Below are 72,089 nucleotides of genomic sequence, written 5' to 3'. Positions count from 1 at the left end.
TTGCCGAAGCTACTTTTAAGATCATGGCTTCGAGCCTATTCCGCCCAGTCGTGCACTTGTCACGGCGGTCTTCACCCCACTTTTGAAGGCACACCTTTGCTCGCAAGCCACTTTAGGGAGCTCCTAGTACCAAGGCTCCGTGACACTTTCTTGACGTCCTGGAGTGAGCTAGCTCCTGACCATTTGCTTGACGTGGCAGTCACGTACAGGACGGCGGTGGCGATGGCGCGGGCGAGGGCGACGGAGGCAACATTTGAGGCGGTGGGGACAACGGCGGCGGTGGCGGTGACGGCGGCAGCGACGGCGAGGGTGGTGGCGGGGGTCCCGCCTGAGGCCGCGGTGGCAATGGCGCAGGCGGTGGCATTGGTCGGCCCTTAGTGGGATGGCAGCGACGACGGCGGTGACGGCGATGAAGACGTGGGCAACATCGATGGCTGCGGCGACAAAGACAACGGCGATGGCGGCATCGAGGACGATGATCACAACGGCAGCGGCGGAGACCAGGAACCCCCTTCATTGCCTTCCCATCCTCCTGGATTATCTTTGAGTGCCCGCAGCCAAACCCCGCGATCCTCAACCCCACTTCATACCGGACATCGAGTCCAACATTACGATTTGCGTGAGGACGTTCTGGAGTGCAAAAATAAAACGATCAAAAGCGGCTACAGTCCTGAACTATCAGTGCTGAAGAAGCTTACGGGCTTTCTACTGGTTGCTTAAAAATGAGAAAAGCCGTTGAAAATCGCATTTGTGGCAACCAGCACATCCTAACTTTATGCCCATAGAGGCTTCTATGGAGCCCAAAGGTGTGAAAGTATCAATCAAACCACCTGTAGGCGATATGTCAAGTTCTAATCTGTCCCAATGAAATAATGTCTTATAAAACACTTCTCTCTACGTTATACACATCATGTAGCATCACGAGTTTTTTCTTAAGTCGTTCCACAACAAGGAAATACAGCTTCTTTCTTTTTATAACATCAGTGTTGACGAAAAAACGTTTCTAGCAACTTACAAGCAGAAAAAACGAAATTGAAGCGACGATATCAAAGAAAGTTCTACGTAATGGTGTAAATGTAACGGGTAATGTTAAATATAACACCTCAACTGTCTTCAATCGCGCCTAGCTGTATTGTGAATTGGCCATCTATTGTGTTGTCAAACGAGGAGAGGAGTATGCTGTTTCTGGTACTCAGTTTCGGTCCTGCCACAGGCGTACTCAGCAAATTCGAAATAATAAAAGACAGATAACTTTTCCGCATAGTTTAAGACTACGAGAATATGTTTATGACAGAGATGATTCTAACCATACATGTAAAGAAGTTCCTTAGTGTAAGCGAAGGAAGCCTCCCACCCAACGTAACAAATGTCTCGATTTGTACATAATTCCAGTACAGCGAGATATCCTGGAGGCATCCTGCAATCAAGCAAGTTTCAAACGTAACCTCAACCCAAAGGAAACCTCAGCAATCAAGAAACTACAGTCCCATGACAGCATAGTCATTAGTCAGGTGAAAATGGTGGCGCAGTAGTGGCGGTGCTAAAAAAACCGACTAGCCTAAAGAAGCGATGAGGCAACTTAACGATCAGTCATTCTATAAACGTTTCGATGAAGACCCGACTCAACGTTTTAACTGTAGCATGGTGGCGAGCTGCAAGATGCATAAGGAACATTTTAAGTCTTTCATAACATCTGACAAAAAGTGTGATAGCTCATTAATTATGTCTCTCATTCCTCTAAGCCCAGTTGCAGGCCGTTTCTATCACCTGCCGTAGATACATAAACATGGTAATCCTGGCCATCCAATCGTCTCCGGAAAAGGAACTGTATATGAATATATCTCCCCTTTTGTCGATACTGACATTAACCAAATTCCTGCAACGTTTGCTTCATATGTAAAAGACCCTAATCATTTTTTATCTGATATCACTTCTGTTTTGGTCCCCGAAGGTGCCCTCTTGGGTACTTTAGACGTGGCGTCCATTTAAATTAACATACCGCATACCGACAGCATCCGATCTGTACTAGTAGCATACGAGAAGTCAGATATCAATAAGACCTCGGACCGCAAAACTTTAACTACTCTTTGGCGCCTAATATTAAAAATAAATATTATTGAATTCAATGAAATGTATTACGTTTAAGTTAGTTGTATATCAACGGGTGAGGCCAAGGTCCTAACTACGGTAATATCTTCATGGGCTTGCTTGAGAACTATTTTCTAGCCAGCTGTGCTCTTAAACTTCAATATATAAAGGCTTCATTGACGACATAAATTTAATTCCGACACACGGTGAGGCCGCTCTTTTGTCTATCATTATTCATTTTATTCAGGCTCACCACTGTATTTCTTTTTCGCATTCTTTTTTCAAGTCAACCATCAATTTTTTTAAATTACCCCGACACTAGATAACGGTGAATTAGGAACTAGAATTTACTGCAAGCGAACGGACGGGCAACAGTACCTTTATTTTGGGAGCAGCCACCCTAGGCATTGCAAAACTACTATCGCGTAGAGTCAAGCCATCCGTTTCAAAAGTGTTTGTTCTAAACAATGTGACTTCGACTAAAACTGCATACAATATCACGACGCTCTTACTAAAGAAACGTCATCATCATATTCGTGATCAGCATCAGACAATCTACTCCCACTGCAGGGCAAACGCCTCTCCCATTATTCTCCAATTACCACGGTCCTGTGCCAACTGTGACCAATTGTGAACTGTGAAGCAGGGGTGGCGTACAGATACAGCATCCGCCTCGTGTGCAGAAGGACCGTGGTTCGAATCTCGCTTCCGGACAATTCCCACCGGATTAAAAAAATCCACGTATTGATGGAATTGCAGAAGGGGGCTTGGTGTGTGGCCTGACCCCGGCAACCATTGCCATTAACGCGCTCCCTCACCAGAGCAGAATTGGCCTCTCTTGTGTAGTAACGGCCAGGACCTCCCACGAATACGCCATTTAAGCAAAAGTACCCTGCCGAAATTATTGACGACGCATTTGAGCGCGCCAATGCGTATGATCGTAATGACCTCCTCGTTATTAGAGCGCGGCTATCACCCCCCGAAAAAGCATCCTCGCGGTTACATACAACGCATCAATGCCTAACATTAGTTACATTCTATGTAAACTTCACAATATTCTTACGCATAGTGACCAGCTGAAAGAAATTTTCCCCGAACAGCCACGAGTAGTAGACCCCTGAGCTAGAAACCTTCGTGACATCTTACCTTCATCAAAAACAATACCTTTCGTTCCATCTGGGTTCCACCCTTGCAACAAGCCACGTAGCAAGGTTTGCGCACACATGACTACTACTCGAACTGCTACCAGTTCAACCTATAAGAACTGCCTAAAAATGAATAGCGGTCTTTGCTGCGACAATGAAAAGGTAATTGATATGTTAGAGCGTTCTCTTTGCAAGCTGAAATATATTGGTCACACGGCGCTATCCCTTAAACTACGTTTCAATGACCACAGTTCACATGCACCCTCCGTTCCGCATCTTCCGCTATCCAAACACGTTAACGTTACAGGCCATTCCTTTGACCATATCAAAGCCACTATCCTTCAGTATGGTTTTCCTACCCACCCTGATAGAGAAGTTTACGACTCATTCCTAATTTACAAATTTAACAACTTATAATCTGGTTCAACCAAACGTCGGTGTAAATTATGCTGCCTGAATATGCAATAATTTGATAACACTGTGTTCTTCTGTTCCACTGGAATATTATAGGTAATTGTACGAGTTAACACTGTTTGGAGTCCTCGCCATTGTTTTTGGTGTTTGAATGGCCAACCTCATAAATATACCCTTCCTTTTGTTTAGGGCACAGACATCCTGCACAAAAACTTTGTTGATAATGTTGGGAACCATAGAGTCTATATAATGCATTAGGCAATCACCTGTATCCCGTGTTTGCATCATTCATTTTCTTCTCTTTCCCCATTCAACTGGTGTAGCTGCTTTACTTTTTTGCTGATAATTTGTAGTTGTAACAACTATAAGCTGTACGACAAACGCCTTTACTGTAATCTGACGAAGGCCGGTCCCTCGGCCGAACCGTTATTATACCCGTTCTTTTTTTACCGTGCTCGAAAACGACTTTTGCGTATTTTTGGCCAGACTGCTAGAACTGGCAGTCTTGGTGTCATAGGGAGCTCAAGTGGGTTCAACGCTGGTCGGCCACTGTCGACGTCTTGTAGACACTCGAGTCACAGCCCGGCGGTTAAAAAAACGTCCCCTTCACCCCGAGTAGTCCGAGTCCGAATAGTCCGAGTACCTCCCCCAAGCACAAGAAACAAAAATACCTTAACATAAATACCCCAGAAAGTGGAGGGGAAATAGCCTTGCCGGTAGCATAGAGGTCACCGCACCAGGCGATATTCTTGAAGTGGTGGGTTCGGATCCCACCCGGCTAGCATTTTTTCTCCACTTTCTGTCTTCCAAATAGTCCATCTGTTTCAATGACTTACCACATCCTCCCCTTTGCTTTCCTAGGTTTTTTGACTGCCATTATATATATATATATATATATATATATATATATATATATATATATATATATATATATATATATATATATATGTATATATATATATATATATATATTAGGGTGTGCGAATATTCCAAACTTCGAATATTCGATTCGAATGTTTTGGTTTTCGATTCGATTCGAACGACACTTTTATAGTTCGAAAACTTCGAACCACCCAAAACTAAATAAAAATAAATTCAGAGCGTGTCTCACCAGCAAAGTCGCGAAGCATATACACGGCGAATGGTGCGTGCTTTCGCAGACTCTATCGGTGTTTAGTCGTAGTTACAGTGGACTCTCGATGATGCGATTCTGAGGGTGCGAATTTCACGAAGATACGAATTTCCTAAAAGTCCCGGCGAAATTGCATTGTTTGCAATGGGAAAAATTTCGGCTGTTACGAACGGACCTGGGCGGCCCGGCGGAAGATACAAACGAGCCGGCGAGGCACCCGACTGCCGAACGAGCAAGTGACGGCTCTCGCTCCCTGTTAGTCACTCTTTCTCCAGAAACGGCCGCGCCGTTGTTTTCTGCTCGCGAAAACGCTCTACGCACGCCCAACGCGCACCGACACCACCCGGAAACGATGCGGGCGTGAAAATACAGCGCTCGCAGAGCCGAGGCGAGCGAGTCGCGTGCAAAGACGCACATTGCGGTTCACGCTTGACTGTTGCGGCATGTAGCGAGCTTGGGCACAGCGAGTGAGGAGACGAGCGCGAAGCTTTACGTGCTCCAGAAAGGACTGCTTTGCGACATGAGGGTTAAAAAAAGCAGAAAAAAAATTACGAATTTCTTCATGCGAAAGTAAGAGAAGAAATAAACGAAAACTTTTTTCAGCGCTCAATTCTTTGGTCTGTGTTGGTTCATAGGAATTTCGGATGATACGAATATTTTTCGCGGTCCCGCGAGATTAGTATCATCGAGATTTTACTGTATCAGCGCGCGGCAATGTGCACGGGCTCGGGCATGCCAGCCACTAGTGTCTCAAGTGAGCGACTGCTTTCGGTATCTGGTAGAGTCGTGAAGAGCAGGAGGTTGTCACTGGTCCCCGAACACATTGAGCAGTCAACCTTTGTCAATGATAACATTTAGGTAAGTGCAGACCTTAACCTGTCGAGTGCAATAGTATTGTGTAATTCCTAATTTTACTTTGTATGATTTCTTGTGCAATAAAGTTGCAGTTTTTGTGTCTCTAGATGGTGAAAACTTTCATTTTACAAGAAACAATAAGTATTCGTATTCGAAAAATATTCGATTCGATTCGAACTTTGTTTTTATTATTCGAAGTCGCTTCGAAATTTAAAAAATTATAATCGCGCACCCCTAATATATATATATTTATGTAAATATATATATTTATATATAGTTGCAACAAACAGTTTCTCGGACACCGGTCAAACTGAAGAAAAAATGGGGACACATGTCGAAAAAGGAATAGCTTTTAACGTTTCGGCCAGAGGACCGGCCTTCGTCAGAATAACAGCGGTGGCTGTTGTCAAATAGCGTATAAGGGAGTACACTGAAGCACCACAAGAGGGCGGAAATGATAACGCATATATATATATATAGATATAAGGTTAGTAGAGACAGAGACAAACGACAAAGACTAACAAAATAGCAATACCTTACTGACGTCTCAGGGAGAGGACTCCCTTAGCTGAAGAAAGGGAGTCCTCTCCCTCAAATGTCAGTAAACGTATTTCTATTTTCTACGTCTTTCTCGTTTGTCTCTGTGTCTACTAACCTTATTTTTTCGCGCTATATGGTGGTTTTTATGTTTTCAGACTATATTTATGTATATATATATATATATATACACATATATAAAAATTTATGTATATGTATGTATTGTTGCTGTGGTGTGGTTGTGGTGTTGTTCAAGGAATTAAAGGGCAATAAATGGGATGTCTTAAGGCTTAGCAAGGTCAGGAGGACACGTGAATATTTCACGGTGCTGAAAAATGGACACGTCCTATGTTACCGTGGTGTAGTGGACAGAAGAGAACTGGGAGTGTGATTTCTAGTCAATAAAAGCATAGCAAGGAACGTAGAAGAATACAATACATTACGAAAGGGCAGCAGGTCTTGTAATTAGGCTCAGTAAGAGGTACAAGCTCAAGCTGGTACTGGGCTATGCACCCGCATCCCACCACGACGGCCAGGTAGTGAACCGCTTCAATGAATATGTGGAATCGGCAATGGCTTAAGTAAAAACACAGTATACCGTAGTTATGGGGGACTTCAATGCTAAAGTAGGCAAGAATCAGGCTGGAGACAAGGCAGTTGGGAACTTAGGTCGGGGCTATAGAAATAGCAGGGGGGACCTACTAGTTGAGTTTGCAGCACGGTATAACCTACGCATAATGAATACCTTCTTCTGTAAACGGGAGAGTTGGAAGTGGACCTGGAGGAGCCCGAATGGGGAGCACAAAAATCAAATGACTTCATATTATGCGATAACCCCGACATCGTGAAGGATGTTGAAGTGTTCAGAAGGGTAAGTTGTAGGGACCACCATATGGTAAGATCTCGAATTAGGGTAGATTTGAGGAGAGACCGCAACAAGCTAGTACTAAAGAAGCCGAATAATTACCTAAAAGTAAGAAGTAAAGTTGAAGAATTCCGGGCAGCGCTGCAGAACCGATATTCAGCTCCTACCGAGGAAGCAGAGCTTACGACACAGGAAGCCAGCGACAACCTTACACGCATTATCAGGGAGTGTGCAGTAGAAGTCGGGGGCACGATGGCTAGACAGGATACTGGTAAACTTGCCCACTAGACGAAAAATTTAATTAGAAAAAGGGCAAACCATGACAATCTTTACCCCAGCTGACAGACGAACTAGCTGAGCTTTCGAAGTTAATCAATGAGGGTAAGACAGCTGACATAGGAAGTATAATATAGACAGGATTGAGTACGCTGTAAAGAACGCAGTAGCCTGAAAGCAGCGAAGGGGGGTCTTGGCGTGGGGAAAAGTCAGATGTATGCACCTTAAGATAAGCAAGGCGATGTCACCACAAATAGGGATAAAATGGTCACAGTTGCGGCGGAGTTCTACAAGGATCTGTACAGTAGCCGGGACATCCAGAACAATGCCGAACGCCAAAGTAGTTCAGAGGAGATAGACATCCCCCAGTAACGACCGAAGAGGTAAGGAAGGCTTTGAAACAAATTAAAGGGGGCAAAACACCTGGTGAGGTTCCGATAAGAGCAGACCTCTTGAAGAATGGCGGAGAAATGTTACTTTGAAACTGGCCAACCTGTATACGCGATGCCTATGACCGCGACTGTACCGGAATATTCGAGGAACGCGAACATCATCCTAATTAATGAGGGAGGTGACATGAAGCACTTGAAAAATAAGAGGCGACCAGCTTACTGTCAGTCGTCTACAAAAGTCTTACCAAGGTAATTGCTAACAGAATTTCTGTAACCTTACATTTGAGTAAACCTAAAGAACAACCAGTGTTGAAAACCGAGGAGCGGGCAAGGTAGAGGGAGGACCACTTTATTGTGTTAGCGGCCAGAATAGTTTTCAAAAAACCTAATGATGATGGCACGCGCCACTTCGTTCCCACCATACCCGCAGTTCATGTCAGGTTTGTCGTCGTCTTCTCGTCCCCGTCGCTTTAAATATGTAACAGGCTCCGGGCCGGCCAGATATGAAGCAACAGGCTGCAGCTGGGTGAAGGATCTTGACATTAGACCAGGACGTCTTGAGTCTTTAAATTGAATTTAAACAATGCACTGCCACAGAAAGCGCCCAGTTTGTCGCTGGTGTTTTGGCCAGTGGATATCCGCTGGTCACGGAATGTGTCATACACAAGCAATGCTCAGCAGCGCGAGGAGAAGAGCTTCGAAGTGTCACAGCAGAAGTCCAGAGTCCGGAGGGAAAAGCAAGGGAAGGCTCTGACAAATTCGAAGAAGGGTGCGATGTGATCGAGCCACTCCGGTGGCGGGCCTTGGGCGAGCAGACCCTTCAGAAGGCTCCCTGCCAGGCCACTCAGCGGCGTCATCCAGGCTTTACGCGGGGCCACAGGTTACTGGGAAATTTGAAACGTTCGGTCAAGATCTCTGAGCGGGGATCCTCCCCGGCCACGTGCAGGTTGTGCATCACGTACTGGAACAATTTCCGGATGTCCGAGGACATTCCCAGAGAAACACGCTTCTCTTCAGGTTGCTGGTTGATGAGTCCCTGGAAGGGCAGGTCTTCATCCTTCACTGTCGTCAGCAGGTCGGCTGGCCTGGTCAGAAGCAAGGTTGCCTCACGAGCCCACTTTGGTCTGTACAGGGCCAGCTCGTCTTCGAGATCACTAACACGTGCCTTGAGCTCGTTCCTCTCGAACAGGATGTGCTTCAGCTCGTCTGACGTGAAGCGCGGCCAGTTGGGGTCATCCAGATCGATGACCAACTTCCCCTTCATTTCCGCACAGGAGGCGTCCTCAGCGTGCAGCAGCAGGTCGTATTGGTCCCGGACGGTTGTGCCCAGCCGCTCCTGCAGTGCCTGTAGCTGACGCTGCTGGTCGTGCAGAAGAGCCTGCAGGTCTCCCCACTCGTCACACAGCTGCCGCATCTGCTGCTGCAGCCACCGGTTCCGCCGCCCCTGCTCCTGGCTTGCCTTCTGGCTCGCTTCCAGCTGCTGCTGCAGCGACTCAATGTCAGCAGCACTGGTGGCCATCTCCCTCTTGCATTGGCTCAGCTTGGCCGACTGTTTGTAAAACGCATCTCCGAGTCGATCAAGCACAACGATGTCATCGTCCAGCATCACGCTGTATGGTTGGCCATGCTTGGAACGGTGACTCTCTTTTTCCTTGAGCGAGCTGCTCAGCTTGGAGTTTTCGTCGTGCAGCCGATCGACACCGCCGCCAGTTCCTTCACTCCTGCCGCCAGACGTCCTCGCACTGCTCCATCTCGTTTTCAAGTCAGTTCCTCGGCGCATCCTTCTCTGAAACTTCGTGGTCTTCGTCTGTAAATTGTGGTTCATCTTTCATTCCGAGCTGTTCAATTTCCCAAAATGTCTTTAGCTGATGCGAGATTTCATGAGTAGACACTTGGAAGGTCTTAACCTCTTCCACTCTGCCGCTGTTGGTAACGCTCACGCTATTCCCGTGTAAAGTCCATCCAGAGCAGTGTTCACAGCAGTCAGCGATTCGTTCAGATGCTTGATATCTCCATTGACGAATGTCCAGTAAAAGTCGGTGCCAATTAGTATGTTAATGCCTGGGTCAGGCTCGATGTCGAATACGGCAACGTCAGCAAAGAAAAGTTAATCAACTTTCGTGAGTTGGAAAGCATGCTGCTCCATTACAGGGGAGAGGTTGTTACATATTTCTGGTACTTCCAGTGCTTCGACCTCCAAGGATCGGTTGTCGTACTGACTGTATAGCGTGACTCTGACCTTTCGATATTGTTTTCTTTGAAACGAAGAATTTTCGAACCCCGAAATGGTCAACAGTTCATGTCCGAACGATTCCGCCTTCAGACTTCGTACTGGAGATTGTGTAATAAAACTGCGCTGGCTGCCTCCATCAAAGAGGATTCTTACAAAACGTTTAGTTCTTGTGCCCTTGGCCCAAACAAGCGCTGTCTGCAGAAGAGCTGTTCGTTCTGTCTGGTCAGTCGTCGAGCAGGAAACGATGGTTACCTTATCTGGTAGTGCACGTTTCCAGTTGGGGTCGCACATGGATGATATGTGGCGTCCCCCGCAGTTTACACACTGCAATCTTCGCGCCGTTCTGCAGTCTTTGGCGCGATGAAACGGTTTCGCGCAGCCGAAGCAGTGACCTAGTTTTTGTACTTTGGCCCTTTTGTCCCCAATCGTTAACGAGCTGCGCAGGCCTCCGTCGTATGATCTGGGGTGTAGCAAAGAAGGCAAGTACCTGCGTTCTGATGAACCACCAGCATAGACGCCAAACCTTGAAAGGTGTCGCTGTTCAGTCTTCGCTGTGTTGACTTATAGGGAGGGTGCTTGTCACTTGAAATAGTCATCTCTGTAGATTCACGGCTTCGTACTTTGATATTCAAGATGTTGAGCAGCGACGACAGATCATCTTGCCGGTCTCCTTGCCCTTGCGTGGATGCCTTCTTGAGCAAGTGCTGGTGATACTTTCGTACAAGCTCTTTTGGCAGGCGCGGAATAACGCTGACTTCAGTAGGACACCGTGGGCATCAGTGTCAACTCCGAGGTTCTTTAAATAGCGCAAATGAGCTTGCAAATCCCCATTCAATCTTTGGATTCCTGCTAAGTCATCGCAGGACTCACTTTTTTATATTTAGTAGCTTGCTCATGAGGTCGTTTATTATTAGCGCCGTCTGGCCGAGTCGTTGCTTTAAAAGGTCAATTGTGGTTCCGTAGCTTTCATTTGTTGTTGGTAATCCGCTGATGACATTTTCGGCTTTTTTGTTAAGATAGCTGCGCAAATACTTCAATTTATCTACGTCTGCAAGCGAATCATTGCCGTGAATGGTAGACTCAAATTGGTCCCAAAAGGCAGGCCACTCCGCAATGTCTCCTTGAAATTTGGTCAGCTCTAGTTTGGGAAGTCTGACTTGAGCTCGTCCGTGTGCCACCACACCAATCGCGTGAGGAGCACTTGACGGTTGAGCTTTCGCTGCTTGTTCTGTGGACGTAGCTTGCACTGTGTACGAAAGAAGTCCTTCTGCACGAAGCTTGGTGAGGGCAATAGACTCTTGATAGTGGATTACTGAGGTCAACTCTTCTAAATCACCATCCTCAACAAGCCGCTCAATTTCTTCATCTAACGCGGTGAGTGGCCCTTCTTTAAACTTTAAAAGTCCAAGTTCAGCTCACCGGCAGAGATGGGTGTCGCGTCCATCAAGGTGTTGAGTTCGTTGATCACCCTCGTTGTGGCTGCTCGAAGATGCGCCCGTTTCTGTTTCAACCGATCCATGGCGTTGCTGTGAACGGGTTTGGTGGTGTCGATCTCGAACCGCTGGTCTACGCTGGCCCTGGTTCTCTTCAGTAGGCTCGCTGTTCGATGGGGTCTCGAACGGTAGGATTTTACATCCTGCTCGCGGCACCAATTCCGTTGAAAACCGAGGAGCGGGTGACGTAGAGGGAGGACCACTTTATAGTGCCAGCGGCCAGAATCGTTCGCAAAAAACATACTGACGATGGCACCCGCCACCTCGTTCACCCCATACCCGCAGTTGATGTCAGGTTCGTCGTCCTCTTCTCATCCCCACCGCTTTAAATATTTAACAAGCAGGGTTGCATAAAGGTTATCAACAATAGACCATATTCACACGATCAATCCAGTGATAAAGAAGTGCGGTGAGTATACAAAACCTCTATACATACTCTTCATAGAATATGAGAAAGCATTTGACTCGGTCCAAACACTTGCTGTCAATCAGACATTACGGAACCAGGGAACAGATGAACATTACGTAAGTATACTAGAGGATATCTACAATGGGTCCACAGATACCATCATCCCCCCTAAGGAGACCAGTAAAATACCTATAAGGAAGGGCGTCAGACAAGGAGGCACAATCTCTCCAATGTTATTCAAAGCTTGTATACAAGAAGTATTCAGAACATTGGATTGGGAACAGGTGGGAGTAAGGGTAAATGGAGTATACCTCAGTAACCTCAGATTTGCTTATGACGTTGCCTTGATAAGTAACTCGGGGGACGAATTGCAAAGCATGTTTTCCTCACCGGACGAATAGGGCAGAACTATGGGCCTGAAAATAAAATGCAGAAAACGAAAGTAATTATCAATAACCTGATGACAGTACAGCAGTTTGGGATAAGGGCGAGGTGGTGGAAGTGGTAAGCGAATATATCTGCTTAGGCAAAGTTGTTACCCCGGGTCCCTACCATTAGGCAGAGATAATTGGAACGATCAGAATATGATGGAATGCATATGGCAGACATCCACAGTTAATGAATAGCAGCCTTAAATTGTCGCTGAGAAAAAAAGTGTAACAGCTGCATCCTACCGGTACTCACCTACGGGGCGGAATTTTGGAGGCTCACTAAGGGGGTTCAAATTTACTTGAGAACGACTCAGCGGGCCATGGAGCGTAATATGATTGGTATAACATTAATTGGACCCCGGCGTGAAGGTGCAATCAAATGCATTCAGGTGGTAGAACACATAACGGGGGATTTGTGAGCCAAGTGTGAGCCCCATAGGTTGTACGGAAATTTGCAAACAATTTTTGAAGATTGCCTTTCTCAGCCGATGAGCGCGACGCCGCCGTAAGCCGACCGCGGCTGATGCAACGGGGACCGCGACTGACGCAAGGGCGGTCGCGGCTGGCGCCACAGCAAAGGCGCCCCCTGATTCGCCCAATCGCCGGCGAGGTCGGCCGCTGGCGGCGTCGCTGCTATTGGCTTCCGGCTGCTCTTCCTCCTTCCTGTTCGATCGCGAGGGAAAGGCGGCAAAGGCAGATCCGCAGCGATTGACGCGTGCCTAGGCGCAGGAATGTAGCTAACGTAGAACGGAAGTAGAGCGTCGCGATGTCACATGGCTATTCCCAGTGTTTCCAGATGCTTTGAAGGAAGCAGAGAGGGAGAAGGAGTCAATCGGCAAGTCGGGAGAGGTGCATTTAATTGCTTCTGCTGCTGCTGATACTGAATGTCGATCAACAATTCCAACGGCATTGCATCGCTATATTGGTGCTACGCGACAATACAGGGCTTTTGTAACTTTTAGAGAAGGCTTTTCTGGGTCCCAGGGACAAGAGGATGGCGGAGTGGGTCAGGACACAAACGCGTGTTAAGGACATATAAGTAGAGATTAAGAAGAAGACATGAAAAGAGGCAGGGCATGTAATGCGAAGGCAAGACAACCTTTGGTCATTAAGGGTAACAGACTGGATCCCTAGAGAAGGCAAGCGTTGAAGGGGGCGGAGAAAGTTGGATGGGCAGATGAGATCAAGAAGTTTTCGGTGATAAATTGGTCACAGTTGGCACACGACCGGGGGAACTGCAGAATAATGTTAGAGGCCTTTGTATTCGTTCCTGTGCCCTTGTGGGTTGTTCCATAACATTTACCCAAACCTGGCATAGCGGTATCTCATGCACGTGATTTGTTCCTTTAGAATGGAGTTGAAAATACTGTTAACGGGCCACTTGTCCATGGGCCATACTATGATGGCTTGACCGTGCGAATATTTGGTTGGATCGGGGAGGCAAGGTGAGTGTTAAAATTGAGGTATTTTCTGTATTACATGTTTAATTTTCGTTTCATAGATTTCCAGACTTTCAGGATATAAGACGTGTTTGATTTGACAGAATTCGTTTAAAATTATTGGCGCCTGCTCCAGGCAGGCGCACAGAAAACATGAGTGAGAAGAAAAGAGTTCAAAACCAACAAACAGCAAAACTAGTTAAAAACCAAAAATTTAAATTAAAACACCGATGACATTCAATATGAAGCCTCGTTTTAATTAGTGTAGTGCTAATTTGAGTCTATATGTCAGTGGTCAGTGTGTACCGCTCCATTTTGGTCTACATAGTATTTAACAAAATCAGCATCTTTATTTGCTCTATTGAGCAAAGTGCCGCGTTGTAATTCAACGCTTCTACGGCAGTTGTTTTGTATAGCATCAAGTGCTTCTATGTTTTTCGGTTGCTTTGTTGTGTTGCCCAGATTTGTTCTTAATGAATGGGATAAAGATTCAATAAGATGGTTTGTTGGGCGTATTTTATTTAGCACACGACACGAAAATTTCAATTATTTACCATTACAATAAGTATCTGCTAAAAGTAATTAGGACATTCTACGTAACCGGCATTCATTGGTTTTGTTTGATAGTGGTGTTTAGCAGTCTAAGTTTCAAGTGAAATAAGGGGCGCTAGTTGAGGATGGCTGTAGCTCTATTTTTACCAGCTGGAGATCGCGAAAGTGTCAAAATGATTTGTCCATTTCCGCTTTTGGCTTCCATCCGAAAAGTGCAAACTGAGGCCGTATTGTGCTACCTTCTAGGGTTTAGCAGCACAATCCCTAACCATAGATCCAGCGCGGCAAATTAATTTCGATGCGTGGTAAAACAGGTATATCACGAGAAATTTGACAATCAACAAACCAACTGTGTAATTTTTTATGTGCTGAATTTTTATTTACAAGTGTAATGTAGACTCCAACACCAAAGCGCGTGTCAGGGAATCGGTCTGAGGAGCTTTTTACTTCGTATACATTTACCGCATGGTGCATGATGAAACTCCCGCTGTAGAAAAGTCAGTTCTCCGTGGGCCTGCTTATTAAGTGCATTTATATTCGTTGCGGAACAAATATTATATTTTATTGTAACTCTTAAATATTGGTGCCGATTGCTTTTCCGATTACCTATTGTACCAGATGTGTGAGCAAATTTAGTGATTTTATCCTGAACCGTTTGGGTTACATTTTGCGTTCAGATTTATTTCCTACTGGGAATTTCATCCTTGAATGTAGTGCTTTGCATACACGTTGAATAGCTTCTCGAGCATATGCCTAATTGGTGAGTCAATATCTAAGATCAATATATCAACCAGGAATAGATATGTGCTCCGACCGATTCCTTGGTTATGCCAGAAAGGGTTTCCCAGCTATTCGAAATAACGTTTTATGTAAAGAAACTGCAGTTCATTCCGTGGATATTGTGTTAGGTTCCATGCATGCGAAATAGGAGAGTTGTTCTTTACAGCTGTAAGAAGTAGTTTTGTATCAGTTGCGCGCATATTTTTAAGTTGAAGTGGCAATGTCTTTTTATGAAACTATAAATTTGACTTCAATTTATTGTCTAACATTTATTACAAGTTGTATTGCCGTTTAACTCATTTGGCTGTGTCCTAATGGAAAACCTAAATCTAAAACCATGCTGCCGATTTAAGGCCACATTGTACGTTTCTGTGCGTGCTAGAAATGGTTTTAAAAAGTTATGTTTTGTTACCTTGTGCCACTATTTTGTTTATGATACCTGACGGCAATTGGTTTATTCAACGTTTGAAACAAATTGGTGTATTGCGATTGTTACTCAAAAGAACCACTCCTTAACGATCGTATGTTTAATAATAGAATAATGTACATTTTATAGACATAGAGGATCACCTAGGCCGTATCGTTGTCTGGAAAGGGTGTTACACTGATCATTTGGCTTCTTCATTTGAAATTTGGGTAGCTTGAATCGAACGCCCTGATTATAGTGTAATGATGTCTTGGGATAAATTAACAATGTCCTAGAAATGATCTTCCAGTGGGCGCATGTGAGAAACACGGTAAAATAAGGTGTTCATTTTACTTTTACAAGCCAGTGTTAATAAACATAAAACTATTCAGACGTAGATTTCACAGGCACCATACAGTTTTTTGTGGTTCGGAACCCGTTGCATCGCGCAGGAATGTCGGAATACACTGGACACTACGTGATAGCAGTTTTATTTTTAATTTAGCTTAGGTAATATATATTACCACGTTTTGTGCCTTTGTGGTGCCGGTTTGTTTGTTTTTTCCGTATAATATTTTTCTGACCCCGAAATACCTTAGATCGATGCATTTACAATGGAGGAAGGTGAATATATTCAATATAAGTTTCGTTATCGGCAAAGAAAGCATCTACATGGGCGAGCTTAGCTGTATCTTGTGCAGAGGCATTCTCTTTAATTAAGATAGCTCTGACTTCGTTCGTTTGTTTCAGTGATTGGTATAAAACAAAAGATTAAGCAGTCTTGGCACAGGAGTTAGTGCACTTATCTCGGCGTCGGGATATGGTTGGTCCGATTCCTGCCGCCGGTTATCGACCGGTAAAAATGTTTACTGTAGGCATGCCGTCCAGCTATCACAGAGGTGTGCGCTTGGGAAAAGCTGCGCACAACCCGCCACAGCCTTCTCGGCTGCAATTTCGAAGGACTCCGACTCCAAACGTGGATTCCTAAGCCTGAATATTTGGTAGGAAATACCATCTCAATAACAGATGCCACCATCAATAAGGAATCTGCTAATAAACATCAAGTTTAGCGGTCAGAAACTGAAGTAACAAAGATACTAGTATGCAAAATACAAAATACAGAATGGTACTAACAAATACTATGCACTTGCTGCCTCTCCGCGATAGTTGAGCAATTTAGGCTAGTTTAAACTCTCCCCGTGGAACAATGTCAGTTTGCGCCCTGTCGAGTGTATTAGTGCATTACGTGTAAGTATTTAGAAGAGTTTTGTGACTACACAATGCGCTGAGAATTTTTCTGTGCTACGTGATCTCCAACCAGTCACTTTTGTGCATGCCGTTTCATTCATCCTTAACATGTTTCTTATGTTGTACTAAAGATTCTTGGATCGGTAACATGATTAGAATGCAGCGTTACGTGATATAATTCGAAATATTTCGCCAAAACTGAATATTTTCCAATTTTCATTTTTACACGCCCGATCAGTGAGTGGAACAACCTACCGCTTGCCGCCCGTTTGTTAATTGATTGTAGGGTTTAACGCGCCGACGCAACGCAGGCGATGAGGCGCGCCGTAGTGTAGGGCTCCGGATTAATTTTGACAACCTGGGGATCTCTAACGAGCGCCGAAATATCGTACACACGGGCGTTTTTGCTTTTCGCCTCCATCAAAAAAGCGGCCGCCGCGGCCGGGAATCGTACCCGCGACCTCGTCCTCAGCAGCGGAACGCCTTAGCCACTGAGCCACCGCGGCGGGTGCCGGCCGTTTGTCGACAGATTCTATTGACGCGCATGTCTTCCTGGAGATGTGAAAAGATTTGCAGTTGTCTTATCCACTGTTCCATGTGTTGTTGCATTGCTTTCTTTCAGTGCGATGTTTCTCCCCCCTTTTTTGTTAAAAACTGTAAGTCATGTAATCCCGCCTAATAATTTGTTGTATGTGCGTTATGTTAGGCTGGATTGCCTTTTCTTCTTTTTTTTCTCTTCATTAGCCCACTCCTGCTTGGGCTTCATGCCTCCAGTATTTTGTAAATAAATAAATAAATATTTTACGGTCCCTAACGACTTGTTTTGACTGCTTGGAAGACTTTCAGTAGGATAAACGTTTGGCAATTTAGGCTGTTCAGTTTTTCTGTGTGCCAGAGAAACGTTCTGCGTCGAGTTCTGCCTTGTGATAGGTAGCGACACTGGTAATACGCGTGAACTTTTCTTTGTGCCAGTAAACAATAGTTTTTCACATGTTTATTGCACCAATATTCCGATGTCTCTTGTAATTATTATTTTTGTAGCTTGCAGCATACTGTAGAAAAATAATTCAGTATTTTCGGCAAAGTCAAGGTGGAACAGAAATAGAAGGTGACAGCCGATGTGGTATTTGCCACTCTATAGAAGTTTTCTGATGACTTCATATCTGAAAATATAACCTTCTCGAATACATTGTAAGGTCCAGTTATGAGGTCAGTGGACGGGCGCGCAGGCTGCGCGTAAGAAGCCGCCATTCTGTTTGGTGGCTCAACACTGTGTACTCTACGCGGCAGCCGTCGCCAATTTGTCCCGGCACGCACGGTAGACGGATTGTCTGGCCAACAGGATGCCATGTGGATGATCCCCCATTAAGAACGCAGACGGTGCCGCCGGGTTCTGATATTCGTCGGCGTGGCGCGCTGGGGAGGTGCAACTACCGATGTCGAAAAGCGCGCCGCATAGTCGCCGCGTTTCGCCCTCACCCGTCGGGGTCGCAAGCGCTTGCTCGTCCGCGAGTGGGCCGTTGACCCAAAGATGGTGGCGCCTCGTTGAATATTCTGTAGCGCACTGAGTGACAGCTGTCTACGTGAATTTGGGCACTCTCTTACGCGTGTACGAATACTACAGGGGCGTTCCCGAGAGCAGTAGCGGTCCCAGAGATCGGTTTTGGGGGGGGGCGATTTTTTTTTGGGGGGGGGGGCGAGGCGAATAAAGAATCGCTCCCCTCCTTTGCGCCAATTCTGCGGAGGTGGTGATAACCATGGAGGCGTGTGCGCGTATGCGGTGTAACCCGCTGGGATTTAACTTCGCGCAAGTGGAATGCTTAAAAAAACTAAAAATAAGAAACTGAGGACCTCTTTGGGGGGGGGCGACCGCCCCCGTCGCCCCCCCTTGGGACCGCCACTGCCCGAGAGAGCGTGATCTCGAGGCGTTATAACGCCTAACTTGGCCGTTAGAAATCGGTTCTTGTCTGAGCGCTGAGCTGGGCAGTTCCTGGCGGGACAAGGAGTCTCGACCGTAAAAGCTAGGTTGGGATTTGTGAGCCGCCTAAGCTAGAGGTTAGGATCACGTAGGAAGTTTAGGGCACAGCGCCGTACCGGGCAAACAGGCGGATCCTGCGGCGAGACAGGGTCTCGGCCGTCGTTTTTCGAGCGGTTTGTGTACGCTCCGAGGATAGGAGAGTTAGACGAAGTTAGAGAAGCTCTAGTGACTTGTATGCACTAGAGCTAGCGTCTAGCTGCAGTTTGAAGTTTTTCATTCTTATTACTAATGTACCCTGTTATACTACTGTATATAGCTGTATATAAACCCTTCATTTCAGTTAATCATACCCAACGCCTCCAGTTCGTCAATCCGACCGCCATCCCCAAGAACTTCAACACCATCGCCCTGCCGACCTCCTCCCAACACAACCGGAGCCCGGGCGATTGGGTTCCTGATCGACACCGGACTTCGGGGAAAAGAACAACCACCATCTTTACACACATATTGTTTATTTTTGCCCCGGCTGTCTTCTAAACATCGCCTGCTTATTCTGTGATACAATACAACCCAAGGTTGGGTGCATGCCATTGTATGGGAAGATGCGTAAACCAATCAGAAGTTTGTGTGCTGTGGTTGCTTCTCCAGGCTTCCTGGTATACAACCAATAATCATCCGCCATAAGACTTCCCACACACTTTAGGGTTAATGTTTCTATTCTCTGAACGTTTGCTAAAAACGTTTACAATATGTTATTTGGAGAGGACTGCTCTGTTATTTTTGTATAGCTACTAATAAGGAACTGGTGTTTTGTCCTGCTGTTGCGAATGATTTCCGGAAGGTTGTGTACGGCTCTTTATTCACAATGGAGAACTGGCGTTAACCCGTCGTGGGTTTTATATTGGCAGAGTTGTGACAGCATTTGTACGACGTCAAAACATCACTCTTGATTTTCAAAAAAGACTTGCCACAACCTCCACTGGTGGGGCTAAGCATTGAGAAACAGTTGTCGGAATCCAAGCTGCTGCACCTCACATTGTTTTCCGAACTTTTCGTTCAAAGCTCACCACGACTGGCAAGCCAAAATAGTTTTATCCGCATGCTTTCACATCTTGCCCAAAGTGGACAGCGTTAGCAAGTCCACCCCAATTTTCGTCGTCAACGCATGTGAACTGAGGGAACAATAGCTCGGGAGAGATAATGCCATGAACGTTGGGCAGCGTGTCCTCTACTGTGTTGGCTTACGCCGGCCGCTTCTCTGTAGGCGTAAACTCAATTGCACTCAATCGTTCTTTTTTGGTTGATTTTTCCTGCTTTTCTTGAGCACGCACGCATGCCTGACCGAAGCAGGCTTTTCCTCAAGGGGCGCATGAAAATATGCGATGGATGTATTTATTGGCATTTTGCTGGTAACGCCCCTTGGTGGTGCTAAACTTTAAACGCAATCTACGTTTTGAACTTTAGCTGTGCAACACGATAGCGTTACTTCGATGCAAAGGGAGCGTTTCTTAACGGAATTACCGTAGTTGCGGTCCGTGCTTTGCGAGCACTAAAATCTATGAGGGCTGGACTTTCACAAAAAGGTTATAATTTCATGCTAGAAAAAAACAGAGGCTAGTTGCGCTTTTGGCTGAAGTTGTGAGTTTCAAATGTTTCAGATGCGAAGTCTGGCAATTTCAAGTAGAAGATGATAGAGTACCATTTTTATTGTGTATTCTGTAATTGATGGTGGGGTTTAACGCGCAGAAGCAACAGCTGGGCTAAGACACGAGCTGTTGTGACGGCCATTGGAATAATGTTCACCCGTCGGTCATAATAACATCCATGGAGGTCGCCTCGATCTGAAAACAGGCACTGCAGGACGAATAGAACCGTCCTCCTTGGGTTGAGCAGACCTTCACTTGTGCCACTGATTCACTGCGGTGATTTGTTGCCACTCATACATCCTGGACGTACAATACGTTTCTTTTTTTTCCTGATAGTGAGAGGTGCTGAAGATGTTTACTGAGACAGCACTATTTCGGCTTTAGAAATTAGAGGTGCACAGGTAGCAGGCAGCTGAACATTTTAGCTTAAGATTCCCGGATCCAGAGGCAGCAGCTAGCTTTAGAGCCCTTGAAATCCCGTCACGATGATATTCAGTGGATGAGTAGGTCAAAGCTTGCTGCCTTGTCTTGACACTGGCGGAATAAGTGATGTTTGAGTGTTCCTTCCCTGAGTAAACCGTTGATTGGTTGCGTTGCTTGGTAAGGTCGCGTGGAAGTGGCTGGAAGTTTCCGGGACTGTTAAAGAGCTTTATGTAATGTCTGCTGTTCCTAGCATCCATCTTGGGCCCCTAGAATTGTTTTGGTTTATCCTCCGCAGAGCTTGCAATTCTACAGAACAGAGACCCATTTTACGACCGGAACTATTCGTGTTACGATGTTGGGTTACGACCATTTTTTCAGAAGAAAGTTGTGGGAAAAAAGTCGTGGCCACAAGAAGCAAGTATGGGAGGTCACCAGCCTCTACCTCTGTCTGTCATTTGGTTCGAGATCCCTGGGAACCGGTGTTCCGGTGGCATTACTTTCTCCACTGTGGATGTATGCGTCTTTCCGAAACGTTAAGCTATTCCGGGTGTAAACCATTTATTTACCTTCAGGAGTGTGAAATGAGATTTAATCTGCTCTTTCATACTTCCGCTACTGGAACTGCCAGGATGGCCCGAACTACCGCTTCTTTGCTCCTGTACTTGGAAGAGTCGTGTAGTCACAAAGATTATCATTATAGCTGTGGTGACTGGCGTAGCGTTACTGCTTATTCTAACGTCCATGACGCGCATGCGGGATAAACAACCAAAAGCCGTGCCCCGCATCCTGCTCGAGGGGCTCATCTCGAACAGCAACACACCCACGAACCTGCTGATATAAACGTCGCTTGCCCTTGGAGGCTTGTCTGCTCCTTCGCACGTACCTCATAAGACAGTTTCTGGCGCAGATGGTATTCGGAGGCACTGATATTAATTCTGGAAGTTAAGTGCTTCTGAAACGCGCTCGGTCAAGAAGACAGCATTTTTCCTGTGTGGGGTGCCAGTTGACTTACTTAATCACAGCGCGAAGGACGGGCCAGACAGAAAGATCAACCACTGGACAGGCGCTGACTCTCAACTAAATTTATTGAAAACCCGCAACAAACATTTATACTGAAGGCAAACAACCCCGCACGTGTCAAAGTTACATAGAAAGAAAACAAACAGAACCATATAAAAGTGCAAACGGGAACATGACTTATTTGTCGTTATCCATGAAGTGGACCTCTTTATTAGTAAACACCACTGAAAGCTGGCTCACACACTTTTCGCCCCTCTTGCTAATGTCATAGGCTTCAACTATCTGGCGGTGTAGCTGTTTCGGGTGATTGGTAACAATATCAGTTTCGTGAAACACCTGGTCTTTGCCAGATGTCTGGCAGTGTGAGGGCAGAGGCGGTCGCGGACGTTTGTCAAAGGAGAGCGCATGCTGTCGCAATCTAACATTAGCACACCTACCAGTCTGCCCTATGTATGATGCGCCAAACTTGAAAGGGACTCGGTACAGAACACCGGATTGGCAGTCCACATACCTGTGCTCATGGTTTGTGCCACACCCTGATTTTGGGGCCCTTTCTTCCAACGAAGCCCTTCTTTGTACGGAAGAGCACATTCCCTCCAATTTACGTGGGGCGGAAAAAACCACCTTGACACCATACCGACTGGCAACGTTCTTCAAACCGTGCGACGCACGGTGCACAAATGGAATCATGGCCAATTTACTTCCAAACGATTATTTCTTTTCCTTATCAGCGTCCCCGCGAGACTTGACATGCCTTATCAACATGTTACCACAACTCCAGAGCGCTGCCCTAGGGTAACCTGCCGCCTCTAGCCTCTTAACTGACGTCAAAGCTCTCCTTCACTGTATGATGGCAGGAGTGGGTTAAGGCTGAGGACAACACAGAAAAACACAATCCATTCTTCCCTAATTTACAATGACCTGAGTCATAACTTAGGAGGGATTTCTCACAGCGTGTCATGTGCCCCCAACAGACATGGCCTACCTCAAATCTTAAACGGAAATGAAGGAAGTGCAGATCTTGCTGTTGTGGAAGCTCAACAATCCGAAACCACTTTCTCGGAACACTTTCAAGAGATCAATGGCCATGCTGGGTAAATCAGCAGAGTTCTCAAAGGCAAGGTAATCACCCACATATCAAAAATGTTACTTGTCATTCCACACAAGTTTCGCTCAATGGCACGGTCAACCCTGCTAAGAAAAATATCGTTGAGTACTGGTGCAACACGCGATCTAATACACACACCGGATGTTTGCACAAACAACGACCCTCCCCACTCTACAAACGTAGAGTGCAGGTAGAAAGTTAGAAGTTCTAAAAAGAACTCAACAGAAATGCCACAACGGCTTATGAAGACCTGTTCATCATCGTCTTCGACAATGCACATCTTCCAAATGCACATGTCCCGTCCTTCGCGCTGTGATTGAGTATGAACACGTACCAACTCGCCCAACTTGCAACTGCCCGTTGACTGTCGTTTTACTTGGAGCCGAAGCATTAGCGACGCACATTGGTGGGCGCCTTGGCTAGCTCGAATCTTTCAAGTCCGCCAAGAATTGCTCTCTCTATGACGACAGGCTTCCATCATTTCTGATTGTCACCAGGGTACCCAACATCCCAAGAACGATATATGAGCTTGCTGGAGTGGAAGCCGCCTATGCGTACCCATGGGAGCGCGTGAAGCCGTGCATGGCGGCTGGCGGCGATCTTCGAAGTTGCAAGAAAGAACCGAGCACGCCGGCACTGGCGCGTATTTGAGCAGCAGATGCACTTCTCAGCGGCTTCAAAGCTATAAAAACAATTCCGGCAGGTTGTAAGCATTTATTTTTCGCTTGTCGGTTGCCAAATGGCATACGAAAACACTTAGAAAAACTTTAAAATTCGCACAAATTACAAAATAACACAAGCATTAAATATATACGCGAAAGCATAGCCACATTTCGCACTGCGGGATGATTCATTCATGGTTGAAGATGATCATTCTGGAAGGAACGGCCTGACGCTGTCTTTGTTCTCACGGTTTCTTTCTTTTGTCATGTGGTGGATGCGTATTTCAGCATACAGCTCTGCAACTTTTTTGCACATGCTGTAGATGCCTTGACTGAGGGTTAACTGCTTGAATTGTTCCACAATCAGTCTGGAGCCGTTGCAACCACGTTGAATGATTCACACAATTCAATACCATCCTTCGAAGGGGCATGAGCCCACGTCTGTTCTTCTACTCAACTAGAGGAACTCGCTCATTTGAGCGCGAGGCTGCGACGCACTCTTCGCATGTTAAACACTAAAAGAAAATTTTCAAGTCTCGCACACTTCGGCTACAACAAATCCTTCAATATAAGGCACCACCGCAAAAACTACGGCAGAAAGGTTTTTGGGGTGCGTGTAGTCGTGGTCGTCATAAGGGTCCAAGATCGAGGACCTGCGCATGTCCGTGAGCGTATTGGCTGTGTCTACCTGGGCGATAACAGTAGCGGTATTCAGGAAGAAAACCATGTCTTTGATGAAGTTCCCCGAACTAGAAGACGTCACATCTGTTTGCACCAGCAGACGCTTGTATACCGCCACGAACTGGGCAGCGTTTGGGTTGTTGTTATGCCCGCCTCACCACGAAACAATCCCAAGAAGTTTAAAGTGTGACCCTGGCTCAGTTTGTGCGTGTACAAGTACTTCAGCTTACCCTGGCCAATAAGCTCGTGGAACATTTTTTCCGTGTTGGCCATGCAGGTCACAAAGCCTACAAAATTATTTTTTCGATGCGGACTACATTAAGACCGCACAATGTCTGCCCGCGTCCATGCGTATTAGATTTACAATCACAAAAAATGATACAGGCACCGGCACCGGCAGGATTCGAGCATGTGTATTCTAGACAAGACACAGTTAGTGTCAGTTTACTATGACCATGAGTTAGTACCCGAGAGTCAAACCGGCTTACTCCCTCGCCTGTAACAGTGCGGAGTAGCTTAGGACCTCCCAATGTCGGTCCGCGTCCATTCAGGCACACAACATCATCAAGCGAAAATCAAGCGAAGTTTGATTTGAGCTGAAAGATGCAGTTTTATATAGGTGTTCCCAAGGTGAAACTCACGGCTGAAATCGAAGGATGGTCGGGACGCAAATGTGATGTCACTCGGGGCACAACTTGGATGTCATTTCGAGTCGCCGTACTCTGCACCCTCGCCAACACGCACGGAGTACAGATGTTGCCATTTTTCAAGCTTTCTAAAAATGGCCGTCAAGGCCGATCTCTGAACCCCTTTATATACGCTTAGGTGGTAGCAAAGAATGGCTTCTAGCAGCCTTCATTCTGCGTCCGCATAGGAGCATCGTAGGACCTTGCAAAAGGGTTCCTAGAATTCAGGAGGTCGAACATGTCATCAAAGAACTTGACGAACCTCGATTTTGCAATGGGGTAGCTTCAGCACGTTTTCACAGATGTCCAACGCGTCGGCTTTAGAGGAACTGAACGCCTACACAGCACACCGCACCTTCATTTTTTTTGTTTTTCCCATTGAACGTGGACTTTCGTGAGCCTGTTGCCCAAGCACAGCCCTCCGGAACACTGCAATGCCTCCGATGCCACTATGTAGGCATTTTGGATGTGTTTTTCTTCAGCGTCAACAATGCAGCCTAAATTTGCTAATGAATTGCGGATAAGCTAAATCGCGTTGCAGCCGCCTAGGATAACATACATATTCTGCGTATTATCAGCCGGATTCACAAAGATTGCAAAAATGTGCTCACGATCAAAATAAAGTGTAGCACCTAAACACAGGCCATAGTAAAATCTGACGAGCCTCCGTCAAACGTAACAGAGATAAGCTCAGCCTTCATTGACGCAAGTTTCTCAATGCACTGCTTAGCCAGCTCGGCCCTCTCTGCTCCTGTGAGCGAGTCGTTTAAGAAGTATCCAACTGGCATCTTAAATCTGATGTCCACGCCGACGATCCTGAAGACACACGCTTTTGGAGGTTCGGGAAGACTGTCAGCACTAAACCCGGTTCCGAAGCCAACATACCCTACTACCTTACCACCAACTAGCTCTACGTGTTTCCTGATGGCCACGTCCTGTAAAAAGAGAGCGCAGTAAAAGGGCTCATCAAGTGCTTCGGCAAACTTCTCACAGAAAGAAAGTGCTTCGGCTGTGCAGCGAAGAGCTCCTTGATTCGCCTTGTACCAAGCCCGAAGTGTTCGCTAGGACGGGAGGGCCTCGGTGAACTTAGATAGTACACACTCGTACGCAGATGTACTATAAAAATGTAAATGCTTGCAGCTCAGGTGAGTACATGCCCTTCTCTTCATTGCCTGCCTTACACAGTAGTTGTTGAATGTCATCTAAAAGATCGGGGTAAACACATGCGAACCTTTCTTTCTGACAAGTGTTCTTGATCTCTGATTTCTTTGATGATTTCTTGGCAGATTTCATTTCTCTTTACCAGCGTGGTGTAGTTTGCTGAATTGTTTCGACCTTCCTATTTAACTGCGTTATCTCTTTAAGTGAAGAAAGGACCATGTCTTTGTAGAACTATTTGGTGGGTGATTCTTCAGGAAGATATTCAGCTCCAGGCAGGTCGCCCAATAGAAAGCTCAGAAATATGTAGGTCCAGGAAATCTCGAGACATGTGATCGAGACGCTTCCGTTTGACCTGTAGTTGAAACCATACGTTTTCACAGACAAGTTAAAAGAGCAGCAAGCGCAAGAAGTATGTAAAACTTGATATCACTGCTTTGGATCCAATATTTCCGCACATATTTTCTTGGAAGAAATAATAGATGTATTAACCAGTAAGCTTTTTCGTAGTCCTGCAAGAGAAGTTGTATGCCAGCAAAAAGACGTGTCACCCGCTCTGGTTTAACTTTCAATTCGCCGGAAGTATATTTATATGTTTCCTGATCAGCAGTTAACAACACCTACTCCTCCACTGTAGCGCACAATCTCGGCGCACAAAAATGCCCCGCGTCACCGAAAGAACATTTTTGTGGAGCAAGTAATTATATAGCGATCATAACGGCACAAACGCAATGCACGCTGAACATTTCGTTTGTCGTTCAATGATGGCAGTAATACTTGCAGGTTTCTGCAGATGAGGTGGAAAAGGTGGAAACACACTGGGCCCACTTGCCTCCCGCAGTCGCGTCGCTTTATCCATGCTGTCGAAGCACTCAACAGTGAATTGCACTGGCGGCTCCATCCTTAGCACGCCACCGCTAACGGCAAACGGCCGGCTCCCGAAGAATACGCACCTCTGCATTATTCCGAAACTTGTCAATAAATTGTTGGGACGCAGCCCGACAAAGGCCCTCGTAGGGTGAATACAGTGCAGTGCGCGCGATGAACAACGATAGTTATTTCAGTGCGTCATGTGTCCGTGCACACGTGTGTGAAGAACGGTGATCTGAAACAAGTACGTGTAGTGCGCATACAACCCGAAACATGCGCACAACCAACGGTGTGGCGTAAAAGCGGCACTTACAAGAGCAGGGGGGAGTGCGCACCGGGAGTCACGCGAGAGCAGCTGCTTCCGCGGGCTGCAGACGGGACCGACGGGCGGCGAGCCTCAGCCATGACGCCCGGACAGCGAGGAGCACCCGTCGTCGGCACAAGTGACAGACGACGCCATCATGAGTGTACAGCACCAGGCCGGAAATTTCTGGACAAGCATTGCTCCAACTGCCGCAATGTTGTCTTTACGTGCTTTACGCGCACGCTGGCTGCTCTGTCGTAAAGTGCCTCCCAAGTTGCTTTCTTTGTTATTCCCGTTGTTCTTCCGGAAAAAACCGGTGACTGGTTCTCATCTGTATTGGCGTTACTTTTTCGGGCGTGTTCGGGCTCGCGAACGCTTTACGCTCGAAGGGGGTACATTCACTGGCGCCCAACGTGGTTTCTTTCTTTATTCCTTTTTTTCTTATTGTCTTCAAGCATTGACTCGCCTGGCGAGCTACACGGCCACCTTCACGCGGGAATGCTTAGAGAACGCTTCAGAACTGTGTATGCTTTGTGCGGGTCGCTAACCTTTTTCACGCAGCAGTCACCAGCGAATTCAGCACCCCAGAAGCCGGCCATGCCTACTTCGCGAGCATAATTCAGCCAGCGGAGAGTACTTCGAACCGTGTACCACAATTCACCGCTCAAGGGCGAAGATGGCGTGGAATCGAGCGGCCGAAAGCTGCGCAACAAATCCTGTGAGTGACTCGCCACAGAATTTGTGCTTATCTGAAAAGTGTAATTGCTGATTGACTGTGCGTGCCCACTTGGAAGCATCTTTTTTCGTTTGGCGCCGGTCAGAAAGGTTGTATTAAAGGCCGTGTTGACAGTATTTTGCAGCTAAACTTTGTCGATGGATGAGAATACTGTGCCCGCGGTAAGCAAAAACTTTCTCCGTACTTATCTAGGGTAGTACTGCGCCGACTGATGCGCTATCTGACAACACGAAGCCAATTCTTGACTTGATAGCCCAACTGATATAATCAAAGGCCGATTTTGAAAAGCAACGGTTTGCGCTTCAGGGTAGCAAGCTTAACACCGGTGCAATATTGGGTGATTGGAAGCCGCAAGCTCATCAATGCAGCTGTCACTGCAGGACGTCGTTGCTGTTAAATTTGGCTGTGCCAACGTATGCAGGTTCCACCAACATGAAGTCCGTTTATAACTTTATGAATTGTCGGACTACCAACAAGCCATGGCAATTTGACGTAGCGTACTGATTAGTAGCATTTTGTCAGTTGCTTTGCGGGTGGCAGCCGGCGCTTGGAGACGTCACCAGAAGCCATTCGAGGACATGACCGACTTCAAGGAACGCTTTAAGCTGGAGTTTCTAGCACCTGGGTATGAGTACGGAATCAAAGACGAGCTCCGTGCGCGGACACAGGGAGAGGAGGAACGGCTTCGGGGATATGTGCGTTCTATGCAGGACCTGTACGGGCGGGCTGAACCGGTGGCATCCGCGGGGGAGAAAGTTTTCCGGGTCATCCGACAGAGCCACCCCTTGTTCCAGCCGTACTTGCCGTCCCGGCAGTTCTCAGACATTGATGATCTTGCCAAAGAGGTAACAGCCATTCAAGCATCGAAGCTGGCAGTGCAATCCTACCAGCTGCCTCCACATTGTGTGCGTGCACCTATCCCACACCCCCAAGGCTGGACCAGCGGAGGCACCGAGCGAAGCGACCAACGCAGTGAAAATGGAATGCGGCGCTGTTCGTAGGCGCGGGGCCAGACAACCCTTAATCCCAGGAGAAATACCAAAGGCGAGCAGCGATCATTCATGGCAAAGGTAGTTGCAGTCTCAACTCAAACCAGCGAGCAGCGCCACCGTGGGAAATGGTTGCAGCGCCAACTCACCCCAGCGGTGGGGTGCACCGTGGGAGATGGTTGCAGCGGACTCCCCCCAGCGGTGCGGCGCCTCCGTGGGAGATGGTTGCAGCGCTCACTGACCCCAGCGGCGCGGCGCACCCATGGGAGATAGTTGCAGCACTGACTCACCGCAGCGGTGCGGTGCCCCCGTGGAAGATGGTTTTCAAGTGCCGACTGCCCAGCAGTGTGGCGCCGTCGTGGGAGTGCCCGTTAGTCCGGAATGACCAGAGGCAAGTACGGCAAACATGAGACATTTCGTAACCATCGCAAATCCATCTATGAAGGCATAAGCAAGGAAGTCGTGTCCACATTACCCGAGTCGAGCAACAAGGAAAGGCGGCAATCAGCTTTCCACCAGACCGTTTGCTCAAGCTCTGCGAGCTCGGAGGTGCCGCCTCGCCCTGACGCAGTGCAGCGAACAGACGCAAACGACAATGCACTGGTATTCTGGTCATCCTACCACCCAGCGGGCGCTGTGCACACCCCCTGGCGCGACTAATCAAGATACGCCACTCGAAACTGCGGTGAGATTTGCCGCATCACGGCAGGCAGCAGTGCACAAAGCCACAGACGCCACAGTGCAAAAGACCCACTCCCTTCAAAGCGGCCAAAATGGCCGCCAAAAGCTTGGCGCGGACGGCGCGTGTAGGAGTAGAGCCGAAAGTCCACACCAACTGCCTTCGAGCATGCCGCAGCCTACATGGACAAGATGGAAGGCGTGAACGTGGTGCACAAGGCACACGAAGGGCCTCCAGTGAGCAACAATCAGCACATGGTGAGCTGTTGGCACTTGTCCTATGGCAGACAGGCTGCAAGCATGACGATGCACCTTTCATTATCGTCAATGTAGCCGGAGTGACTATACCTGCCCTACTGGACACTGGACCAACGGTTTCTGTGTTTGGAGATGTTGCCCGAGAATGGTGCTCCCTGAGGAAGATCAAATTCCGGCACGTAAACACCAGTACCCGAACAGCTTCTGAACAGGTCATGCTGATAACATCGGCACTGAGGGTAACGGTAATCGCGGATGGTCGCATACACAGGCAACTTTTTTGTGCTTTCCCGGTCTTTCCTGTCCAGCCATTCTGGGCCGTGATTTTATGGCCAGGACAGGGCTACTGCTTGACGTGAAGGCGGGAAGCTACCACTACGGCCGGGCGCACCCCTGAACAGCTTTGCAGCACAACCATCAAAATCGCTGTCAGGGTTGCTGACAGCGGAGACCCCCACCGGAAAGGTTGAAAATGGTTTGCAAACCATCTTGTTGTGGTTCGCACGACCACTTGAGGAACAGTCACGGCTCGCAGCAGTACTACAACCCTTCCTAGCGATGCTCACGGAAGCCCGGGTACAATGAACATTTTGGAACACCACATTGAGACGGGAGATGCGCGTCCACTGCGGTTCAACCTCAGGACCTTGAGCATCCACAAGCAACAACAGCTGGACAGAGCCCTGCAGGAGATGGTAAATGCAGCAGCGGTGAGGCCATAAAAAAGCCCTTGAGTATTTGTGATTGTACTGGCCGATAAGAAAGATGGGAATGTCCGACTGTGCTTGGACCACAGACAACTAAACGCGATAACCACAAGAGACTCGTACCCCTTTCCATCCATCGATGTGGTTATGTACGCACTAGGCTCGGCAAAGGTTTTCACCACACTCGACTGTAGTAGAGGTTTCCTACGAATCCCTCTAGCAGAAACGGATATCGAGAAAACAGCGTTCACTTGTACTGGAGAATTGTTTAAATTCGTCAGGCTGCCTTACGGTTTGTCCAATACAATTCTCCAGCAACTTTCCAGCGAGTGATGGACATCGTGGTGTAGGACGCCAACTTCAACTACGCGATGGCGTACGTGGACGATGTGGTTGTATTTTCAGAGAACATTGGCTATAACGTTGTTCATTTGCAGACTGTGTTGCAGCGGATGCCAAACGCAGCCCTAACTGCAAACTCCCGCAACGTACAACTTGCGGCCAGCAGGATTGAGCTCCTGGGCTTCGTTGTTGACCAAGGCTCCGTTCGGCCAAACTAGGAGAAGCACAAGCGGATCTTGCAGTTCCCAAAACCGGAGAACGTCAAAGGTCTCTAGAGCTTTCTGGGTATAGTAGGCTTTTACTGGCACTTCATTCCGAATTGTACGGACTTGGCACGGCACCTTCATCAGCGGCTAAGGAAGGGCGCCAGGTGGTCATGGATGGCTTCAGAGGAGCAGGCGTTTCAGGCACTATCATCAGCCACGCCAACACCACAAGCATGCAGTTGCCAGAAATCAATCGCCCCTTTGTGTTCCAAAACGATGCAAGTGAGTACAGCTTAGGGGCCGTTTTGCTACAGGAGCATGGCGTTGACTGTAACTTCTGGCGTTCGCAAGCCGCAGTCTCTCGGCGGCCGATCAAAACTATTCAGTCTCAGAAAAAGGGTGTCTCGCCAAAGTGTTCGACCTAAAAAAGTTCAACATGTACTTCGATGGCGCAGATTTCACGATGTAGACTGACTGACCATCAAGCAATGTCATGGTTGTCCCGGCTTCAGAACCCTGCAGGATGCCTCGCACCCTGGGCGCTAAACCTGCTGACGTATAACTACAAATTGGAATACAAGAAGGGCACCAGCAAAAAAGCCGCAGACGCCTTGTCTCGCGTACCCCTAGAAGTAGAACAGCAACCAGAACCGCAGGTCTTCGTGGTTAAAACGCCTGCGGAAGCCTGGGGAAGCCTGGTAAATCGCCAGAAGATGCTTGAAGCGCAACAGGCCGACGAACTGTGCAAGCGCATTTGGGAGTCTATTACGGCAGCAGAGAACGACGATACTAAGGCAGCACGGGCACTGGACAACGACTGCTCCGTCGAAAGCCAGGAGTGCTCTCTACTGAGGTACATTCCAAGTGCAGACACGGAGAGTGGTGAGTATCCCTTCCGCATTTTTGTACCCACGCGACTTAGGACGTCTTTTCTCAAATATTACCACGACACTACCTTCGCCGGTTATAGAGACGGACAGAAAACGTGGGAAAAGCTATGCCGCGTTGTCACACGGCCTTGCATGAGAAAGGAGGTAATAAAGTACCCAGACAAGCCCAGTTTGCCAGTCTGTAAAGCAAAAAGGATGTAAAACACCTGTCCTCCTGAAGTTGGTCGAGAGCTGCGTCCCTTGGCAGAGCGGCGTGTGCGACCTGATGGGTTTATACCCAAGATCGGTGAAGGGCAATCGTTACCTCCTTGTCATCACAGATAATTTCTCCAAGTGGGTCGTGCTGTACGCGTTACGTAAACTTCATTCAAAATTGATCTCGAGGACGTTGTTGGGTGCTTTACCCCCTTCGGATTTCCGGAACAACTCATAACGGACATTCCTACCTACCTCACCAGCAAGAACTGCGTGGACACTTGTTCCGTTCTGAGCGTACTACATAACAAGACTACTCCGTACCATCCTCAAGCAAACATTACGGAACGTGTCAACAGGAACTTTAAGATGATGCTCGTGGCCTTCACTGAACGCCACAAGAACTTGGATGCTCGCCACTCGGAAATGGCGTTTGCAACTAGGACTACGGTCAATCGCTCCACCGGCTTCAAACCGACAGCCCCCTGTTTGACCGCGAGCTGTGTTTTCCTGTTGAACATTGATTCAGTGACCAGGTCGAGGTGCGCCCTGTCAGTTATATTAAGTATGCGCAGAACATTCGCAGCACCCTGAACAAGACGCTCCAGTAGGCCAGGCACCAACTGGACTTGGCAAGTCACAAACACCGCCGGCAGTACGACAAGGGACGGCGCCAGGTTGAGCTTTCCTTCGGGGGCATGGTACTACGCCGCACGCATTCTTTGAGCGGTGCAGCAAAATGGTTTGCTGCTTCCCTGGCGGACCGATGTGAAGGTCTTTATGAGGTAGCAAAGCACCAATCCCGGCTGACGTTTCTCCTTCGCAACCTAAACGGAGGACGGGATACGGGTCCCGTACACATTGGCGACCTTAAGGGGTACTACGAATGACACTCTGAAGAAGAAATATAATCTTGTTTATGTTCTTTTAGGATGCGCTATGGCTCGAGCGGGAAGACCCGCCTTAGCCAGCATTCATCTCAAACCCACTGGAGAACTGTTCCTTTGCGGTAGCCCCTACGCGCTTCTCGGACAGCTCGGGAGCTTTCCGGTTTGGGGGAGGGCGAGTGTAGAGACGCAGCCCCTACGAGCGCCCGCATAGGGTGATTACAGTGCAGTGCGCGCGTAGAACAGCGACAGTGGCGTCAGTGCGTCATGTGCCCGTGCGTCTGTGCGAGATGAACGGCGAGGCGGAACAAATACGTGTAGTGCGCATACAATCCGGAACATGCGCACAACCAACGGAGTGGCGTAAAAGCGGCGCTCATAAGAGCAGGGGGGAGTGCGCACCGGAGGACACGTGAGGGTAGCCGCTTCCGCGGGCTGCGAGACGGGACCGACGGGCGGCGAGCCACAGCTATGGCGGCTGGACAGTGAGGAGCAACCAGCGTCCTCTTCGTCCGTCGTCTGCACAAGTGACTCAAGACCTCGTCGTAACTGCACAGGAGGAGGCCGTAACTTTTTGGACAAGCAGTGCTTCAACTGCCGAAATGTTGTCTTTACGCGCCTTACGCGCACGCTAGCTGCACTGTCGTAACAGTGCCTCCCAAGTTGCTTCCTTTGTTTTTTCCTTCCTTTGTTCTCCCGGAATAAACCTGTGACTTGTTCTCATGTAGATTGGCGTTACTTCGTCGGGCGGTTCGGGCTCGCGAACCCTTTAAGCTCGAAGGGGGTTCCTTAAAAATATACAACAATCAACTGCAGCACACACCTACAGGCAACGTCATTTTGCTGCTCCTTCATGGGCGGGCTTGCAAACAAACTACAATGCAACTGAAATGACTACGAGTAGGTCAATTGAACACGATTTCATGTTCTCACAGGTGAAATGTGAGGCCACAACCTTTCTTCAGCCTGTTTGTACATCCGTAGGGCGATTCCACGAGAGAACGAACATGCATGTACACAACCATTTTTGTTTATTTTTTTTTATTATGTACGCGCGCAATATCGAAACCCCCGAAGATGAAGTTTTTTCTTTTGAGCTGCGTAGTTCGGGAGAAAAAAATGTTTGAATGTTCCCGGAGCGCAGCGGTGGCTTCGGCAACTGCTAATTTTTTTAAGTTTGCGTCTTTGTGTGCGTCAAGCAGTAAAAGTGGTGTGTAGAAAGTGTTTCTAGCCATAAACTATACCAGAATGCTAATCATTGTAACGCAAAATCTGCGTCCTGCCGTGGAACAAAAAAATTAAAAAAATAGTGAATTCGGCCCACATGATAATTTGGTACTGTTTTTGACGTCCCCCATCCAAAATTTGTTTCTGAAAAAAAAACTCTCTACGTCAGGATTTTCGTTGCCCAGACATGTCTGAACGCATCAGCAAAAATGGTGCTTGTAGAAAATTTATAACTACCTGAAAAAGTTAATAACTTCGGCTCTTTCTCAGAAATTGCCCGAATTAAGATACCAATATGCAAAATCCGTACTCGATTTTCTTCAAAATTGCGGAAACAAGACTCCTTTGCAAGAACAAGAAAACTGCAGAAAAAAATGTTACATCACTTTGTTCAAAACAAAGTTAAAAGGAGCCAAACTTGGGACTCGCGCGATGCGTTTCGGTGCGCCGCGGAAGTTCCGGCCGCTGTTGCCGGTTGTTGCACGTGTATACACGAGTGGTAATTCACAGTCCACTGTCACATCTTGAAAAGATCAACCTCTCCGATATTTTGAAACGAAAAACACGATTCCGGATATTCTATTTTTTTGTCCTCCTGTTACCTTACGTGTTCTTTAACGAGCTAAGTTTCTGGCCGAAACCGGCTCGAAAGCGCTCGGGATGCAAAACAAAAACAAAAGGGGCTGACCGAAGAGTGAGCACCTTAAAGGAACTTCGTCTTTGCCCCTCACCATCGAGGCAATGCTTCTTGGGTGAGTGCCGGCAATGCCCAATCGCCGACAAACTTACCACGTTAGCTTTGAGCATTTCGTACGAAGAAGAGGCCACGTATGCTGTGTGGGAAAATGCCTCTTTTATAAAAAAGACTGCACCGCCAGCTGCACTAGTGAAGGAGCTAGGCAATTGGGTCACCAAGTGTATTTCCCATCACTATATTAGGCGTATTCAGGCCATTGCCATAAACGAAGCAAAAAGATGCGAACAGCGATCAAGCATAGTACTGCCCCTCGACTTCGCAGAAAATTGGACAGTTATTCTGCCATATGACGTCCAGTCGTACCACTGGCACAACACACACGTTTTACTGTTTACGTGCGTTGTAACTACAAAAAAATCAGTACAGAGCTTCGCAGTAGTCAGCGATGACATGCAACATGATACCGCAAATGCATGCTATGCGCTCCTCAAGGTGCACGTGCGCCTGGATGAAAGTTCCCCTGCATACAGCCACGATTATAACATAGTGAAGGTGCAGCCAGCCATTTCAAGAACAAATATTTGATGTACGAACTTTCCAGAGAAAAATTCACGTTTGCGAAGTGGCTATTCTCCGCTGGCGGACACAAAACAACTCGTGTGATGGTGTTGGTGGTATCGTAAGACATCAGGCTTCGTTACACAACCTGAGTACAGGAAGCACCAACATCATTCGGTCAGCAGCTGAAATGAATGCCGAGTTGCAAAGCAAGCTAAAAAAGGTGACCCTGGTTCACACAACTCCTCCAGGCACCGAAGAGTTTCGCATAGAAAAGCGCGAAGAATGAAGCGTCTGCCACGTATCCGAAGCATCCAGTCCTGGCACGTGTGGTCATTCACGAAAAAATACCCAAACAAGCAGCGTTTAGCCGTCGCAAGAACAGCTGAAAGAGAGCCCACTGCCGTTGCCCCGTTTTCAGTTTCCCGCGCTTGACTTCATGAGCGCCTGAGGGAACTGGGGTGTAGATATTACAACATTTTACTTGAGTTATAATCCCATACGTATGGTTTTTGCTGTGTTCCTGAATGTATATAATTAATCATGGTAGTCTACCAGCCAATTTACAAATTCCAGTGTCTCTATACTTGAAGAAAATATCTCATGAAGAAAAGAATAAAGCCCTTCAGTAACTTACTCCTTCTGTGACCGCAGCGTCATAATAATAAAAAATTTCGACCATTCCTACAACTTCTACCCTATCCAACCACCAGAGAAACTTTTACCTGTTGTTTCGCATCCCTCTTTCCTTTCCTTTTAAGCAAAGTGGTAAAGGAGCGCTGTTGAGCTGGTATCGGCCAGAAACTTGGCTCGTTAAAGAAACATATGGAAACCAGAGGCGAGCAAAAAAATAATAGAATCCCCAGAATCTTGTTGTTCATTTGGAACCTCGGAGAGAGATTGACTGTTCCGAGATATGACAGTAGACTGTGAATTAGTGCTCGTGTATACCCGCGCAACGACCGGGAACAGCGGCGTGAACCTACCGCGGCGCGCCGAGACAGGTCGCGCGAGGCCCAACTTTGGCCCCTTAAAACTTTGTTCTCAACACAATGATGCAACATGCTTTTCCGCAGTTTTGTTCTTCGAGTAAAGGAGTCTTGCCTCCACAATTTTGAAGAAAATTAAGTATGCGGTTTTGTTGATATTGAGTTTTGAATTCGGGAAATTTCTGAAGAAGAGCGGACGTTATTCAACTTTTTACGTACTTTTAAATTCTCTACAAGCACCATCTTTCGCTGATGCGATCAGACACGTCTGGCGAACAAACTGCCAGACTTACAAATTTTTTCAGAAAAGTTGAAATTTAGACAGATGGCGTCAAAAAGAGTAACAATCGTCTGGGCCGTAATCACGATTTTTTTAAATTTTTTTGTTGGCGGCTGGACGCAGAGTTTGCTTTACACTGATTAGCATTCTGGTCTAGTTTATGGCTCGAAACATTTTAAACACACCACTTTTATTCCTTGACGCACATAAAGACGCAAACTTGAAAAAAACCTGCACTTGCCGGAGCCACCGCTGCACTCCGGGCACATTCAAACATTTTTTTTTCCGAACTATGCACCTCAGGAGAAAACAAACTTGATCTCGCGGGTGTTTCCGTATTGCGCGCATATAATATAAAAAACAAGAATGAAGAAAAATTGTCTTGTACACGCATGTTTGTTCTCTCGTGGAATAGCCCCGTAGGCAATGCAACAGGCAAACTGTATTCAAGAGAAATGCTTGCACTCATTTGAAACTTCCAGCAGAACAGCGTGCTCCAGCGAAAAAGCGTGGCCTCCGCGTGGCTTTCTGCCTCTGCCAAAATGGCGGCCGCTGGCGTCACCTGGCGGCCGCCGCTTCCAATCTAGCAAATCTTTATGTCCTTCTTGCGACATCCCGACAAGGTTCCTGAGAGCGACATGGAACATACTTATTTAGAATAATCCCTGCCAAGACAAGTGAGTTGTTGAAGCAAACAGCTCCATAACTGCTTTTTATGAATAGTTTCAAAGTCCCGAAGAAAGTTTTGACCGGCCACCAATCTCGGAAGTCTTCTGTAATTGGGAAGAGGGTCGTGTTTCAAAGAAGCTGTCAAAAAAGGCGAGTCCTTATCAAGTCACGGTGCGAGTTTTGTAAACTGTCACAAATGTGCGAGTTTCTTTGAAGTCGCCCTTCACGAGCACCTTCGGGACCGCTTCTTGTGTGGCTTGCTACGGGAAGGAAGGAAGAGGAGGAACAATATGGCGCCAGGCAGATTCACTTCGGCGGCGGCATCTTCTCGTGTTCCTTCGTCCACCCCTACCAACCGAGCGGCCGCCATACATCCCGCTGACCTTGGCGCCGAACTGGTCACCCTCCGTGCCCTTCTGATGGACGCCTTGGAGGGCATATCTTTCTTTTTCCGACCGTGCCGCTCAAGTAGGGGAGGGAAATCAGCGGCTCCGCCGGGAGATTGCAACAAAGGCCGAGGCCCAGTCTTCTGCAGTAAAATCGCTGCGCCAAGCGGTGCATTTTCTATGAAGCAATTTGGCTCGTCAGAGAAGGTGGCCACGGCTGGCTCATTTTCCGCCGCTCCCAACTACTACAGTCGCGGAAACGAAACCCGATATCACGCAGACGCCCAGCTCTGCCCGGTATTCTGCTCTGCCGCTCTTTTCCTTTTCGTACCCCAGTCTTCAAGCTAACAATGAGGACGAAGGACGTGCATCGTCTGGAACGGAGGGGTGCACAGAATCGGCGGTGCCGCAGGAATCAGGCGTGGTTTCCAGTATGGCAGGAATGACCCCATGGCTTGCGCGCTTTGGCGTTTGTGACCAGCGAGCGGTTGTGGCACCACAACCTCGGGGGAAGGCAATGTTGGTTTCGAAGCTCTCTGTGGATACCACACCGGCCACCTCCAAGAACACTTTTCCAGAGTTATAGTACAGCCTGTGGTCTTTCGTCCACTGAAAACGCGCTATGCCTCATATTCTTGGACGACGAAGCGTTGCAGCGCCTTTAATTGTCTCTTCAAACCATTCGAGGGGACCCTACACGACCATAATATGCATTCACCTGAAACCAGGCAAGCTCTAAAGGACACTTAGCGTGTTTTAAGTACTTCTCTAGGGCAGAAAAAAAGTCATTTAAACATTTTGATGCCTTCCTCAAGGCTTTCCAGAAATGTTACAGCTTATGCGCTGTTCTGCACGTCAATATTCGGAGCATTCGCAACTACTGGGGTGAGTTCACCCTAATCTCGAACCTTCTCTCAAACACAGTTGTTGTTTCTGCGCTCAGGGAAATAATGCCACTGTTGACCTGTGCAGCACCTTTTGTCTTCCTGGGTACATCAAACACTTTCTCACCCGCAAAAATAGCCGCGGTCGAGTATTTCCGTGTTCGTTAAGCACACTTTGTTAGTTTCAAATAATAACGTAGTATTTTTATCGGTAGATGCTGTGGCTTTTGAGCTAACCAAAAACGTGCTGGTAACTTGCTTTTGTGGTTTATTTTTTCCCACACCGAAAGTGCGCTTTGTCTTAAAAAGAAATGCGACAAGTGTGCGAGAAAATATTAGGCTCAGACAACTTGCACATAATCGTGGTCTTCAACATCGACTTGTTGCGAAATGAGCAGTGAGCCGTCGAACAATACTTGAACGCACTTTCCGAATTTGGTATTGCGCCTCTCATCTGGCAACCCACAAGGAAGAGGTTTTTCAAAGATTATTTCACCCGTACATGTATCGATCATAGCAACGGGCGAGCATCCCACCTTTACTGTTCTGCCGGGGCTGTAATAACAGACCACTATTATGCTGTAATAACAGACCACTACTTCGCTGTGGGTCAGTTACTCAATCCATCTCTTCATGATTGGATAATACTCATACAGTCACCATCTTAGATAAAAAACTTTTGACGAACAAATTGCTAGCTTTGACTGGAATTCTTTACAAGACCGGTTCTATCCAGGAAGCGGAAGAAGTTGCGATTGCCTTGGCCATAACAGAAACCACCGCGATTACGATAATCACCGATTGTCAAGCGGCGTGCAGAAGCTACGCGGCTGGAACAGTTTCTTCAACAGCACTGCGCCTCCTGAGCAAAACACCTCCCTCTCGCTCGGTCGGAATCATCTGGACCCCTGCCCACTCCGACCTCCCGGGCCACGACACTGCCCATGCACTGGCCCGCGCTCTCACCAACCGTGCCCCAGAGGAGGAGCACAGTCCAACGCCGATTGAGACCTTCCAGGAAATAACCGAATATTATAGACTAGGTAGAAGGACCTTTCCCCTCGCCAAGCGCAGTTTGTCTAAAACGCAGGAAAACACATTAAGACGAATTCAAACAAACACATTCCCAAATCCAGTACGATTAAATCATCAATTCCCCGCACAATACTCCCCGGAGTGTGCTTTTTGCGGCAATTCAGGCACCCTCTACCACATCGTCTGGGAGTGTGAGCGAAACCCCGACCTTCCCCCCTGTCCCAGCCCTTCCCGTGAGCAGTGGGAGAGCATGTTGTCCACCTCGAGCCTCGACGACCAGATGATCTTGGTTGACCGAGCGGACAGAGCCAGGACAGCCCATGGACTTCCAGACTAGGAAGCCACCCCACAATTTATTTGTGCTCAGTAAAGTTTCTTCTCTCCCGCTCTCTCTCTCTCTATCTCTCTCTCTCATTCTAGATAATAACAATACCAATGCATATGAAAATTTAGTTCGCACTTTAGGCAAGATGAAGGAGGCGTGTAAGAAAACGCTAGTACTAAAAAATTGGAGTGAAGAGGAGCCATTGACTACGCTTGTCATTTGGCACTGGTAAAAGAGAAAAATATAATTTGGGCAAGGTGTCGCCGAGATCCCAGAAAACAAAGTGCTGCGCTGAGAGTTCCGTAAGGTTAGTAATAGAGAGATTGCGCAGATTCGTTTGTGAAAGAGGGAATTCTGTACCAAACAATTCAAAGCGCTTGGTCGCAATATTACTTGGTCCTTAGTAAACAGTTACAAGGTGAGAAACGCCTGCCTACAAAAAAACAGTTGAACGCAACTCTGCTTCCGCTGCTTCCGACCTTCCCAACAAATTTAATGATAGGTCTTCATCGGAACAAAATGGACAAGTTCATTGTGCAAGCCCCCATAGACTACCAAATCATTTGTCACTGTCCGCCTTTATGCGGTTTCTACAGAGCCTGATCTCATTTGCATAGTCTGTAGTTTAAGCCTGAACAAATCACCAGGGCCAGGTAACATACACCTTGGTGATCTCTGCACAAATATTGGATATTTCAAAAACGTTATCTTTTCAATACTGAACAAAATGTTTTAACAATGCTCTTGGCCAGACTGTCTAAAGTGCTCCCGAGTGGTTCCCCTTTATAGGAATAGAAAAAAGGACCCTTCAAACTACCACCCTATTTCGGTTGTGCAGTAGACTCGATAAACGTAACATCAAGAGACCGAAATAATTACTTCCGTTTAACAGGAATTCCGTTTACAAACATAGATGTGTGAGAATGCGAGTTTATGTTAGTACATACTCTTAGTATCATTTCATGAAACGCTAACCACAAGAAGGAGAATGTAGCTGATAGTTTTTCAGAAAGCAAAAAAAAGCATGTCTAGGCACAGCTTTTACGAAATTCATTTGGCAACAATGAGTCGCTGTGCACTGCAAAATGCATCAATTATTTTTGTTTGAGTCATAACAACTGCATTTTCATGGAGGCTAGAGATCGCAAATTCGCCAGTGCATACGAGCCACCGAATTATGAAGATTGTAACGTTTGGCTGTCAAACAAGGCGACGATGAACATTTGGCTGGGCCGTGCCAAGACGAAAGACCCCCGGCCGTTTATTTGCTGCGCTTAAGTAGCCCCGTTCACAGCGGGGAAGGGGGAAAGAAAGCCAGGAAGGAAAGTAAAGCAGATGGAAGGGGGGAGAGGAGGGCGAGGCGATATCGCCTAGGGCGAATGCCGATAGCAGATAGTCCGGTCTGTTACATCTTCTCTTCACACTTTTTCAAAACACTGATTTGTTTTGCACTCGTTTACTTGATGGAAGGATGGCCCGTAGTGAAGGCGGTTCTGTTCGCTGCGCTGGCGTCCTGACCGGCGCAGTCCAGCCAGTGGGCTTCCTGGAGTCTCTGGTGAAGTGGTGGCGTTAGAATCACCACCTGGATGAGCTGGTTCTGCCTGGTGACTGCCTGGTGGGTTTCCCGGCGTGATGTTGCCTCGATGTCTGTCAGTGTACTCCGTCGAGGGCCTCGCGTCGGGGTGCGGGTTACCGTCACCGACGTGGCTGCCCTCGCCGTCGAAGTTTTCGTCCGTTCGCAGCAAGTGCTGTCGGTTGCGTCTGAGGAGGCCGTGGTCTTCTGTTCTCACCACGTATGATCGCGGTGCAGTCTCTGTTACCACTTTCGCTCGGCGTGACCAGCTTCCGTGTTTGATCCGGACCACGTTTCCGGCTTCCAAGGGTGGTAGTGGCCTGCCTCGGGAAGATTGACTCTGTTTCAATACGGGGATCCCTCCGTCGACATTGTATTCAGGAAGTGTGGCGTGCAGGCGTCGACCTTGCAGTAGTTCTCCGGGTGATTGGCCGCTGTCAAGGGGAGAAGATCGATAAGCCAACAGACCCAGCCATACATCACCACGAGACTCGTGGGTTTTCTTTAGAATACGCTTCACGATCTGCACCCCCTTTTCAGCTAAGCCATTTGACCGTGGGAACTCGGGACTTGACGTGATATGCTCGAAGTCATACCGGTTTACGAACGACGCGAACTCTCGCGATGCAAATTGAGGCCCGTTGTCGGTGCAAACTTGACTAGGAATGCCGTATCTAGAGAAGATAGCAGATATCTTGTCGATTACTTCCCCCGCCGTGGTACCTCTTAGCTTCTCGACGTCTGGAAAGTTAGAATGGGCATCAAACACAACAACGTAGGGATCTCCAGCGAATGTGAATAGGTCTATTCCTACGCGACGCCACGGTCGGTCGGGCGTTGGCTGTAGCAGGAGGGGTTCACTCGGTTGGCTGTATGCGTACTTTCGACATACGCTGCAAGTTCGCGCTCGTTGTTCAATGTCACTGCTCATTCACGGCCAGAAAACCAATCTACGAGCTCTAGCCTTACACTTGTTCATACCCAAGTGGCCTTCGTGAATTCGCTCAAGAATTTCCGCACGCATCGATTTAGGCACAACCACTTTGCAACCCTTGAGCATCACTCCATTGACCACTGATAGCTCTTCCGCACACGGCTTCAGTACGCCGTCTATTGCCATGCCATCTTCCATTTGCTTCATAGTGCGGCTGAGAAGCGGATCTTCAAGGGTTTCTTTTTGTAGTCGCAACATTATCGCTTTGCTTATGATGCTGGAGACTACTTGCGTTGTGTGAATGTCCACGTCCTCAACTTGGTCGTTTCCGCCAGTTGGTAGTGCGGCCCGGGACAGCATGTCTGCGAGGAACAGGTCCTTCCCAGGTACAAACTGCAATAAAAAATAAAATTTCATCAGACGGATGAAAAACCGTTGCAGTCTGGGTGGCATATCTCCAATGTTCTTTTGGGCAATCGCAATTAATGGCCGGTGATCAGTTTCAACCGTAATCTTTCGTCCATATACGAACTGATGAAATTTTTCACAAGCGAAAACGATTGCAAGTGTTTCCTTTTCTATCTGGGCGTATCGTTCTTCACTCGGCGTCAGCGCCCTTGAAGCGTAGGTCACTGGGCGCCAGTCATCCCCGTGTCTTTGCAATAGGGCAGCACCGATTCCCCTTCCCGAGGCGTCCGCAGTTATCTTTGTGTTTCTTTTTTCATCAAAAAGCGCCAGCAACGGAGGATTTGTAAGCGCTGCGCAGATCTGGTCCCATTCTCGCTCATGGGCTGTTGTCCACTCAAACACCGAGGCTTCTTTCACTAGGCTTCGAAGCAATGCTGTTTTGTCGCTCAATGCTGGCAGGTATTTCCGAAAGTAGTTCACGACACCGAGCAGTCTACGCACACCCTGTTTATCTTTTGGAACTGGCATGGCACGGACGCTTTCGATTAAATCGGGACTAGGACGAATTCAGTCTCTTCCTATAACATCGCCAAGGAATGTAACTTGTGTGGTGCAGAACACACACTTAGCTGGATTAAATGTTAGCCCTTCCTCCTGTGCCCGTCTTAGCACCGCAGTGACGCGTTCGTCATGTTCTTCCTTTGAGTCGCCCCATATTAAAACGTCGTCTACATAGACGCGCACTCCCGGCAGCCCTTCGAACATCTCTGTTAACGTCTTTTGGAACACCTCGCTGGCCGAGGAAATTCCGAAAGGAAGACGTAAAAAACGGTACCGCCCAAATGGTGTCGCAAAAGTGCATATTCGTGACGTCGCCTCGTCTAAAGGAATCTGATGAAAGCCGGCATTGGCGTCGAGCCGGGAGAAGTATTTTGCTCCTGCCAGCTCGCTCTCTATGTCCTCTCGAGAAGGCATAGGATAGTGCTCCCGCTTGATGTTCCTGTTCACTGCTATCGGGTCCATGCAAATGCGAAGCGTGCCATCCTTTTTGTGCACAACAACCAGGGGGCTTACCCAATCGGTTGGTTCAACCACCTTGACGATGATTGAGGCCTTTTCCATTCTTTGAAGTTCTTGTCGCAGGCGCCCTTTCAACGCTATGGGTACTCTGCGGGCAGGCTGGACGACTGGAACGGCATCCTCTCGTAGCACCATTTTGTAGGGTCGCTTGACGCAGCCTGTCGCGCTGAAGAGGTCAGGAAATGCAAGCTGGAATTGTGCTCGCTCATCGCCTACATTCACAGCGTCCGTCGTCACCGGTATCAGACCAAACTGTTGGCACGCCTGTAAGCCAAGATTGGCTTGGCGCCCCTTTTTCACGATAAAGAACGAGACGGAATGCTGCGCTCCACTGATCTCGAGATCATCGGTCGCCACGCCAACGTGCATGATTGCGCTGCCGTTGTATGCGGTGAGGACGGCTGCGCTCTTTCGCGGAGTGCTTGCATTGGCGATTCGGTTGAACAGAGTTAAGGGCAGCAAATTTGCCTGAGACCCGGTGTCTACCTTGAATTGTATCTCCTGACCGGCTATTTTGCCGCGAACCATCCAATCCGCTCCTATGGCTCCGGTGACACCGCAAACACTGATGCCCAAGATGTCAAAGTTTTCGTCGCTTTCTTCCGACTTGTGCACCACGTTTAACCTGCGAGCCTTGTTGCAGCATGCAGCGAAGTGATTTCGTTTCTTGCATGCATAACACGTTTTTCCGTATGCCGGGCACCGCTCGGGGGCATGTACCTTGTTACAATTTCGACACCGAGTCCCATTCGCAAACTTCATGCGGTTTGTCCGGCGTGTGAAGTCAACGTGCAGGCTTTCCTTTGACCATGCTGCGCTCTGAAGGGCAGAAATCTCAGCGGCTTTGCACATTTCTTCTGCTTTCTGCAAGTTTAAGTCTTTGTCACTTAGCAACTTTTCTCGAAGTTTTGCATTATTTGTCCCAAAAACCACTTGGTCCCTGATCATAGACTCTTCAAGTGAGCCAAAGTTGCACAGCTTTGCTTGCTTTTTTAAGTCCCGTAGGAACCGCTCAAAAGGCTCGGCCTCTTCCTGTGTTCGCAGTCGAAAAATGTGCCTTTCGTAGACTTCATTACCCTGGTCGACACAATAGTCTTCAAACTTCCGCACTAACGTGTCATAATCTTCTCTGCTCTCACCTGCGGCAAACGAGAAGTTGTTGTAGACATCGAGCGCCTCGTCCCCCACGGTGCTCAGAAGAATCACTGCTTTTACGGCCGATGGGCGGGGATTCTCCGGTTCCGTAGCGGTGATGAACAGCTGCAGCTTCTGCTTGAATACCAGCCAGTTTTTCCTGATGTTACCGGAGAGTTGCAGCGCTTCCGGGGGCTTGACGACGTCCATCTCGAACGTCAGGACCACTTCTTACACCATGTAACGTTTGGCTGTCAAACAAGGCGACGATGAACATTTGGCTGTGCCGTGCCAAGACGAAAGACCCCCGGCCGTTTATTTGCTGCGCTTAAGTAGCCCCGTTCACAGCGGGGAAGGGGGAAAGAAAGCCAGGAAGGAAAGTAAAGCAGACGGAAGGGGGGAGTGGAGGGCGAGGCGATATCGCCTAGGGCGAATGCCGATAGCAGATAGTCCGGTCTGTTACAAAGATGGCAACGCGGTAATAAAGCGCGGATAGCTCCATGATGGCATGAACGAGGCGGTAGGAGCTGAGCCCTGTAACCTCGGCGTGTTACATCGATACCAAACGAGTGCAAGAAGAACTGCGATATTGCATTAGATTGAAATTTAAAAAAATGAGTAACTTCCTCAAAAGTATCTGAAGACTTTCTTTGACAGATAGAGCGACGTCCCTTCCCTGTTCACCAATGCAGCATCACGTCTATGATTAGTGTGATCGTATCGGCAACATTGCGGGACTTGTTGATGAACGAATCGTATCAGGGGCACTCAGGCATCGTGTGCAGGGAGCAACTGGCGCGCATCTACGTATGGTGGCCATCCATGAGGGGGCAAATCCAGCACCTGTGAAGGCAAGGCTTAGTTCTCAAAAACAACTTTGCGAGCCGTGCAACGTGCCCCTCCAATCTTCGTTTGTGTCAACAGCACCGTGGTAGCGCGCGCATATAGATTCTATTCGACCGTCTTTGCATGCAACGTTTTCTGTATGCGGGGACGCGCAGGTCTAGTTGCCCGATGTAGTTATAATGCGTTCGACAACTGCTGCTCATACAGTCGACAGCTTGAGGCAGCAGTTCGCGCGGCTTTGACTCGTACAACCCGTTATCAGTGAGAACGGCCGCACCTCTCTTCCAAAAAGTTAAAGATTTATTGAAAGAATTGGGCTGTCCTCACATACTTACAGCACCCTTTCATTGCAGCTCAAACCGGCCTAAAGGGCTTATTTTTAGAAGCTTTAAAACTTTAATAGAACTAGCGAAGCATACACATTGCATCTAAGGCTGCAAACAATTTTGTATGCCTATCGCCGGTCCCCCACGTGACCACCATTGAGGCAGCAAAAAAATTGCTTCATTACCACGGCTTTGAAACTAACTCGATTTTCTCAGGCCAGCAGTCGGTAAAAAACGTTCGTATAATCAAATAAAAAAATGTGGCTTGCCCATATAGTTGTGCGTGACTTAGGACTCGTTGACCTAGTTATGGTTGGCATTTATTGAGGCAGGACCAAATGGTTTGTGCTGTTGTTGTGTTGACTTCGAGGCCTTGGTTTTACCATTCGTCTTATCAACCCAGAGGCAGTTTCATCTGGCGCCGTTACAAAGACCAGCTGCTCAAGCGGACCACTGATCCCGAACACGAAGAACCTCACCAGGAATGAGACGAGCTACTGACGTTTCAACCAGGCCTCAAACCAGTCACATGTCTTCTTTCCACCACCACTGGTCCTTCCACTTCTCAAGAGATCCTGGCAGCGGGTGCAAAAAGCTACATGACTGGATGGATATCGCTTGCCCCTGAAAACATGCGTCCTTCATTCCATGAAGAACGCAACACGACAGTAGTCAACTATGACAACTGTTGACTGCATTTTTGTAGATTCCAAATTCTTCGTATACTGTGTTCTCGTGATTTTTGAACTTTTCTCGAATAAACTCCATCTAGCTATATCACCTCTCGTCGTACAGCTTTTAGGCAAAGGGCAGCGCTACAAATGGGACAAAGCGTACTCGAGACAAACACATGCGCGTCGTCCAGTTTTTGGCGCTTCCCCTTTTTCTCATAGCTTTGTACCAACCCGCTGCAGCGGCAACTCTTCGTCGAGTAGGTTTTGATCCGTTTTTCTTCACAAAGTATAGCTTTCATACAAGCAGATAGGTCGCTCATATTTCTATTCTGGTGTCCAGTCATATTTGTTTTCGGAAAGGGTTGGGTGCCTGTCTTTGTAAGAAGGCGCGTTCCTAATTTTGTTTCGTGGTGATCCCATGCTGCTACGAGTTGGTTTCAGCAATTTTGAAACTTGTTGTAGAGACTACGTTGACGACATTTTCGCAATATTAACCATTACCGTCTTATTATGGTCTACCGCATCACGAAATTCTCTCCCATTTAACTTTAGCCGCTCCTATCCCGTGCTTCCCGCGCCCATTATTGCGTTCCTAATATGTCTATTTACTCAGACCATAATGTACGCAGGGTTTCTTTGCTTCGGCAGCACTCTCTTCGTGCACTGGTGGCTCACCGGATGTCATTACCTCTAAGAGTATTGTTAATAGTTCGACGGCTGCCGTATATCCTCTCTTACCACGCCATTTAGTCTATTTCTTTCTGTGCGGGTATATTTATTGTAGGGTAGACTTCACGAAGCCTGCCTCATCATCATCGGCTGCATTGCAGGTCTTATCTTTTCTTTTCTCTCATTCGTAGTATTTTATTGCTTATGTGTTTTATAATATGGGCAATTAGTAACATTTTCTCTATTTTAGCACTAGTGGGAACACCACGTCGCTTCCCTATATAAGCATGCAGAGAATTTTTACGGGACTCGATTTTGAGAGGTCATGCGTGCCAATTATTGGATCATTTTTAACTTGGCTGTGTAGCGTCATCAGCTGTTCGTCGCAGATTTTGGCGCAGGTAGCACCTAGGGAATATTTGTGTGATTCGGGAATATTTCTGTATTTCAATATTGCTTGCAAGCTTCGCTTGCAACCATCATCCTCCTTAGATGGAGGGGTGCATGATAACTGTTTTACGCTTGACGAAGAAAGTGCGATGGGTAGTGATTCATTAATGCCTACTAAACCTTCCGTAACTCCTCGTATACTCTTAGCTGAGCCAATATTTCCTACAAGTCTTGCTGGTCCAACAAAAATATGCGCCTCCCGTAACTCCTCGTATACTCTCAGCTGAGCCTATATTTCCTACAAGTCTTGCTGGTCCAACAAGAATATGCGGCGTTTAACTCAAGGAAACGAACCGACGCCAAGGCGCACTGCCGTGGCGTCGTAAGTAAAAAAACAGATAGCATTAGGGCGGGGGTTGCGTTGTACATGCTTGATCGAGCTTACTATGTTTAAGGAAAAACAAGCGCTACAAACCAGGACAGAAAAAAACAAGAACGGCGAGACAGAAGCGCATCTGTCTCGTCGTTTTTCGTTTTTTCTGTCCTGGTTTGTAGCACTCGTTTATTCCTTAAGCAATGAACCAACTTGCCCAAGAGCATATTTTACTGAAGTATATTACTAAGTTTATTGTTCTCTAGAAACTAACCGAACAGAGCTGCATTTATTACGGCACGAATACCACCAGGGCGCAGTTTTCGCGTCTCGATCGATTCCTTACGGCAGTTCGGCCGATAGGTATTGTCCGCGTCTTGTGTAGCCAGGTAATCAAACCGCGCTGGAATTTCGATCGGGAGGCCTGTTAGTGCACCTTGGGTGCCGTGTATCAAGGGTATCTGCAAACTCTGAAATCGGTGTCACCGTCGTGTAGTAGTGTCTCCCAGGCCAGCGCGCCCTAACGAGAAGAGCTGTAATATAATAAATATATATATACTGAAAGGGCAGCGTTTAGCGCGCTCGTTAAAGCGCTAATTAACAAAAGGTGTCCCAGCGACCCGTCGACGCTGAGCAGGCGACGCTTCCCTTCGCCGGAATTGCGAGAGAAAAGCTCGGTATATAACAGGATTTCTGCGGACAGTAACTGAGGTCGTCGACTCCATGGAAGGGACTCTGTCATCAGTGAGCTCCCGTGACAAAGTAAGCCATGAGGATTGCCCTTGTCGTTCCTTGGGATTTAATTGCGGGAAAGTAGCAAGAAACACACTAACAAGCTAGGCCAAGCGAAACTAACAATACCAAGCTAAACACACGGACACATCGGACTGTTTGAATTTACACCTTTTGACTAACCGATGGTCGCCAACTGTTGCATACGACTTTGCCAATGATGTAACAACTGACAAGACGGCTTCTCGCTACCAATGGCTGGCAGATTAAGCCACTTACCTTGCGTATAGAGCGACATTGAAAGGCGCCCTTTGTCGTTTCTGTGTCTTATTTCCTCCTAATGTTCACCGGGGTACCCAAGGGAGTTTTACTGTGCGCGCTTTCAGCAACTACAAAAAATGCATGAGGCGTACAGGGTTCACGAAAAATACCAATGGCACCAGGAGGCAATTTGACGTCTCACAGAACTTCATAGATTCGATGACAGGCAAGGAGCTCCCCGTTCTTTAGTAGCTCAACAGAGCACTCCAAGGTCAAGTTGAAAGGAACCGCCAGAAACTATATCCTATTGTTCCTACCATAACCTTTTGCGCAACGTATGACAAGAAGTGTGGCAGGAGAGTCTTCAATTATCTCCTTGACTTTCGGCTAGAAGCTGGAGATATTCGTCTTCAGGAGCACTTGGCATGTCCATACGAGTCCCGAACTAGATCATCAAAATCAGTGGCGTCATCCTCAGAGAGCAGATAGTGGCCGCAGCTAGCACAGCGTTTGCTTTTCCTGTCCTTGCGGACGAAAAAGCAGATATTTCAGGAACGGAGCAGATGTCTACATGCATTCGCTTCATTGACGAGACGGGAACCAACGTCTACGTTCGAGAGCAGTTCATCGGAGTTGTAGAGGTGGAGCAACTGATCTCTGCTTGCATAGGTTCTATGATCTTCATGTCTTTATAGGATGCAGGCTGATTCTTTCAAACCTCATTGGACAGGGGTACGATGCATTCTCTACACTGGCTGAAGAGAAGCTCCAGTCAACAGTTAATACAAAACGAGCCTCCAAAGGCACTAAAATTCGACTGCACAAGTCACAAGCTTAATCTTGCGATCAACGATTTGAATGAACTGTCTAAAATTCTAACTGAATTGTGGTTATTAAACATACCATAAACTTCTTACGTGAGAGCGTGCTTCGAAGTAAGTTTTTCCCCAACATTCTGATGCTCTGTTAAACATGGTGGTCGGCAAAATACAAGTCAAATATGATCTTCTCTAAACATTACATGTCCATTGTCAAAGCACATCGAAGAGCTCACGCCACGGGAATCAACATCGAACGCTGCCACTAGGCAACGAGCTCACAACCTGCACTGCATAACAAGCTGAGCTTTTAATATCTGCTTGCCCATAGTAGCAAAGTATAGCGCACGGTTGGAACTGGTTACGAACGTTCTGCAGAACGTATCCATAGACTTCCATTCCGTACAGGACAACACCACTGAGTTGCAGTTGGCGGCCACCAAGCGGACGCTGAAGACCATTTTTCTGACATCATGAAAACAGCAAGTGAGGCAGCCGATCCCTTAAACGTTTTGATATCTGAGCCAGGACAAGCTTCTCGTCAGGCCCACCGACAAAACTACGGCAATCAGTTTCCGGAGGAATACTACTGCGTGGCAATATATGTGCCCCACATAGACTCGCTTACTGCTTTTTTGGCTCGCCGCATCTCTGAACGCAATGTGAAGAGGGTCCCACTCCTCCAGCTGCATCTAGCAAAAATGAAGTATTTGAGCTGTGTTGAATTTCATGCGATTGCTGACGAGCTCCCAGCCTTTTACAGCATTGAAAACTTAAAGAAAGAGGGCATCTCTAGGTACGAAATTTGGCGCAACGAAACTGCGGACTCCTCAAAATACCTTACGCCGAACTTTTGCTTAAGGCCAAGCCATTGTTTCCAGTTGAAGCAAAAGCAATGGAGGTAGGACTGTCCTTGCCAGTTACCACCTGCAATGTCGAACGCTCCTTCAGCACAATAAGGAGAGTGAAAACTTGGCTACGATAAACAATGACAAATGACAGGCTGGCGGCCTTTGTATAATGAGCGTGACCGGGAGCGTGTAATGAAACATAAGAATGACTTTATCACACATGTAATGTCGTAATTTGCCCAGAAAAACCCTAGGCGTCTGCAGCTGCTATTCAAGGAAGATTGACAGAGTGCAGTTGTATGTTTGTGAAGATACTGTGCTGTGTGCTGGTGATCAGTTGGCGTGGGTCGAGAACCCTCACGCAGCGAATCTCACCACTTTTCTTTATAAAGTGACAGTAACTTTTCGTATTTTCTCATCGATCGCTGCCCCAGGGAAGGACGCCATTACCTACAAACTGCTGAGGAATCTGAGCGACGGTAGTCGAAGTGAGCTCTTAGGATGTATAAACAAGACCTGGAACGAAGGGTCACTGCCCAAGGAATGGAAGGAACCAGAGGTACGGTTCATACCGAATCCAGGCAAGACTCCACACGTCGATAACATGAGGCCCATCTCTCTGACGTCGGGTGTGGGAAAAGTGGTCGTGTGCATGATCCTGAAAAGGCTGCAGAGACACCTTGATGCCACCGATCAGATGCCGTCATCCATGTACGGTTTCAGGAAACACCTGGGTACCCAGGATGTCCTCCTGCAACGAAATGAATTAGTCATCAAAAAGGCCACGAACCAGACCGCGAGGGCAATACTAACCCTTGACCTCAAGGGAGCCTTTGACAATGTGGCGCACGAGAGCATTCTTCGCAGTCTGAATAACACGAATTGCTTCCTCAGCAATAACACGAAAGACTTCCTCAGCAATAGGGCTGCTGCAATCAAGTTTGGGGAGGAGAAGTCACAGCCCATAGCACTAGGGGACAGAGGAACTCGCAAGGGTCTGTTCTGTCACCGCTGCTTTTCAACCTGGCGCTTCTACCTCTACCAGCACTACTAGAGAAAATAGAAGGAATAGATCACGCCTTTTAGGCGGACAAAATTACGGTCTGGACAGCGCAAGCGGGCTCAGAAGGGTGGATGGAGGAAACACTCCAAAGGGCAGCGGACATAGTCCTGGAATATGCAAGCACCTGAGGTCTCTGCTGCTCACGGCAAAAATGAGAGCTATTAGTGATACAGCCAAGACCCATAAAGGCAGACAAGAGAAACATAAGCATAGTTATAGACGAGTGCAGCATCACACCGACGACTCACGTCAAGATGCTTGGCCTAATAATACAGGAGAAGGGTAAAGCCCGAACCGCACTCAGAAAGCTCAAGAGCACATCCGAAGAAATCATGAACATGATTAGAAGGGTCACAAATAAGAAAAGAGGACTCAAAGAAGAGGAATCCCGCATGCTTGTCCAAGCCTTTGTGATTTCGAGAATCACCTACTCAGCTCCCTACCTCCAGCTTTTGAAAAACGAAAGGGACCAACTGGACACAGTTATTAGAAAAGCTACGAAGCTCGCGCTGGGCATTCCAATACACTCATTCACCAAGAAGCTACTGGGAATGGCCAACCATAATACGGTCTCCGAACTGATCGAAGCGCACCTATCAAACCAAAGGGTGCAACTGAGCCAAACAAAAGCGGGAAGAGCCGTCCTAGATAAAATAGGATGGCAAGAAGCTTATCGTCAAAACAAAGGCCCTATACCGCGCGCATAGGCCGAAACGCTGGATAGCAAACCGTTAACTCAATACATGAAGCCGGACAGAAATGAAATAAGACGACAGGCCAGAGCGAAGACCCTAAACGAGTCTCTAATTGAAGAAACAGGAGTGATGTACACCGACGCCACACTTCCCAAACACTCAATGAGAGCAACGATTGCAATAACAGGAAGGGACGAGCTCATCACGTGTGCCTCAGTCATCACACCAAGCGCAGAGGAAGCTGAGGAAATAGCAATTGCCGTAGCGTTGACCCAACCAAAAGCGACAAAAATAGTCACGGACTCCCTAAAAGCATATAGGAACTTCAGTAAAGGATGGTTTTCTTATAGGGCAGTGAGAATCCTCCAAAGGAAAGTACCACCAAGCCACAAAATAGAGCTTATATGGGTGCCAGCGTTGACCCAACCAAAAGCGACAAAAATAGTCACGGACTCCCTAAAAGCATATAGGAACTTCAGTAAAGGATGGTTTTCTTATAGGGCAGTGAGAATCCTCCAAAAGGAAAGTACCACCAAGCCACAAAATAGAGCTTATATGGGTGCCAGCCCGCTTTTCGGTGGAGGGCAATGAATTTGCCCACCAACAGGACCGAGAACGAATCAACCAGGCAGAGGGGCAGGAACAGCTACCCATAACGAGCTACAGGGACATAGTCAATCACTATAAAGACGGGAGGAAGCGATATCCTGAACCACACCACTCTCTAAGCACAGCGCAGCAAGTCATACAGACAGATCCAAGCCGGGTCGTTCCCCCAACCTTACCTCCGAAACAAGTTCTACCCGGATAGATATGAGAAAGAATGTCCCAACTGCAGACAACTGGGCACACTCCAGCACATAATAGGAGAGTGCAATTTTCCCAAGTTTACCCCTCCCGCCTGCATACCCTCACATCAACCCTGAGCGATGGGAGACCTTGATGTTTAGCCCTGCCCTGAAAAAACAGATTGCGCTGATCACCAGAGGACAGGATTACCTGGAAACATATGGAGCCCGAGAAGAGGGCACCACCCCATCAAGCGCCTAAACGGCTCTAGAATGCTCAATAAAGTTTGTTCTCTCTCTCTCTCTCGTATTTTCTTTATTACTTTAGTTTTTGTTCGGCAATAAATTCTATTTATATTCTCCATGTCTGGTTTTAATTCGCTGTTTATAAGGTTTGTTTCATATGGGTAGTTTAAACCACAAATAGCGCCTTTTGGTTCTATCCAACCGTACCACCCCAGCTATAAATGCCCCCCTCGGAAATAGGTCTGGGGACGCGCTTACTAAGGATTATCCTCTTTTTTTACTTCGAGGGTTGTATGGGTAAGTTTTCATGTTACCAATAGGGTTTTCTTTCGGCGTTGATATTGCATTACAAATTGAAGCGTCCACTGTTGTCTCTACGAACCAACATGTCCAGTGAGGCTTTCATACTCTTTTCACCATTACTGAATGCGAGTGTAAAGCAAAGTATTATACGGCGAAACTCTCACTCTGCAATTTGCCATTCCAGTGGAAGTTTTGACTTGGGCCTACTTTCTTCGGACGGTGTGAAAGCTCCTTACAGCATTGGGATTAAACTTGAAGGAAAGGAAGTGCGTTTCTACGAGATGAATGCTCAAAAGCACCAGCTACTTCCAAACCAGAATAAATCACACAACTCAATTCAACTCCCAGGGTACTTTACACTGGCTCTACGTTTTAAGCTACCTTTGCACATACACGTGAGTATATTTGTCCGTGATTGTAGATATTTCTACAGTTTCTTCTCGTTTTTATGATAGTTGTGCTACACGTCCACTTAGGAGCTATTTCGAAAGCCTTTCAACCAATTCTTCATAAAATTATCCCCTCTAAACGAACAGGGTGCCCTTGTAAGAAGCCTTCAACTCTCAATTCAGAGTTGCAGTGCAGCACCGGTATTAGGAATTGGGCAGAAGTAACGCATATTTTGGCCCTCTAGTAAAGAAACTTAGAAATGCTCAATATACCATCTTAATTTTGGCGGGTTGCTGCTCTTCTCGCACTGCAATAGTTATTCTTCAAAAACCGATTGTTTTGGCATACACGCAGAGCGTTAGTGCTCTCGGTCGCTGCAAAGGCCGCGTGGTAGGTGGCTTTGAACTTGAGATATATTCCGAGCACAATAATTGAGGAGCCGAAGAAAGCACTCGAATCGTGATGTGCTATTTCATATCGCCTCAGCAGAATTGAAAAATTGGCCTGGGTGCTAACATGCGTGTATAAAAACAAAAAAAATTCACCCATTCTTTGGAAGCTATACCTTCACAACAGAACAAACGATTCAAATGTATGGTGTTTCTTGTGTCAAAGCTACACGTTTGCTATGAGGGACGTAATACAGACCTCTGAATTCATTAGCTCACCTGCAGACGTTGAACACATGCCCAAAACTTAATAAAGAGGCATTAGTGATTCTGTCTTCAACTACAAAAGCGACGGCTTCGCTAGGATTAGATTAGCATCATTCGGCTTAGCTGCACAACGCCTTTGTCACGGTAGGCCACCGCTACCTTGTAAAGATAAGCATATGGTGCATGATGTGAGCCCCAAAGACTGCCCAGCCGCAACCTTGGCTATTTGAAAATTCGGAGCCATACTTGCTGCTGTACGGAGCCACTGATCAGGTAACTGTGGGCTTCGACATAGTTGTTCGCATTCGAGTATTGTTTTGCTCATAATTTTAGCTTCTACAAAAAATCTCGAATTGCATTGGTGGAATCAACTGGCTAGAAACCAGCGGGTTATCGCCGCTAATTATAAATTTGAACACATGCATACCTTGCGATAATTTACTTCAGTGCCTTAGCATAACCAGTAAACTTCATCGAGAGGTAAGCCCGAGAATGGTGTCCTGTTCAAGGCATCAAAACAGCGTCGCCAGAGCACCTCACCGCGACGTACTTCACGCAAGCAGCAAGTACGCGAGGGTGTCATTTTAACAACAGTGCCACGTCTCCCACGCCATTGCCACACAAAAATATCACCGCAGGTTTCAGTGCTGAAAGTTTGCTAACCCCAGCCATGGTCGTTTGAAGCAACGTCAAAGAACAAGAAACTCAGCGCATAGGAATGCTACGGAACCTGGAAAAAATGGAGCGTATTTTCGGCCCCGCTGAATGTGGGCCTGTCAAACTGTAGGAATTGAGTAAGCGCTTCTGCTCTATGGCCTGAAATATTTGAAAGGCCAGTGCCTTTCGTATACTTTGCGAAAACAAGCAACACGCAAGAAGGTCTGACTCACACAGGAATTAGGGTCTTTTAGTCGGTATTTGCCAATATTATAGGTGCTTTTTATGCGGCTTTGTCATTTATTGTGGGAATAGTTTTTCATCGCATCAGCAAATCAATTCAAGAAATTTTCTTTATTGATCTCTTTTTGAAATAGTAACTTAAAATCTAGGACTTTTCATTTATTGCTGAACAAGACATAAATAAAACTGAGCATAACTTCGGTCATCGGTACTGAGAGGAACCAGGAATTATGAGAAAAATCTACAACATTCTGCTAATGGATATACCCAGGGTCAAATCGTGAGCATTTCACATGCCAAGGGCTTAAATTTGCTATAAGACAACGTTGTGGAAGTTTACTCATTAGGGGAATGAACTTTAGCTGCTGGGGGATTTCAACGTGCACATACAGCTCGATGGTTTCAAGTTTTTTTTGTATAAAACTATATATATATATTTGATTTATTAATATATACTAGATATATAAGAAAAATATAATAGATATATTTGATACCAAAAATGCTCTAAAAAACAGAACATACTAAAATGTGTCGACTTCGACAGGAAGCCAAGCTAAAGCCCCCACAAAAACGTGTTGACTCCAAGGGAAAGTAAACCTGGCACTCCACCGCGTTAACCTGTGCACAGATTAGGCACAAAAGTTATGGGGTGTGCTCCCAGTTCAAAGCACGTTGAACAAATGTGTTCGTGCATACCCTCATTTTCACAGTGGTCGCTGCAAAAATCCCGGCTCACCTCCAATAAAGAGAAAGCTGCGAAGAGGTGAAGCATGCAGTGTATAGGTGCTATTTTGGCGCTTTGGCGTTTTTGCCCACGGAGATGAAACCGCAACGGGAAACCTGGGGAAGGGAAAGATACAGTGTATAAGGGTATTCTTGGCGCCTAGGCCTTTTTGCCAACAGAGATTACACCATTGGGAAATACAAAAATTACGCCCACCTCCCCTCGCGGGAACCCTATTGTGATCCGACGCTGAAGGGGGTTTCATTGTGCGTTTCCATTGGGTCGATTTCTCGAACTGCGTGAGCAATCCTTGACTAATGCGAGAGAGAGAAAGAGAGAGAAAGCAAGCGTAGCGCGGACGACCGTCGACTGAGAGACCGGCCTGAGCGCGGCACTCCGCTTATATGCGCAGCGCGCCCGAAGGAGAGGAGACCGCGGAGGGAGATGGCGCTGCACATCCGCACAGCGCGCTTGCGCCGCCCGCAGCGCCACCCACCGGCGGAGTGAGAGTGCGGTGCGCCACCCGCCCGCAGATGTTGGGCGAGAGTGTTCGCTATCGAAGAGAGGAGAGGGGTGAGCGAAGGAGAGAAGCAGCTGTGCGGACGCGGACGACGACGACGCAGGAAGGACAGGGCCGCCGGCAAGAGATTCTCCTCTCAGCGTCGCATCAAATATACAGCTTTAGTTTAACTGTCGTGTTTTGAGGAACTCGCTCTTTAAGAGAGTCCAGTCAGTTAGGAAGCTTTCATGGTTTTCAAACCACGTTGGGGCCGTATCTTATACATAGAAGGAAACATGGCGGAAACTCATCCCACCTGTTAAAGATGCGGACGCGCTCCACTTTCTCCAACCACTCCTCATGGTCCTCTCCAGAGGATCCGCGGAACGATTGTGATTCGCGGGGATGTTGCAGGACGAGGGCAGGATTAGAAGCTCTGGTCATGGTGCCTGCGTTTATCATGGTGGTTTTCACGTCTTCTTCCTTCACGTTATCCGGAGGTTGTCCAAACTCTGACTTAAGACCTTGCTGTCGGCAACTGACACGAGTTGGGCTCACTTGTCGGCTTGACGACGGCTTAGGGTGCATGTACCCCGCACCTCCACCAGATGTCACGAAGCTAAAGTGAATGTAGTTGTCATCAAGGAAAACACGTTTATTGGAGCGAACGTTTGCTTCCCTAACCACTCAAAGAATACGGAGTCAACAAAGGGACGTGTGAAAGCGAGCGTCGACAATTGAATGCCGTGGGATCTGCTCTGCGGGAATTTATTACTCGGCGCGAGGGTTTCTCGAATTGTCGAATTGTATCCAGAACACTGTAGATCAACAATGATTGTTCTAGGCTGTTCACGCTAGTTCGCAACGCTGTCCCTATCAGAAGAGATAACACATGCGGCACAGAAAAAACGCAACACGCGCCTCCCTTTGCACACACACAACACCGATACCATAAACTGCCGCAGCTGGGAGGCAAAAGCAAAACACAAATAAACAAACCCAATGCATAATTCGCGGCAACATATTACAATATTTAAGTTAAACTAACTGCGGTTAGGTCAATCATAAAACTTAGTTGCTGGCTGTTGTTCCTGATCACTTGTTCCTGACTAACCCAACTATAAGGCGACCACAACTGAAAGTTGGGTGAGTTCGTGATACATCTTGGGAAAAAGCGCGAAAAACGACTACACGTAGAAAAGAAAATAGGATGGCGCGCTACTAGCAACTGATTTTTATTCGGAAAGAACAGACATTTATAATGTGTAAAAGCACAACCTCATCAATGCTCTCGCATTAGTACATAGAATATGTATATATATATATATATATATATATATATATATATATATATATATATATATATATATATATATATATATATATATATATATATACAAAGAAAACAAAAACATGGTAAAAACAGAACGTGTTATGCAACTTGGGTTCTTCACGTGTGGTTTCAAAAATTACAGTTCCGCATTCTGCAGTCTCAGTGAAGGCTGATTAACGCACATGGAACCCTCCCGGCTGATCTGGTACGCTTCAATTATCCCTCTTTCGGTTCTTCCTTTGTGTCTGTACATGACTGTCGTCTTATCAAAGAGAGGCCCTGACCCATCATTTTCGCACTCCTTACAATGCACTGCTAAGTGCGTGTAAGGTCTGCCCTTCAAAGAGCTGTTGTGCTCACGTATGCGGATGTTGAGGCACCGACCGGTCTGCCCGATGTAGGCCTTTCCGCAAGCCAGCGGGAGACGATAGACAACCGAGTGTGCGCAAGGCACATACTGCATCTCATGCTTCATCTTGCTGCCTGTGTCGTTGTCATGTTCCGGTTTCTGCTTTTCTACCGCGGAGGATATCTGGCCAATCCTTCTTTCGGAGGGAAACACGACGTTCACGGCGTACCGGGAACCGACTCTTTTTATGCCATGCGACAGCCAATGCACTTAAGGGATTTTTGCTACTTTCCTCTTTTCCTCTGACCTAGACGGAACATTCTAAGCCGCTAGTTTATCAAACCATCCGATTTTTTCGCACGTTGCGGAAATAGCACTCTCAGGAAACCCCGCCTCTTTTAGCCTCTTAACCTGCGAATGAAAATTGCCGCCCATGCAATGAACGCATGACTTTTGAAGTGCTGAACACAAACAGGCACAAGCTATACCATTCTTTACCAGCCGGGAGTGCCCTGAGCAATAATCCAGGAGCGGCTTACTTGTTCTTGGGGAGTACATCCAACATACGTGATTGTGCTTGAAATATAACCTCAAATCGAGAAACTCCAGCTGGCTTTCCTGTGGCACTTCACACGTGAAAGACAGACCGAGCCCTTTTTTAGAAAACGCATCGAACACAACCTTACGCGTCTGATCAAACAAGGAGAACGAAACCAAAATCAAATAGTCGTCAACGTACCTGTACACTTTGTGGACAATACCGTTCAACTCAACATCAAGCACCCTGTCCACCTTTGGCAGGAAAATGCTACTTAACACGTGGGCCACCTTGGAGCCAATGCAGACCCCTCACTTCTGAACGTACGTCTTGGCCTCTCAACCGACGTATGTTTGTTTCAGGAAAAATAAAAGAACCTCCAAAAAGTGTCTCCTGGAATCCCACACTTGGCAACAAACTTGTACTCATCATTGCCACAAATACACCCTTTTACGGAAGTCATCGCATCAGAATGCGGCAACGAGTAATAAAAATCATCGATGTCAATGCTAAAACCGGAAGAGCTGACTAGGCTCCCTTCTCTTAAAAAACTGACAATAGTGGACGAGTTGGGAACAACAAAAGGATCTTCTATGGTTAAGGTGCAGAAATTCTCCTGCAAGTACGTGGACATGGCCCGGTACTATGTAACTTTTTCTGAGATAATAGCGCGAAAAGAAATTTTTGGAACCGCACGTGAAGTGACCATGTTGCATAACACGTTCTGTTTTTACAGTGGTTTTGTTTTCTTTGTATATATATATATTTTTCTATGTACTCCTGGGAGAACATTGATGAGATTGCGCTTTTACGCATTATAAATGTCTGTTCTTTCCAAATAAAAATCAGTTGCTAGTAGCGCGCCGTCCAGTGTTTTTTTTCTACGTGTAGTCGTTTTTCCCGCTTTTTCCCAAGATATTTGGCGAGGACAGAGACAGAAGGATAGCACAATTTTCGTGCTTGTAAATGGGTTAAAATTGATTAAGGGAAGTATATGTCTGCGTTCTCAGTTCTTCAAAGAACAAGTTTTGTAGTCTTTATCATATCCTTCTGTTTCAGAATTAATTTATTCATGTACATTGCGCTTTCTAACCTCGTTGACCCCTGTCAGCTACGCGACACTAATCATAAGAGAACGAAAACCTTTCAATGAGACTAAGTTCTATTGCTCCAATCCACCCAATATACACACAAAATAAACGGATACAGAGATGAAAGAATAACAAAAAGTCAGCGTGGCTGACTCTCAGCAAAACGTCACAGTTCCAACAAGGGATAAGAAAAAACGTGCTTGTCACCGTAAATGGTCCGCCGCACCTCACTTCCTGGGAGCACAGTCATGACGTGACATCTCGTTGCTGATAGTTAGGCAATGCGCTCCGACCTCCCGTCACTGAATCGCCAACGCAGCTCTCTTAGAACGTCGCTGCCAACTGCTGATGTCAGACGACACTGATTGCTTGGAAAAGAGGGCGTCAGGTGTTGCGTTCTGAAGGACCTCTTGGACGCGTCCCGTGTCAGTGCAGCCGGCCGCCAGCATTCCTGTCTCTCTTCACCATCTTGTCTCTGTTCTCTACCACAAGATTGCCTCCACCACCGGCCGCTGTCGCTGGCGCCTCGCGATTGTCCGGCTTGTAAGGGGGCGGGGGGTGAACGACCCAGAAAGACGCTGATGACGATGCTGGCCTCGGGGTGTTTGAAAATACCCATTATATCGCAACTTCGCGTCTTCGTCATCGTCGTTGTCTTCTTTTTTACTTCATGACAATATCCCCGCAATTAGGCATTTTTTTATAAAAAATGACTCTTCATAGTCCTACACCCCACCAAGCACTTAGTGCTTGAGATGAATAGACACACACATTTTCGTCCTCATCACTGCACTTAAAACCACCCCGAGAAAAAGAACAACTTCACAAAAACAGAGTAGAGTATATCATAAACCGACAAACCAGCCTAATGTATACTGTATACGACAGGTCCAGGTGGCACAGGCAGTCCAGAATTGTCCAAACAGGAAATCATGCTTATATTCATTTCCTTTTCTTACAGTGGCTCCTATGCCACTCCCTGCCTCTAACATGTACAGGTCGTGAAACACAGTGATAAGGTTTTCCCATTACATCACAAACTACCCTCGCATTTGCTAACTCTCTGCCAGTCTGTGTGCTTGGCTCATCCCCAGCAACATTTCGTTTAGTGGTTTTAGCCCTTGGCAAGATACTGGAGCCTTTATATTTATCCCTCTTTAAGGTCCTATAGCTTCTCTTGGATTTCAATTTCCACCCCTTAGACCGACAAGGGTATCCCCTCCTTAGCTCACGTAGCTGTTTCTTTAATCGGGACAGTACGCGGTATGGTCGGACTAAAGTATGGGGGCCTTTCACATCTGTGTCTCTAGTAGGTGTCTTTTTTACTACAGAGCGGTGCTTCGGAGGCGGGATGTCCTGCGTCTCCGATTGCCTTCATTATGAAACTTTGGTTCCAGGTGTCTGCAAACAATGAAGTTTATTGTTGCTGCGTAAGTTTCAAAATATGGTTCGCTGTTGTGGTCTGATTAAAGAACCATCTGATGTTTCGCTCGAAGATCAGGTTTTTACTTTTGTTTGGCATCTTGCACCTCTTCAAAAAGTGGCAGCAATTGCTCTGCGCTAAAGCTAGATGGTACGAAAGGTTGGATTTGATACGTTGCTTCTTGAATACCATCTGAATGAGATGGTGCCTTTAGCGTTACTTCCAGCTCGGCGAGCCGAAATGTTCGCGGCAAAGTTACTTGTTAAATTTTTTCACGCGCCCGCAAGTGCTCATAGCGCTCCTTCTGTTTTACGGCAACCGCCTTTTATATCTCGGCTAGCTCTTTTGCCTCCTCGAGATCTAGTGCCATCTCCTCTCGCCAGGGCCCTTTTTCATCGCGCACCCACTATTCCAGCTCTTCACCCCCTAAGCCTAAACACTTCCCTAGTTCAAAATGTTCTGCCGTGTCCGTGTCGGCGATACAAGTGCATACACAGCTAACCAGTCTCGTCCTGTCGCGGACGCCAATTATTGTCAGGTTTGGGACAATATTAATAAGAGAGCAAAAAACTTTCGACGAGCCTAAGTTCTATTGCTCCACACCACACAAAATACACACAACAGAAACGGATACAGAGATGAAGGAATAACAAAAGGTTAGTGTGGCTGAATCTCAGCAAAACGTTACATTTCAAATCAAAGCTGAGAAAGTACGTGGTTGTCACCGTAAATGGTCTGTCGCACCTCACTTCCCGGGAGCACAGTCATGGTGTGACATCTCGTTGCTGATGGTTATGCAACGCGCTCCGAGCTCCCGTCACTGAATCGCCAACGCAGCTCTCTTGGAACGTCGTTGCCTTCTGCCGATGTCCGACGACACTGATTGCTTGTAGGAGAGGACGTCAGGTGTTGCGTTGCGTTATGAAGTACATCTTGGACGTGGCCCGGGTCACGGCACCCGGCAGCCAGCATTCCGGTCCCTCGTCACCTTCTTCTCTCTATTCTCCACCACAAGATCGCCTCCACCACCGGCTGCCGAAGCTGGCGCCTTGCGATTGGCCGGTTTGTGAGGGGGGGGGGGGTGAACGACCCGGAAATACGCTAATGATGATGCTGGCTTCGGGGTGTTTAGAACATACCCTGTAGATCGCACCTTCACGTCTTCGTCATCGTCGTCGTCTTCTTTTTCACTTCATGACACCCCTCTTGGACTAATACTGACCCAGCCTATTATTAATTGGAAAGTGAATTGGTACGAAGAATGCACACGGGTAAAAACAAATAGAAGATTCGTGTACCTTTCGATGTATTCCACAGGTTCAAAGGGGAATTCTTCAGCGAACCATGAACACCTCTCTGATTGCATTTGCTATGCACAAGCAGGCAACGTGTGCAGTGAAACTCCACTTAGTGAAACTCCAGTGGAGCCGGCGCGGTAGTTTCCAGGACAAAGAAATCGCGATATATCGGGACTCCTCATCACAACGCATACAAAAACAGCCTGTTTCCTTTTGTACGGAAACTACCACTCCGTAGACAACACCATGCGCTGCCACTGACAGTGTGGCACTGTCACTTCATTTCTGAAACCCAAAGAGTTGACCCAAACAGCAATATCAACTCCCTGCACTTATAAAGCACTACTGTTATAAAGCCCCACGGACCAATACACGCTAGACATTTTAACGAGTTATTTTTAGGAAGCATAAATAATACAGAAGAGAGAGAGATAATCAACTTTTATTGAGCCCTTGAAAGAAGTTTTCTGCGCGGAAGCACCAGATGGCGTGGTTCCCTAGTCACGGGACCCATCTGTGTCCAGCTGCTCCTGGCCCCTGGCCACTAGTCCGTACTGAGTGGCGAGGTCGGAGCTGGACAGCAAGGTCTCCCATCGCTCGAGGGGGTTGGGGATAGGGGTGGGTGGAAGGGAAGGTGGGGGGGTCTTCAGTTTCGTTTCTATGATGTGCGCGAGTTCCTATGATGTTCCTATGTGTGCGAGTTCCTACGAGTTCCTATGATGTGCGCGAGAGTGCCTTCTCCTTGCAGAACGGGCATGAGCTGTCGTGCTCGGCCGGATACATTCTGTTCAGGAACGCAGGATGCGCTAGCGACCCCACTTGCATGCGACGAACGAGTCTGCTGTCGTCTGTCCAGCTGCGTATGCGTACCGGTAAGCCTACATCGCTCTTTTTGGTACATTTCGACAATGTCTTTGTAGCTCGTGGCGGGGTGGGGTAGCTTGTCCTCGGCCCGTATTGACATTTCTCGGACGTGGTGGTCGGAGAGGAAGTTGCCTTCCACCTGCGAGTGAGCCGGGACCCACTCGAGCTTGATCGCTCGTCGCGCTGGTCTTCGTTTGTTCAGAATGGCTACTGTCACGGGAGAGACTCTCCCCTACCAGTAGCGCGCGTATGCCGTCTTGGAGTCGGTTACCATGGTCCTCGCCTCCGGCGTAGCCAGGGCGAGGGCCACGGCCACATCTACTGCTTCGGCCGGGTGCTTTGTTCGCCCCGACGTACTGGTGACCAGCTTTTCGATGGTAGTGACGACCGCCGTGGCCTTCGTGCTGTGTTCCGGGAGCGAAGCGTCGACGTAGAGTACCCGAGGGTCCTCTTCAGGCTGCCGGGCCAGACCTTTGGCCCGCGCCGATCGCCCCTCATCGTACCTTCCAGCTTGCATATTGCGGGGGAGGGTTTAGTCTCGATTGCTTTTTGCTACTCCTTGGGTAGCGCCACCGTCTCCGGCCGTGGTTCTATCTGCCATCCGATGTTTCTCAGGACGGCCCAGCTGTGCTCGAACAGGTGAGCCTCGATGAGCTCTTCCGCGGTGTTGAGCGTGCCCATGTCCATCTGACGTTGCGTCGACGAGTACATCGGCATGCCCATGGCGGTCTTTGTTGCTTTTATTACGATCGCGTTGAGCGCTTCCCGGTCCGCCTTCGTCCGGCGAAGGTATGGGGCGGAGTAGGTGACGCGCGACACGACGAAAGCCTGCACCCGACGCAAGGCGTCTTCTTCCTTGAGTCCTCTGTTGCAGCTGGCAACTCTTTTGATCATGCTCGTAATCTGTTCTGACGTGTTCTTGATTTTTGTCAATACCGCCGTCCCCTAGATGTCGCTTCACAGCAACAGGCCCAGAATGTTGATCTGCTCGGTCGGCTTAATGTGCGTGCCGTCGATGGAGATGGTCATGTTCGGCGGCACCTCCTTTTTCGGTCTGCCTCGTTTCAGCATGAGCAGCTCCGATTTCTGTGGAGCGCAGCTCAGGCCGCAGGACTTAGCGTACTCGTGGACGGTCGTTTCCGCTCTCTGCAACACCTCCTCCGCCCAGGCGTCTGAACCTGCGTGACTCGTCCACACAGTGATGTCGTCGGCGTGGAACCCGTGGTCCACGCCTTCGATCTGCTTGAGTAGTTCGGGTAGCGGTGAGAGGGCCAGCAACACGTGCGTCAACACGTGCGGCAACACGTGCGTCAGCCACCCGTCTATCGCACTAGTAGATGAGGAAATAGATTTTCTTGACAAGTCGTGTGTGTAAAGTGCGTGCCTGATATGGTTGTGTGACTCGTGTGTGATTTCTACAATTTTTAATCTCTTCTTGGTTGCTTAAATAACACGTGTTCTTCCAATAAAATTTCAGTTGCTAGACAGCGCTTGTGTCGTCTATTCTCTTCTTTGTGTGTTGTTTCCGTTCGCGCTGACCACCATGAATGCTATCAAACTCGCCCAATTTTCTACCTTGTTACTGTCCATAAATAGTTATACCATATCTAATAATGGATTCTCCAAAGCGTTTAAAAACCATTCTTTTAACAGCGCGGCCACAAACCATGCAAAGCGCATACAAATGAACACATACTGCTCCAAAGCGCTTTGTAAGCTGTTCTATATGTAAACTCCAAGATAAAGTTTAATCGAATTGTAAACCTAAATACTTAACCTCATGAACAAGATCGACTACACGGCAGGAGTAATCATTATACTAGCATGCAGATATACAGAAGTGCTCTCGACTAAGGTATGACATGGGCAATGGAAACATTTCATAAGCCGATTCATGAGTGACAAACATCCTCTTACATATGACGAGCACCAACATCATAATTTGAACACGGTAACAGCAGAGCAGTATCGTCAGCACACATGTAGGGTTTGGCATTCAGTGGCAAGGAAGCTATGTCATTATTTTAAATGTTCAATAAATCTGGCAAGCACAGAGCCCTGTGGCACGCCTGAACGGAAGCAAAACATATTTCTTCAAGCATTTTCGGTAGGCACACATTGGACGCGATTCGACCGATAGCCTAAGAAAAATCTAGCGTAAGGACCAATGAAATGGATATTGGCTAATTTTTAATGGACAAGCTTATGGTCGATCGTGTCAAACGCCTTCTGGAGGTCTAAAAAGAGTGCAATAACGGGGTTGTTTTTGCCGTTCTGAGTGCACATATAGTTAAAATACTGTATTAAGCTGGTCATGTTAAGTCCACCGATATGAATGCGCCGAGGACCACGCAGGCAGGCTTTAACACTGGTTATCACGTCAAAGACTGTATTTAAGAGGATGAAAGACAACCAGAAGACAGTAGATGGTGGGTCGTTATTTACAGGACGGGTTTCTGTCACACGGGTGCACAGTCAACCGTTCGGAACTATTCTCGCAGTTCGGGAGGTTGGAGCAATGCCCGATAAGCAAGTCAGCTTACGTTCCGTGGCGATGTGATATAAGCGGCTCAAACAACAGGAGCGGCAGCACCCAACAGCCGGAATGGAGCGTCACCAATCGCGCACCAGCGCCGCGATGACGGGGCCCAGATGCGCTCCCGAGCCTTGGCGGAGGGCAGCGATGGTCCAGCTTAAGGTGGCCCAGATGCCTCACGGGATAGTTTTCACGGACCGTGCCGTGTCCCGCCGCTAGGCTTCCATCCGTTTCTGTTCCAGCCCTCACCATCACTGACGCGCGGCCCCTCTTCTTCGTCATAGTCGCTGTCGTTCTCGCTGGCTGAATCGCGTGGCCAATAACTAATAACTCCATTCATCACATCCACTTCGTAATCCTTACTGGGCTGTACTGATTAGGTATGTTTCGGCCAAATTTAGTCATAGTTTTTTGTAAGATCTTCTATATAATACATTTATTTGAGGACTGTATTAAGATTGGCCTATAGATTTTGGTGTGTATTAAAATCATTTTCAGGAAGAGGTCTCACAACACTGACTTTTATTTCTTGCAGGTGTTTAGGGTCTGGATAATAATATAAAGAAATACGCTTTTGAGATGACTGAAGTTCATTATTAAATCTCCCACCCTGACTCTGTCAGCACTAGGTGACTTAGTGGCAGTCTAGAAATTGCATCCCATAAATCGAGGTCAGTAACATCTGGCATGTAGGCTAAAAGACACATGGCAGGAGTCTCTGCAAATAACTGCTTTCGCAGTAATATTCCTAACTTCATTACCTGCAATTATAAAATGCTTATTACATTTATTGGCCATGCCATCACTACCTTAACACGGAAAAGAATCTGTAATATTTGTGCCTTTGGGTGCCTGCCAGATATAATTTTCATCCTGTTCATATAATGCTCAGATATAGACGTCATTCTGGGGTCGGACTACCTCCATTCAAGTGACGTAGAAGTACGCATTGAGCGCGGACAAGTCCATCTGCGTCCTTCGACCGTTGGACATCCATCGCCCACCATCTACGAAGGGTAGTCAACTTTTCCTGATGATCACACATTGCTGCTCCAGCGCCACAAAGCTTTGTTCGCCGACAACACGGCGCAACTTCGCCGTACAAACCTTCTTACCCACTCAATACCTACGGGCAATCATCCGCCAGTTTGCGTACCGTTACGCCCCTATGCCGAAAAAGAGAGGACTGTGATTGACGAGCAGGTCGTGGAGATGCTCAATACAAGAATTATCGGGCACTCATCCAGTGTTGGCCTGCCCCTTTTGTCCTTGTTCACATAAAGGACGGGGAGCTCCTATTTTGCGTCGAGTACCGGGGGCTGAACATGCACACCATACCGAATTCATACCCATTGCCTCGAAACGACAACGCCCTCGACATGGTCCGCAAGTCTAAACACTTTTCGTCGTTGGACTTAGGGGCTGGGTACTGGCAGATTCTCGTTTCAGAAAAGGATCAGAACAAAACAGCTGTTTGCACTCCTCCGGGGCTTTTGGAATTCAGCCGCATGTTACTCGAATTGCGAACAGCTCCCAGTACCCTTCAGATGGTGATGAATTCACTCCTGGCGACACTGAAAGAACAATCCTGCGTCGTGTACTTGGATATATTAGTCATTCGCTCAACCCCCGAAGAGCACCTGCAAAATCTAGACCAGGTTCTCAACCGGCTCTACGAAGCTGGCTTCCGCCTGAACCGAGAAAAATGCCAATTCGGGGCTACCTCCATCCCATACTTGGGGCGCAGCATTTCTACCGACGGGATAGAGCCGCTTCTGGAACAAATCGCCGCTATGGTAAATTACCCTACGCGAACCAATCTGAAATAGGTTCAGTCATTTCTTTGCGTAGCCTGAGATTTACGTAAATTCATCCCCCGCTTTGCTTCGACCAGCGCTCCTCTTACAGACCTGCCGAAAGACAACTCAAGATTTATGTGGGGAGCTGCTCAACAAGACGGTTTCGTAGTCCTGAAACAGCATGCGGAAGCTGTTTCATGCGGAAGCATGGCGTCAAGCATCGCAGTCGTCCGTATTCCGTAGACAAGCTCAAACGGCGTCATCAGCGTAGTCCCCTGGATAGTCGTGTTGTACAAAAACGTGACATACGGGAGCACTTTGTCCCAAGTCTTATGTTCATCGTCGACGTACAATGACAGAATATCTGTGATTGTCTTGTTCAGACTTTCCATTAGTCCGTTCGTTTGGGGGTGGTACGCCATCGTTCTTCTGTTATCCGTGTTGCTGTATCGTAATATTCTTGCATCAGCTCCGCAGTAAAGGCCGCTCCACGTTCCGTGATTAGGACTTCCGGAGCTCTATGTCGCAGCCCAACTTGGCTTATGAAGAACCTTTCGACTTCCTGTGCAGTCCCCCTCGGAAGAGCAGCGGTCTCTGCGTAGCGCGTCATGTACTCTGTTGCTACGACAATCCACTTGTTCTCGGATCGTGACGTAGGGAACGGGCCCAGTAAGTCCATTCCAATCTGTTGGAAGCGTCTGGATGGCACGGCGATCGGCTGTAGGAGTCCGGCGGGTCTCGTCGATGGCGTTTTTCGTCACTGGCAGTCACGGCAGCTCTCGACGTAGTGGGTGACGTCGGTTGTAAGGCGGGGCCAGTAGTACTTCGCCTTGATTTTTTCAATTGTGCGGGCTTTGCCGAGAGGTCTGGAAGACGGGTCGTCAATGCACACTTCCAAAATTTCATCATGAAGGTCTGCCGGGATGACAAGAAGGTAATTCGTTCTTGTTCTTGGGCTGAAATTCTTCTTCTCGAGGACAGAGTTTCTCACGTTGAATGCTGGTAAGCTGCGTTTGAAGGTCGTAGGAACGGCGACGTTGCATCCCTCGAGGTAGTCGATTATGACGCGTAAGTCGGGGTCGGCACGCTGGTGGGCGGCTAGGTCGCTCTCCGTCACAATTCCGAAGAACGCGCTGTCTTCATCAGTCTTGTGGTGGTGGGTCGATGGGGGCGCGCGACATCGGGAGTTATCGTCGGGAATCATCGTCTTCTGCGAGTCGTTGCGTCGTTGGAGGGTTTTCACTTTTCTGCGATCGTGCAACTTTACTTCCAGAAGTTTCTGCTTTTAGTTTCCCCCGCGTGGGCTGGGGGACGTTCCACGTACGAAATCAGCATTGGTACGGCGGTTGGGCGACTGGTATGGGTAGGCGACGGCGATCGGTTGAAGCAGGCTGGTCCTCAGTTCGTGTTGGACAGGTATTCGTCGAACTGAGTGGGGCGCTGGCCGAGTCGGGGCGTGGGGTATCCATGGAGAAACCACATAGTCCGAGTCTCCTGTACGGGCAGCGAACATAGATGTGATCGGCCTCTCCGCAGTGGTAGCATAGCGGACGATTAGCGGCAGTTCGCCATACGTCCGTCTTCCTCGGCGCCTGGTTTTGGCCTGCAGGTAGTCGGGCGGGCGGCAGTGGAGGGCGGTACGGCGGGACATCTTGATGACGGTTGGAGCAGGGCGGATTCGTCGAACAGCCGCGGAGTAAGTCATAGCTTGCGGCTCACGTGGTACTTCGGAAGGCACACAAGTCCCCAAAGCGAGTTGAATTTCTCCCCGGATCACGCGCCCATTGAGGTAACTTCGGGTTGCGGTGTTGTTGCGAAGAGTTTCCGCAGTTCTTCCCTGTCGTCAGCGCTGATTGTCTCACGTAGTGTGTCAGAGCCCGCAACTAGCCCATTGATGGGACGGTCGTACTGCCTCGTGCGAATTCTCAACGTCTTCTCTAGGGCGACCGCCTCGGACGCTAATTCGGCCACCGATTTCAGGGGCAGCGTACAAGACAAGCTAAACGTTCTTGCTTTAATCCTCGCATCAGAAACCGCAGTTCCTTTTCTTCCGCCATCTCCGGTCCGCGCGACGAAATAGTCGCTTCATTTCCTCAACGAAGATTACGACTCCTTCGTTCGGGTGTTGCGTTCGAATTTCCAGTAAAAGCGCAGCTTTTTCTTTTCTCACCATGGTCGTGAAGGTCTTAAGGAACTCGCTTTTCATTTGCGTCCAGTCGGTCAAGGCGCTCTCGTCTCGTGGTTCTCGAACTAATTTCGAGCTGCATCCTCCAAGTATAAGAAAACTTGCTGGAATGTTTCTTCATCGTCCCACCTGTTGAAGATGCGGACGCGCTCAAGCTTCTCCAACCATTCCTCCGGGCATTCAGCGGGGGCTCCTCGGAATGTTGCCGGTTCTCTGGGCTGCTGCACCACGAATGGCGACGTTGGTTCTTGCACCATGGTGGTGGTTGCAGCAGTCGTTGTATTGGGTCTTTCTCGAAGGAGGCCGAATTCGGGTGGCATTCCTTGCAGTCGGCCGCTGGCTCTAGTTCGACTGGGCTGGTGGCCACGAATGGCGACGTTGGTTCTTGCACCATGGTGGTGGTTGGAGCAGTCGTTGTATTGGGTCTTTCTCGAAGGAGGACGATTTCGGGTGGCATTCCTTGCAGTCGGCCGCTGGCTCTAGTTCGACTGGGCTGGTGGCTTCCAGAGGTCATAGGGAGCAAAAAGGGTGCGTACCCAGCGCCTCGACCAGATGTCACAAATCCAGACACGAAGCAGTTGTCTTGAAGGAAAACACGTTTATTGGAGCGAACTTGTGCTCCCCTAACAACTCAAAGAGTACACAGGCAGTGAAGCAGCAGTCAACAAAGTGACGTGTGCGGGCGAGCGTCGACGATCGGAAATTGTGGATCAGAGAAGATTATTCTGTGCTAGTGACCTTAACACGAAACAGTCTGCTGATCTGAATGAGATAGCTCACGCGGCATAAAAATAAAGAATGCAAGACGCGCTTCGCTTGACACAGATAACAGAGCCGGGTGTAGCCGGGCAGTAAAAACAAACAATAAATAAACAACAAACGCATACATGGTTCGCGGGATTACTCCCCCTCGAAGAGTGCATCGGCCCGATGCTAAAACAAAAGACGGTTCAAACAAACAACAAAAAAGAGCACTTGTAAACATAAACCCCCCCGGTAAAAGTCGAGAAGGGAGCTGCTGCGGGGTAGCGTAATTGGTTAACGCACCACATGCGTTATGCGGAGATGTGGGTTCGACTCCTGCTCCCGGAAAAACAGCGGATTTTTTCTCGACTTATATTTTCACCTATTTACCACTGTATTAAAAAAAAAGAAAAAGAAAAAGAAAACA

General features: G+C 47.7%; 2 pseudogenes; both read right to left on the bottom strand.

The window, feature by feature from the left end:
- Window positions 1–8,557: 8,557 nt before the first annotated feature.
- LOC144163724 (RILP-like protein 1) lies at window positions 8,558–9,536 on the bottom strand (annotated as a pseudogene).
- A 14,184-nt stretch (window positions 9,537–23,720) lies between these two features.
- LOC144163723 (uncharacterized) lies at window positions 23,721–45,508 on the bottom strand (annotated as a pseudogene).
- Between the last annotated feature and the right edge of the window lie 26,581 nt (window positions 45,509–72,089).

This window comes from Haemaphysalis longicornis, unplaced genomic scaffold (assembly GCF_048455015.1).
Source record: "Haemaphysalis longicornis isolate Haplotype H1 unplaced genomic scaffold, Haemaphysalis longicornis Haplotype H1 scaffold_13, whole genome shotgun sequence".
Taxonomy (NCBI): domain Eukaryota; kingdom Metazoa; phylum Arthropoda; class Arachnida; order Ixodida; family Ixodidae; genus Haemaphysalis; species Haemaphysalis longicornis.
The sequence above is the reverse complement of the archived record's forward strand: the minus strand, read 5'-3'. Positions and strand labels throughout refer to the sequence as shown.